The 72089-nt window shown below is 36.9% G+C and overlaps 3 protein-coding genes across 7 annotated transcripts in view; all 3 read right to left on the bottom strand.

Moving 5' to 3' along the window:
* Positions 1-15433: 15433 nt before the first annotated feature.
* On the bottom strand, positions 15434-48367 carry nsmfb (NMDA receptor synaptonuclear signaling and neuronal migration factor b). 5 transcript variants are annotated; one of them, XM_016477502.1, is made up of 16 exons: positions 48360-48367; positions 47640-47739; positions 37694-37755; positions 36741-37424; positions 36562-36634; positions 35192-35197; positions 26646-26698; positions 26087-26176; positions 24758-24885; positions 24527-24610; positions 24192-24225; positions 23955-24025; positions 23758-23837; positions 22985-23087; positions 19501-19576; positions 15434-19006 (listed from the first exon to the last, which is right to left on the bottom strand). In XM_016477502.1, exons 2-16 carry the CDS (start codon positions 47708-47710, stop codon positions 18909-18911), a joined length of 1713 nt encoding a protein of 570 aa, XP_016332988.1. In that variant the 5' UTR covers positions 47711-47739; positions 48360-48367; the 3' UTR covers positions 15434-18908. The 5 variants fall into 5 exon arrangements, with proteins under 5 accessions (XP_016332988.1, XP_016332987.1, XP_016332990.1 ...); XM_016477501.1 differs by lacking the exon at positions 48360-48367 and having other exon boundaries at positions 47640-48006; XM_016477504.1 differs by lacking the exon at positions 48360-48367 and having other exon boundaries at positions 37694-37750; positions 47640-48006.
* Positions 48368-49381: 1014 nt separating this feature from the next.
* LOC107681211 (C-X-C chemokine receptor type 2) lies at positions 49382-50279 on the bottom strand. The gene is given in 2 exon segments (XM_074186979.1): positions 49382-49792; positions 49794-50279. Coding segments are annotated over 2 exon segments (897 nt in total).
* A 20210-nt stretch (positions 50280-70489) lies between these two features.
* dnah10 (dynein axonemal heavy chain 10) overlaps positions 70490-72089 on the bottom strand; it is a 33697-nt gene continuing 32097 nt past the window's right edge. Inside the window, 4 exon segments of the mRNA XM_016477512.1 lie at positions 70490-70636; positions 70735-70880; positions 70976-71156; positions 72030-72089. The exon segment at positions 72030-72089 is cut by the window's right edge and continues 108 nt beyond it. Coding sequence (XP_016332998.1) covers positions 70490-70636; positions 70735-70880; positions 70976-71156; positions 72030-72089 — 534 coding nt within the window.

The raw sequence follows: 72089 nt of genomic DNA, 5'->3' as shown, positions 1-72089 counted from the left end.
GAGAGGGGTGGGGTGAGCAGAGCACATTCGCATTTAAAGCAACATGGACTAGAAATGGCTTGCTGAAAACATGACATAAAAGAAAAATCGATAATTTTGACCCATACAATGTATTGTTGGCTATTGCTACAAATATACCCGTGCTACTTATGACTGGTTTTGTGGTCCAGTGTCACATATTACAAGGCATATTTCACAGAAAAAAAGCAATGTTCAGGAGTCATACTTTTTTTTTTTTTTTGGTACAATTTTACCTGAAAACCAATGTTTTCAGTGTTTAAAAGTTAACAAATAACTGGATTAAAACGAAAAAAATTTACTATTTGTTGTAAATTTTTTTCTGAAGATCTGTTCACTCTGCAACATCTTATTTTTTATATTAGTTAATATAATTATTAATTACACATTTTTGACATTTTCCCCATGTATTCCATGTTGATTATGACACACCTGTTTAAAATAAACCTGTCCTTAAACACAAGTTGGTCGCTTAACATGTTAATCAGAACAGAAGTCTCTCTTAAGAGGGCGAACACTGGCCAGAATAAGCTGCATATGGATGAGGTCTCATTCTGTAGTCAGAAGCCTGGCGAGCGAGACTAGCATCAGTATAACCCAGTTTCCATTTCCATTAGGAATACATTTTGCTTTCCAATGGTCTTCGGTTCAGAAAACATCATCCCTACTTAACAAATTGTGCAATTTGTATTCTCAAGCCCCTGGGAATAGATTAATTTGTTCACTTAAAATTGACCTCTAATTTGCTGACCACATTTTAAAGTGAAGGTTTCGGTGCATCACTGGACCTAAGCGAACAGTAATTTGTTTTCCGGGAAGGGTTGGTGCTTTATGTGGGTGTAAATGGTGCTGTGCATTATTGTTGTTTTCTGCAATTGAAGTGCTGAAATGACAGACGATTTACAGATTTGCCAATAGCAGGATGAAAGCTGGCCAGTCACAGCATAATATGCTGGTCTCAATGATAAGGCCAGTTGTTATCTGATGACTACAGGTAACTGGACTGGACTTGAAATAAAACATGAACAAAGTGGTTTAGTACTTCGTAATGATTTAGGGAGAAACTGGTGTCGGATCTTGAAAAAATGAGCCTTTATTATTATTATATACTCCACACTACACAAATTTCATATAAACATACATCTTTTTAATGACATCCCAACATGCATAAACACTAATTATGCAATGCAACCTTGTCCCAGAAAAGCTTTGAACAAGCAAGCAGGCAGTTATTTGTAGCCCTGTGATCAATACTAATCTAACAGTGTGAGGAGAAAGAGAGCAGGAATCTGGGTCAATGATAAGGAAATAGACAGAGATGCAGGAACGGAGCAGAGCGCTAGCGTTTATGCAAAGAAAACCTGCCAGGTCAAGATGAAGGAGGGTTTGAGGAAGGATGCAGAAATAGATCGACACAGAATCAAGACTCTTTGACTGAATGCTCTTGTTTATAGGGTGAGGATGCATTAGGCCAAGGCTGGAGCTAAAATAAGCACTGCCCTCCAGAGAGAGTGGGACAGTAATCTGTCTTAACATTGATAGTCTAAGCCTCACAGGAGAGCACTGATAAGGCTAACATTGTTGCAGTCACGCTTCTAACACCAAAATCTTTTAAAATAATTACATTTATTTTTTAGATTAGTTACAAATTTTTCTTTCCTTCTTAATATACACTAACGTTACCGTTTAACTGTGAGGTCAATTTTTACAATGATTTTGAAAGCTGTCTTTTATACAATTTATATGATCAAAAATAGAGTAACAAAATACACAGTAATATTGTGAAATTATATATATGTGTGTGTATGTGTGTGTGTGTGTTATTACCCTAGTTATATAAATTATTGTCATCTTAAGTCATGTTCATTTACACAAATTTAAAATATTAATGATGTATTACTAAATGTAGAAATTAACATGAATGAATTAACAATGAACAATTTTAAAGCTTTTAATAATGTTGATTACTACATTAATTAATGTTAATGGATTGAACCTCTTTGTATTGCAGAGTATATTATATACCAAAAAAACAGAGAGAGAGACAGAGAGAGAGAGAAAGAATGAAAAAATTAAGATTGTCTGGCATTGGGTAAGACAGTATACGTTCATCACTAAGTAGGTCAACTCTGATGGCTGTAAAAGGAAGTGAAGGTGGGATTTTTGATTAACATCATTAATGTTTAATGTTCCGTTTTATGTAATTATGCATAATATTAATAATGTGTAATGCCCAATGATCTGTTTAATGTCAAATTCTTAATGTTCACCAAACATGAAAAGTATTTTTGATGATTCAGTTGATTCAGTATATAGTGTTATTCTTCATGTTGTGTTTTATTGTGATCGCAAAAAGCGGAAACTAATGGAATCAGATAAAGAATAACGTAGGCAATTAAACCAGCTGCATAAAGGAGAATACTTCTAATATGGCAGTGTCTGCTCTATACTGAGGACTGTATCTATATACTGTGTGCTTGTGAGTAATTGTGTTGCTTCTAGGTGAGCAGAAAGTGAGCAAGGTGGGATGGATAATGAAAATAGAAAGGAGTGGTGTAAATGACAAAAGCGATGATGAAGAAACTCAACCTCAGGGCAGAAGATCAGGAGAAGGGTGAGATGAAGTGAAGGATGGCAAAAGGAGTGAATGTGAGAAGATGAGAACAATGCAAAGATGATAAATTAAAGACAAGATTGAGGTAACATGAGCTATACGTTCAGCTCTCATGCACACAGACTGATGGGTAATGAGGTGGATAGAGAAAGGGAGGTGGAATTAATAGTGGCCGTATTTGCTGGAGTGAATGTGTGTGTTTAGAGATAAATGAGCTGTAAAGCAGAACAGATATGAGAGCCTTTCATCAGCAAGGAGACTGAAATATAAAACATAAGCAACAACACAGAAACAGAGGCCAAGAGAAAACAAAGACAGGGGGAATATTATGGATGGTAGCTCCTGATAAAATAAAATAATAAAATAAAATAAAAAATTAAAAAAATGAAAAAATAAAACACAACAAAAAAATGTAATTCAATTAAAAAACAAAATGAAATAAAATAAAATAAAATGAAAAAACGAAATAACATAAATTAAATTAAATTAAAAATAAAATAAAATAAAATGAAAAAACAAAAATAAAATAACACATTTAATTAAATTAAAAATCAAATGAAATAAAATAAAATTACAAAATTAAATAACTTAAAAAAGAAAAGAAATGAAATAAAACAATAAAATGAAATAAAACAAAACAAAATAAAGTAGTGCTGTCCCACAATTAATCGCATCTGAAATAAAAGCTTTTGTTTACATAATACATATACACAGTACACACAAATATATTATGTATATTAATTTGTTCACTTAAAATTGACCTCTAATTTGCTGACCACATTTTAAAGTGAAGGTTTCGGTGCATCACTGGACCTAAGCGAACAGTAATTTGTTTTCCGGGAAGGGTTGGTGCTTTATGTGGGTGTAAATGGTGCTGTGCATTATTGTTGTTTTCTGCAATTGAAGTGCTGAAATGACAGACGATTTACAGATTTGCCAATAGCAGGATGAAAGCTGGCCAGTCACAGCATAATATGCTGGTCTCAATGATAAGGCCAGTTGTTATCTGATGACTACAGGTAACTGGACTGGACTTGAAATAAAACATGAACAAAGTGGTTTAGTACTTCGTAATGATTTAGGGAGAAACTGGTGTCGGATCTTGAAAAAATGAGCCTTTATTATTATTATATACTCCACACTACACAAATTTCATATAAACATACATCTTTTTAATGACATCCCAACATGCATAAACACTAATTATGCAATGCAACCTTGTCCCAGAAAAGCTTTGAACAAGCAAGCAGGCAGTTATTTGTAGCCCTGTGATCAATACTAATCTAACAGTGTGAGGAGAAAGAGAGCAGGAATCTGGGTCAATGATAAGGAAATAGACAGAGATGCAGGAACGGAGCAGAGCGCTAGCGTTTATGCAAAGAAAACCTGCCAGGTCAAGATGAAGGAGGGTTTGAGGAAGGATGCAGAAATAGATCGACACAGAATCAAGACTCTTTGACTGAATGCTCTTGTTTATAGGGTGAGGATGCATTAGGCCAAGGCTGGAGCTAAAATAAGCACTGCCCTCCAGAGAGAGTGGGACAGTAATCTGTCTTAACATTGATAGTCTAAGCCTCACAGGAGAGCACTGATAAGGCTAACATTGTTGCAGTCACGCTTCTAACACCAAAATCTTTTAAAATAATTACATTTATTTTTTAGATTAGTTACAAATTTTTCTTTCCTTCTTAATATACACTAACGTTACCGTTTAACTGTGAGGTCAATTTTTACAATGATTTTGAAAGCTGTCTTTTATACAATTTATATGATCAAAAATAGAGTAACAAAATACACAGTAATATTGTGAAATTATATATATGTGTGTGTATGTGTGTGTGTGTGTTATTACCCTAGTTATATAAATTATTGTCATCTTAAGTCATGTTCATTTACACAAATTTAAAATATTAATGATGTATTACTAAATGTAGAAATTAACATGAATGAATTAACAATGAACAATTTTAAAGCTTTTAATAATGTTGATTACTACATTAATTAATGTTAATGGATTGAACCTCTTTGTATTGCAGAGTATATTATATACCAAAAAAACAGAGAGAGAGACAGAGAGAGAGAGAAAGAATGAAAAAATTAAGATTGTCTGGCATTGGGTAAGACAGTATACGTTCATCACTAAGTAGGTCAACTCTGATGGCTGTAAAAGGAAGTGAAGGTGGGATTTTTGATTAACATCATTAATGTTTAATGTTCCGTTTTATGTAATTATGCATAATATTAATAATGTGTAATGCCCAATGATCTGTTTAATGTCAAATTCTTAATGTTCACCAAACATGAAAAGTATTTTTGATGATTCAGTTGATTCAGTATATAGTGTTATTCTTCATGTTGTGTTTTATTGTGATCGCAAAAAGCGGAAACTAATGGAATCAGATAAAGAATAACGTAGGCAATTAAACCAGCTGCATAAAGGAGAATACTTCTAATATGGCAGTGTCTGCTCTATACTGAGGACTGTATCTATATACTGTGTGCTTGTGAGTAATTGTGTTGCTTCTAGGTGAGCAGAAAGTGAGCAAGGTGGGATGGATAATGAAAATAGAAAGGAGTGGTGTAAATGACAAAAGCGATGATGAAGAAACTCAACCTCAGGGCAGAAGATCAGGAGAAGGGTGAGATGAAGTGAAGGATGGCAAAAGGAGTGAATGTGAGAAGATGAGAACAATGCAAAGATGATAAATTAAAGACAAGATTGAGGTAACATGAGCTATACGTTCAGCTCTCATGCACACAGACTGATGGGTAATGAGGTGGATAGAGAAAGGGAGGTGGAATTAATAGTGGCCGTATTTGCTGGAGTGAATGTGTGTGTTTAGAGATAAATGAGCTGTAAAGCAGAACAGATATGAGAGCCTTTCATCAGCAAGGAGACTGAAATATAAAACATAAGCAACAACACAGAAACAGAGGCCAAGAGAAAACAAAGACAGGGGGAATATTATGGATGGTAGCTCCTGATAAAATAAAATAATAAAATAAAATAAAAAATTAAAAAAATGAAAAAATAAAACACAACAAAAAAATGTAATTCAATTAAAAAACAAAATGAAATAAAATAAAATAAAATGAAAAAACGAAATAACATAAATTAAATTAAATTAAAAATAAAATAAAATAAAATGAAAAAACAAAAATAAAATAACACATTTAATTAAATTAAAAATCAAATGAAATAAAATAAAATTACAAAATTAAATAACTTAAAAAAGAAAAGAAATGAAATAAAACAATAAAATGAAATAAAACAAAACAAAATAAAGTAGTGCTGTCCCACAATTAATCGCATCTGAAATAAAAGCTTTTGTTTACATAATACATATACACAGTACACACAAATATATTATGTATATATAAATACACACACATGCATGTATATATTTAAGAAAAATATGTTACGTTTATATATTAAATATATTTAGATATGATATAAATTATATGAATATAGATATATACATGTAAATATTTTCAAAATATATGCTGTATGTGTGTGCATATATACATAATAAAATATACACAATACACACACATATATTATGTATATATGCACACACATACAATAATAAAATATACACAATACACACACATATATTATGTAAACAAAAACGTTTATTTTGGATGCGATTAATCGCGATTAATCGTTTGACAGCACTAAAATAAAGTAAAATCAAATCAAATAAAAAATAAAATGAGAAATAAAATTGTGAAGGTTGGTGAAATTCCACAAAAATGGCGGATTGTTTTACAGCAGCATCAAATGTACATGTACAGCTATCCTCTGTAATGCCGACAATGATATTTTTAACTATACAGGGCTCCAAAGTAGCAGAAATACACAAATCTACATACAGTTGCTTTAAAGACAGGACAAAATACTGAGCAATATCAAAAGAGACAGGAAGGACTGAATGAGAAAGCTCAGAATGGAGTATATTAGCAGACACATAACCGTGAAGAATACATGTGCTCTAATAAACAGCTTCAGTGAACTACGTCATGAGAAAGTAACCCTGAAATCGATGAGGTTCCATTTCACTTCCAATGAAATCTCTGAAATAAAATACCAGCTGCCACCAAAAGCTCACAGTCCTCCAAGGAATGAAACAATGTGTCACAAACCGAATGACTCATGAAGCTCAGCCAGCCAATAAAGTGCAGACATCCTTTTCATAATGTCTTTACGTTGCTGTGCTATGACCTTTCAGCAGAAAAGCGGGAGAGTTTCTGTCCTGGGGTCCTATTATCTTTGAAATAACCACAGTCACTGTCATGCTTTATTAATGTCCTAATATGAAAAAACATACACTATAGATTTTATAGAACCCTACTATAAAGAATCACTATAGAACCCTATAGATTTTATGACAGCACCAAACACCTCATCTTCCTATCTGCTAATTAAAGCACCAAGTTTGACAATCCAGCTCAGGCAGTCGTTGCAGTCACCTGTGGCTAGAAAAGAAATCTGCTGCTACAGATGTGAGCACACGCTGCGTCTTCTCTCCTGATGCCGTCGCTCCTTGAGGACTCAAATTAGGTTCTTTGAGAAGCAGAGTGTACATGTAGACTGTCAAAAACAAAAATTAGGTCTTCTATTACGCCACAACCCATTTAATGTAAATGCAAATCTGAAGCACTTTGAGCCTGATATCAGTTTACCCTTCATCTATGATATTATGAGGGGGGAAAAATCTGATTGCGCTAATGAACAAGCATTCATTACTGCTGGACAGCTTTGATGGACTAAGATGGATCATCTTCTAATTGCTTAAAAGTCTTATCAACACCACAGAGGTCCACTGCGCAGATTATATTGATAAGACATGAGAAACTAGAGAGCAGGAAGGAGTGAGAGACAGAAAGAGATAGAAAGAATAGACCTACCTTTTGAGAAAGGGCACGCTGTCTGTGTGAATATTGGACTTGTATTCGTACAGACGGGTGCAGGCTTTCACCCTTTTTGACAGGGCATGTCTGGGTTGAGATCTCCAGGCCTCTCTCATCCTGACATTCAGAGAAACGCCTGCCACTTGCAATCGCAACTGTGACCAAGTCAGCTACACTTTCAGACACAAAGGCAATGTGTATACTAAAAAGTGGGTTGGCTGCACTACTTGAATCTCTCAGGAGAGATTTTTAATGAATTTAATGCATATTATTTTAAAATCTTACTAAAATCTTACATTTTAGTACTATTAGTCATTTTATAGATAATATAGCATACCAGTAGTAAAGCATTTTTTAAAAGAAACTGAGCATTTGTTTAATACTGTATCTTACCGTTCAAAAGTTTGGGGTTGTAAGATTTTTTTGAATTTTTTTAAAACAAGTCTCTTATGCTCAGGCTAAACTTATAAAAAAAAACAATTTAAATACCAGTTTTCTATGTTAATGTTTTAAAATGTAATTTATTCCTGTGATGACACATCTGACTTTCCATCAGCTATTCTATTCAAATCATTCTAATATGTCAAGAAATATTTCTTCTTAATATCATTGTAGAAAACAGTCATGCTTATTGTTTTTGTGGAAACTGACTTTTTTCAGGACTCTTTGATGAATAGAAAGTTCAAAAGAAAATATAATTAAAAAAAATATATGTTTACATTATAAATGTCTTTACTGTTTCTTTAGATTTTTGGTTAATGAAAAGTATTAATTGTTTTCATTTAAAAAAAAAAAAAAACTTCCTGAACACAGACTTTTAAAGGTCCCATATTGTACACCTTTCTGGAGTTTTATTTTAGGTTTTGATGTCCTTAAGAATATATATTTGCGGTATAAGTACCAAAAACCATCTCAATATATTTTGCAGGCTGTGTGAATTTTACTGTGGACTGACTGTTTTGAAACTTATATGGTAGTTACATAGCACCTAGACCTCAATTATCATTAAAAAAGACAGGAAATTTCAGTTTTGACAATATGGGACCTTTAAAAGGCTTTTGTCATAAAAATGTTTACACATATTATTTCTTATAAATACACTGTACTTAAAATTATGTTTATACTGTATAAACCTTCAGATTTGGATCTTTAATTGTTGTATTAGTGTAAGAAAATCAATAAGGCCAAACAATACAGTGTTTAAGTGGCTAAAGTGGCTTTGAATGACAAGGCCATTTTTTATTCCTGAATAACCAAAGCTAACTAAGCTTTAATAGTAAAGTTTTCTTGGAACATGTCCATATCTAAATAATAGATTTTCAGTCTTCTACTAAAAGCTGCCAGACACTCTTTCAAATCATTAGTTTCAGTTAACTTTCATTTTTGGACAGTCAGCTACTGACATGACATAGCCATTCTCAGCAATAAAACACTCTCAGCATTTGCCATCCCTCCGTCGGGGTAGCTCACACTCGCTCAGGGCCTGATGTGGAGAGACGTGGCTCTCCCACTGAGACAAACGCAAGAGTGTAAAGCGATGACAATAAACCTGATGTCCCTGCTGGTCAAGCCTAGTGTTTCAGTGTTCTCTCTCAGGCTGATACACGTGTTTTAGCATGAGGCCACGTCAAAAAACGTGTTACTCAACTAGCTGAACGACTGTTTTAAAAACAACTACATGCGCTGCGGGAACACAAAATAGTACAACCTGTGTTATTTAGTTCAAATGCCACTTATGTAACATACCGTGCTTATGCCACAGGTGTGCTTCTATTCAGCAGTTCTCATCCATTAATGATTCACTCCTATAGTTGCCATCAGCACATATTTTCACCTCTAGTAAGCAGCAGGCCTTGACAACACATTTATTGTGGAGTTTGTAGACCTACATTTGAAATGTTCAATGCTCAGAGGAACACAACGTGCTGAGGAGACTTTAATGTTGAGACGCCATCCACAGATAAATGAGAAGACAGCCTCTTGAAATTGAGAGCAATTACTGTAGTCCGATTAGCTAAATTAGGCCAATCAGTAGCATGACAGCATCAGTTGATGACGAAAAAGAAGTGCATCATGGATAAACCAGCAAACCTTAGGAGGGCGAGTCAAATAGAAGTCTGATTTTCTATTTTTCTGATTAACTAGGTTAATAACTGAACCACTTGCTGTGCAATCCATATTAGTAAAACAACAACAAAACAATTGTCTATGCAGACATTTCAAATAATACAAATGGTGTTTGGGATAAAACACTGAAGCTGTGATTATTTTAGAATATCATGCATAAAATGTCACTACAACCTGACAAATATCATTGACACAGATGTCCTGAGAAATAACACTCTGTCTCAGTGACAGCCCGAAGCTCCTGAGTCTGTAAACAGCATAACAGAATCTGACAGCAGCCTACGTGTGATTGTTTGTCAGTCAAAAAAAGATGGTATACGTTTGGGGTAGCCTGTCGGAAAACGTCACTGGTTTTGCAATTTCTTTTGCTGCCACTAGGAGCCAAATCATTTACACTGCTTTCAATAATGTACTTTCAAAGGAAGACTGTGGTGAAAATATTGCCCCATACAATTGCAAGTGCAATTCTTTCAGCACATTGGTACGAGTTAAACTGAGGTACGACTTTAAATTATTTTTGGTAATCAACGTGTATATAATCCATAGACTGGTCTATTTAATCTGACGCGACTGAAAACAAAATATGCTCATTTTACAACTTAGCTGTTTTAGTGTTTGCCAGTGTCAACAAAAAGTATTCTCGTATCTTCATAAATTTAAAGGTCCCATATTGTCAAAACTGAAATTTCCTGGCTTTTTTCACAATAACTGAGGTCTAGGGGCTATTTAACTACCATATAAGTTTCAAAACAGTCAGTCCACAGTAAAATGCACACAGCCTGCATAAAGTAGCTGTGATTTTTCACGAACCGTTGTGACTTCCGTAAAAAGTTGACATCAGAACTACACAGTCACTGCCTTCAGTCACCACCCCGAGCACTGCCCACCATCCCACTCTCCTTTTGCCAAACCCCCAGACAACATCGTGTCCATGCCATTGCTGAGCAACAACAACACGGAAACATATCGAAAAGGTTAACTTCAACCACAAACCAGATCAGACTTAAAATAAAACTCCAGAAAGGTGTAAAATATGTGACCTTTAAGGCTGAACCACTGATGTCACATTAACTATTTTAACAATGTATTTTACTACCTTTCTGGGCTTTGAACGTGGTAGTTGTGTTGCTGTCTATGTAGGGTCAGAAATCTTTTGGATTTCATCAAAAATATCTTAATTTGTGTTCCGAAGATGAACTAAGGTCTTACAGGTTTGGAACGACATGATAATTAATGTAATTAATGATAGAATTTTTAGGTGAACTTATCCTTTAACTCAGCTTTAAATTTCGTCCTCAAGAAACAGCAGTGTGAACAAATCAGTCGGGTAAATGATTCAATGAGTCACTCATAAAGAAAGTCACTTGTTGTGTTGCTTTTTTGAAATGAGACTGCCTTGATGACATGCAGTTGACGAATGCAACCTCCAGAGGGCACAGCCTTGGAAATAAGACACAGCTAATGACTCCTTCATAGACAGTATTGTTTTGTTCTTGAATGAATCAGTGTTTTTTATAGGATTGGATAAATTCTTGATTCAATTATTCAATGATGCCACCTACTGGTGTAACAATATAAACTGCAGAAGGAATCACTGAAAAGTAGACTAACATCCTGTCTAGGGTTGCCACCAGTCCCTTAAAATAAGGAATCGTCCCGTATTTAAAGGTAAAATGATGCGTCCCGTATCAAATCAATACGGGACGCGATTTGTCCCGTATTTTATAAAGGCCAACACATATTTGAATAAACAAATAAGTATTTTGCACTGTTTATAATACGAATAGCAATTATAATGAAATCAATTTCATAAGAAGTATTAGAGAAGCTCCATTTGCTTTTGGCGTCTTTGTTTCCATAGCGACGGAGTCTCCAGAACGCGCGCCGTTAAAGCCCTTTCACACGAGCGCAGCATGCAATAAACCTGCGCGGTTTAAAACAAATCTAGAGCTCACATCTGCCCTTTGAACACAAGGCTCTCCAGATGTAGGGCTGAATGGGAAAGTTATCAATGGATCTGTCCAGTAACTAATAATGAACGTGCAGTTTGCAGAGAAGCTTGCTCACGGTAGACTGTCTGACTTAAAGGGACAATTCACCCAAAAATGAAAATTCTGTCATCGTTTACACACCCACAAGTTGTCCCAAACCTTCATAATTTCTTTCTTCTGTTGACCATAAAAGAAGATACTTTGAAGAATGTGGGTAACCAAACAGTTTCTGGTCCCCAATAACTCTGATAGTATTTTTTTTTTTACCTTACTATGGAAGTTACAACCAGCAGCTGTTTAGTTGAGACACATTCTTCAAAGTATCTTCTTTTGTGTTCAACAGAAGAAAGTACTTTATGCAGGTTTAGAAAAACCTGGGTAAATTATGACCTTTAAAGTGACAGACACATCCGTGCTTCTAAAGGTATAGGCCTATTGTTTTATTAAAATTTGGATAGTCTGTTAATATAATATTCCATACATTATCAGAGCTTGGTAGACATAATTATTATATTTTTCAGAAATGATTAGACAGATAAAATAATATATTATAATTAATGTTAGGCCCTATTTATTAATGTATCATTGATATTAGTCATAAATATATACATAATAAATAATCATATATGTCATATACAATTTGGCATTTTAAAAAGTTTAAAAAATGCTAAATTGTTTAGATAAAAATGGGGCAAATAATTACATAATAATGTAGTCCTAATTCAAGCAAATTAATTGTAAAAAATAAATAAATAAATAATACAAATTCATCCCATCCAGGTAACAGCTGCAGAACTGTCAAAAAAGACTAATAATAATAATAATAATTAATAATCATAAATAATCACATTTAAAATAACAATATTAATGTGTTCTGCTGCAAGTTTACATACTTGAGCATGTTTTCTCATGGTTTATTGTTGAGCTATGGGGTCCTGATTATTTGTGTCCTTGGGTGTGTCCTTTTTTTTTTTTTGTGGTCGTGAATGGGTGTCCCTTATTTTGCCTCGCTGAAGGTGGCAACCCTAATCCTGTCTAGATCACACAAACGAAGTGAAAAGATCATAAAATCAGTAGTCTTGGAATGCCTCTTATCCAAATTCAACAAAATTCACTAGGTCTTATTCTTTGTAGCAATTGTTAATCTTATCTCTCTCTAAAAGTAAGACTACAATCAGAGAGCTGACACAGCAAGTAACCAAGATTTTTCCTGACAACTGCAAATATTCATTGTCATCAGTTTGGTTCATTATCAATGTGCACAGACATCACAATGGTCCCCATGGTCATATAATGTGACAGCAATAACAGCAATACATAGAAAATCTCAGTGGAGCTCTTCTATCTACACACCAGCCTCCACAATCACCTGTGGCATCACGCCATTATTATTATCACTCAGTGAAGCAGAGCGGGGTCTAGCGTTCTCTAGTTCCACATAATCATGATGGATGCACTGGGGCAATGCACCCGATAGCTCCCTTCTCCCATCAGCACACATTCTCCTAATCACTTCAGACACCAAGATGCTCAAGCCAGTCACGCCTAATAACCCAACTAGAAATAGATGATGCAATGTTGCCTCTCTCTTCTGTGAGTGAGTGTCAAGCAGTGATTGCTCTATGCAGTAGGAAAAGTCATGAAGCTTTGCTTTCCTCAGCTTGGATTCGGTCACTTTATTATTGCAGCCGTTGGCGCATTAGGTTACAGTCCATTGCACTGCAGCATGTCAATGCCATAACCCAACAAAACTCATAGCTGCTCTCCTTGTACACCCAACTGCTCTACTTGCATCTGCTGCTGCCTAAGCCTGGATGATCTTTACGGTTTATATCAGAGTTCAATCCAATTAACCTTCAAGCTGCAAACATCTGAGACTTTCGGTTAACCCTTATTTTAGCGTGCAGGCATGGGGCGTGGGAAAATTCAGACAAGGAAAGGTTAATCTAAGCCTCACGATTCTGAGCAGAGGACTGCACCTGCAGAGCCAGAGCTGGGAATGGATAGTTGATAGCATGTGGGAGTTGATAGTAAGAGAGCCGTAAGAGCAGAGTGCTTCATTAATCTAATGTTGCTGACTCATTTTCTTTACATATTATCTTTGCTCTAGACCTTGAGTGTGCACAGGACAGTATTTTTAAACATTTACTCTGACCATTATAGAGATATATACATGGAAATTTAATTAGGGATTTTGCTTGGAAAAACACAGCATTGCTTTGAATCAGGTATGATGCCACTTTTAGACTTTTTTCTACTAATATGAGTCACTATTATGAATGTATAATTTTTTTCCCGTGTCAAACTAAGACAATGTTTCTAGAAAAGTCACATTTTCTTGTCTACTTTTTGGAAAAACACAAGAATGCAGCTTCAATAATTTCTGCCTACTGCATTTTGATTAAGCCTAGAGGAAATTAATATAATGGAAACCGAAAAAGGAAAATGATTGAAAAATAACAAAATTATTATAAATTAATATTTTAAATAAAAATATAAAAAAAATTATATAAGTTGTAAAATGAAGGTTGATTAGTATTGACTTTACCTTGATTTCACTTGTTTTACATAACATCTGAGGCACTTAAAAGATGCACTGCCACAAAGCATCAGACATTTTTACATTCCAAACACTTTTCAGACTCCTTTTCCATCATGATCAATAAATGCATGAAAGCAGTGGGTGGTCAAATATGATTTAGCAGATGTGATGCATTACAGATTCCTGGAAGGTATTTGGGTTTTACGCTGTTTTGCGTAATGACAAGAGTCAAGACAGAGACTAAGTGGCGTTGTGTCCTTGGTATATGTGGGGCAAATAGCAGTAAGTCCCAGAGAACGCATTCTGCTTCTCTCTGGCAGTCTGTACGTGCTTGTGCTGGTCGGAGATTGATCGCTCCTCTCTCTCTCCCTCATCCATGCCCTCACAAAGAATCAAACTGCTTGACTGGCCAAAAAAAAAAAAAAAAGCAGAGCATTCTCTCTCTCCCTTTCTTTTTGTAAGGCTTCATACATATTCATGATAATGTTTTTAACTACACTTCCATGTTTATATTTTCCAATTGAATCACAGAATGTTTTTGTGGTGCTGATGAGCTTGTCTGACTCATCATTTTTCATGAAAAAAAGTCTGCTGAGACCATCAGTTTCTCAACTCTAGTGTAGCAGCACCAATTAAACAGTGCAAGCTGTGATTATGTCAAGAGATTTGGCAGAGTGGCCTTCGCTGCTCTTCGGGTCACTATTGGAAACAGGAAAATGAAAAAGAAAAGGAGTAAAAGAGAGGGAGAACTAAAAGGAAGGAGACGGAGGGAGGTTGTTCTAGAGTAGTTCATGCTGTACAGTGGTTTGTCCAGCATCTAATGAAAGCACATGGCAACCTTTCCCGACAGCTTTGTGTCAGGCTTTCAGTTCTGTACCAGAGGGAATCTCACCGCAGTCGTTTTTCTATTACTCAACCCTTTTTGCTCATGAGAGAAGGACTACGATCCCCTTGGACTATTCGCTTCCAGCCCAGGCTATACTTCCATTCTGCATGTGTGTACCAGTCTATCCATCCACTCTCCGAACCGCTTATCCTACTGTATGTAGAGTCACGGGATGTGTTGTATAAATAGCGTTTAGAGATCATCACTGATAGATTTAGAAAAAGGCAAATCTTAGTAAATGTTACCCTTTTTTATTTCTCTGGACACGGCTGGTCACATGTTCACTGAGGGAGATAAATCGCATTCAGGTAGAAGAAAGAAGACTCGAGACAAAATTCCACTTAAAACTGGGTACATTTTACTGTAAAACATGTTAGGAAACATTTCCAGTGTTCATTGCTGGGAAACAAAACAGTTGTACAGCAAACTACCTTCCTGAACGTCTCATAGTAAATACTGTGAACACTGAGCTAAAGAGATAGAAACTAGGAGCTTATGCTCGGTCCTTTAAAGTAGTAAATTGATAAGATGAGCTAATTTGCTTAAGAAATATTACCCATTTAACTGAACTAATCACTATAATGTCATATACTGTATTTGGCAATGTAGCCAGACTAAGAAAACCATACATGTTTACTATCATCACTCTTCAAGACTTTCTAGATATTGTAATATAGGCTATTTAAAGTATTATCATTGCTACTGACAATGCTTAAAAGTGATTCGTTTCACCCGTTAGGCTTTGCAGAAATTAAAAGACACACTGCAAGTGTGCAAAAACATATTTCTCTTAAAAACACCATGAGCCAAGGAGTCTAATGGCGCAATCATGAAGCTATCAATCATTCAGCATTTAATCTAATCAACCACTCCATATCAAACAGCAGGACGCCAGCTTAGAGACACAGGACAAGAATAATATAACATCAACTAAAATATTGTTTTTAAAAGCTGGAAAAAAATGTTACATATGAAGCAGTGTAACAGTCCAGACATGAAAAAAATGATATCTTGGTGTAATAATCAGGCTCCTGGAGGCATTTTCTATTCCCAAGCAGGTAACACCTCAAAACCATACCAGAACCATTTGAACATTCTGTCGATGTTTCTCAAATTCTCTTTAATATCAACATATCAGGATTTCAGGTTTGCTTTACAAACTCCAAAAGGAACTAACTGTCATGCATATCAGTGCCTTATTGATTTTAAAGTTGACCAATTATTAATGTTTGAATTAGCATCACAATAATCATTTAGTTTAGCTGCTTCATATCGAGATCATGAATAATTTGTACAGTCAACAGAGAAACTGCCTGAAGCCTTCAAATATTATTGCCCAAAGCTCAATGACATCCCATGTCTCTCTCCATTGTGCTGCAAAGCCAGTGGCCATGGTAAAAATGAAACCGATGCTGCTGGAAACATAAACAGCATACAAAGGTATTCAAACAGCAGCATTCTAGAAGCAGTAGTGTGTCCTAGAAACAAAGCAGCTCATGTTACAATGTCTATTGCTACAGGAGAGATACACAAGGATGGATTAGTTAGGAATAAGACACTCATGCATGTTTCCACCAACTCTCCTTTCATTTCCTAAAACATGACGCAGAACAATGAATATATCAAATGACTTTCTAATGCATGACACAATCAACACGAGGCCATACGGCATACACTAAACATCTTCTTGCAAGAGCTGGGGGGACTTCACACCTGACATGCCAAAGACCTTTCCGCCAATCCAGATGGCTCCATGAGCCTCAGAGCTCTTGCTGAGTCCTTATGGTTCTCATGTGCCATTGGATCAATCAGTGACAACACACAAGAAATCAAATGTTATGTTCTATTACACCCATAGATCATATTCATACTACCTAGCAATTTGACAATAATTTTAGCATTATAGCATAAAACGACTTTGGTAGAAACAGTGCAGAAATGATTACATGAGTTTAAATAAGTTTGGATAGCAAAATACAAAGCCATATCGAGACATGCAATCGTCTGAAGCGGTCGGGCTGTTTTGATTTGATCCAATCAGAACACACTCGTTCCCTGATGGCCCTACAGATACAGAGATTTTATGCTTTATTTGATTTTCAGGGCGTCTGCATGAGTGGTCAGAGATGAAAAGAGATGTACGAGGCAAACACAGATGCATCCGTCACATCTCAGTGCCCCTGTCCGCATCTCTAAAGCTAAAACACACTCACAAACAGATATGCGTGATTCTTCACATGCTCTCATAACGGCAAATTTCAACTAGAGTTTTATGCTCTAAATATAGCAACATTAGGGATCTTTTTCCTGTTTGCTTCCATTGAATATTGCAATGCATTCTCATTTTTGTATTATTACCCCAGAAAGACTAACCACATTGCACTTTTTCTATCTGGCAGCTTTTTATGAAATGCTATGGACGCTGCTGTTTTGCACTTATACATCCACTCGTGATGATTACAGATTACAACTATCTACTGTTTTATCTGTTTGGTGCATCCAAAACACACCCACACACCAACTAGAGCGATTCGTGAACATTTTCCTCCACAGAGAACCACTTTAAAGACTAAATGTACTATCCTGTACACTATGAAAAAAACTAATCTTGATATTCAAAACAGGATCACAGTAACACTTCAAGAGAAATATTGCAGATACAATTGCACTTTGACTTATCAGAAATGGAAAATGATCAGTTATCCTCCACCTACAAAGAAAACGCCACAAAACAGAGCTCGACATCACGTCAAATACTTATAGGACAAACAAACAGTAGGAGAAAATTCACAAATATGACACGATCTGAGCGCAAATTCACTAACTGAATAACATTGTCTATATTACTGTCAAAATTAATCAATTTTAAAATCTTATTCAATGTTTTTTCTTTAAGATGCTAGAACATTTTTGAAGCTAAAGGATAGCATCTGCCGATCTAAAATGAGCTCCGTCTACACATGCCTTAATGTTACACATACAGTACATGAGTCTATAGAAATCTAAAACATCTAAACACACAAAGTTCCTGATACAGATATAAAGTGTGAGTGTTATTTCAACACCACTCAGGTAGCTCAATCATTCAAACTGAACAGCTTTCTATTGAAAAAAAGTTTCGCTTTCCTCTTCTCTCTCTATCTAAAGATGGTACAGTACAGAGGGAGGCCAGTTAAACGAATGAAACCTGAGTTATATTCCCTCTAATGAATCCTAAAAAACCACCATACTTTAACAACTAAAACAGTGCAATATTATGCTGAAAGATAAATTACAGTAGTTATTTTATAGAGTTTGAGTGAATATGTACATACAACAGATATGTAGTTCCACAGTTTATCCTGCATTTGTAAATAACCTCAAGGCGTTTTTCACTGTTAAATGGCCTTGGTTCACTGCCCCTGCTAGTTAACCACAAAAAACAGCTACTCAAAAGTACTAAAAACAAATCTGTTATTTTTCCTCCTTCTTAACAGCTTTTTCAATTTTCAAAGAAACGGAACGTTATTTTTTTTAAACCTCTCACAGGTTAAAAGTTAAGACCTGCGGAGATCTCCCCGAATGTTTCTCTTTCAAGCTGAAAGCTCAAATGGATGGGGTGAAGACACAGCACCTAACAGTAATGCTGCTTCCCCTCGTTACATCTGAGGGCGGAGAATTGGAACATCTTCTCAATGTCAGCCATCCTCATCCTCAACCACATCTTCCTCCTTTCACCTCAGGGCTTTTACACCCAGGCTCTCTCCGGAGGGAACGTTGCCGCGTGGGCCCTAAAGAAAGCTACCTGCCTCTTGGGCTGCTTAAACCAATGACACAATGTCACAGAAGGTCATCGTAGTCGAGAAGTTTGGAGTGCTGGCGGCTCTTCCACAAGCGGTAGAGGCGGAAATCGAAGTACATCTCGATCATCTCCTTACCTGAGTGTGGAGAGAGCACAACATTTTTAGCTCTCCTTAAAATATCTGACCATAAAATAACAGGCAGCATGCCACACATCTACCGTACCATCCGCTGAGTAAAATAGATCTACATTAGGAGGCCTTTATAGGCATTTGTGGGTGTTTTAAATACAGTTCTCTATTTAAAACAGTGGTAATTATCCTCAACAGTGCGAATCAAGCTGTGTAGAGTCCATAGGGGACAAAAGGAGATGGAAGAGGAGGGAGGGGGGCAAGAGTGCCTCCTCCTGGGTCCAATGATGAGACAGAAACAGTGGGGGAAGATAATGAGGTTTTAATTGGAGAACAATTACTGTCAAATCAATAGCTGTGGCATGGATGAGAGTTGGGGTCAGAGTTCACGTGGCACATGCACGTTTGTTGAAATGCATATTTACTGTATGTGTGTCAGAATATGTGATTGGTCATGTCTGTAGTGTGTGTGGGAGTGAGTGTGTGCGCAGTACACTCACCCTGAGCTGACAGTTCCAGAGGAGACTTAAACTCAATGGCATGAGGTTTCATCAGTCTCTTGAGGTTTTGAAAAAGCTGAGGACGAGAGAAAGTTTTGCTGTTTCACTACTTTTCACAGTTCAAACTGGCAAAAGACCATCAGCATTACTTACAATATTCCCAATCAAAAACAGATATCGCAGATATATTTACAGCTTTTTCAATAATTAATACCAATATTCAGTACTGATACCAATATTCAGATAGCAGAGGGGTTGATAAATATATAAACCATATATTTGATGCATAACATCAGGTAATAAATGCAAATGGGATATACACAAAATTATTTGATTATTTTATTTGATTATATACACACACAACATTTAATATTATAAATAAAAATAATAGTAATTATTATGATCATTACTGGAAAAACATAAATATTGTGTGTTTATATATAACAACAACAATGATAAGTATTCAATAATAATAATAACTTACTGTTTTAACAAAAATATATTTTAATACTTTACATCTTTGTTTTTATTACAATTATTACAGTTATTATTATTGTGTATATAAAGCAATAATAACAATACCAAGTATTTAATAATAGCAATAATTGTTTCAACTAATTTATTTGTCTGTACATTTCAAAATATCCAAAAATCAGTCTATAACTGCTATAAAAATCTATAACTATTTACAGCTAAAGCAAACTCTTTTTCAATTTTGATCGACTTGATAATCTGATTGACTGCTAATAGGAGTCATACAGTGATGAATGTGCATCATAAACCAGAGGAAGCGGAACAGGGCGACCTGTGGTGCATTAAAGTGAGTGTTCTGTGGTTCTGTGATTGACCTCCGCTAGAGGGGGTCTGGTAGTGTCAATGAGAATCCTTCATATCAGGACAAAGCCTGTCAGAGTGCATTAATTGCCTCCTGCTATTCCCCTCCCAATCCTTCGACTTCTGTTTCTCTGGTCGCTGTCAGTATAATCTCTCATCTGGGCATCTTTTCTAGAAGCTATTCTCCACCTCTCTAATCGATCATGAAAGCCACAGAAAGCCTCATGAATCCACACTCAGCTAATCAATCTCTTTCCATTGTAGTGAAGTAAAGGGTCTCTGGCTCTTCAGGCCATTTCATCTTTCCTCTTTCATCGTGATACACACATGACACAACTGTGAAAATCATAATAATTAACAGCATATTAGCAGCTGAAATCAAATTAACAACAGCAAAACAGGAATCATGAGGAACTGGCTCAAACTCACGGTATTGATGATGCTCAGCAAATTAGTCTCTTCCCTTTATTCAGTATAATATTACATGTGCTCAGGCAGTCGTTACAACCTTATTAGCTTTCTGGTATAGAACACACAAGACATATGGCCAGCTGCTGCTGCCTTGGCATAGCTAATAGAAAACAAATCACAGAGACAGTGTATTACAGTTATCTGATGCTAACACAACCACCAAAGCGCACACGCAGAGAAAGAAAAAAAATCACTCTTTTGAAATGGATCTTTTAAATGAATTTGATCCAGGTCATAAAACCAGTCTGAATGATTTGTTTACAGACTCGCATGGCCTACTTATGACACTTTTGTGGTGCTTTTGTATCCTTTATGAATTGTTGTTTATTGCATGGAAATGCATACAATATTTAAATTTCAGACGGGCTTGGAATGACATGAGGGTGAGTAAATGATGACAGCATTTCAGTTTATGCAGGAATATTCCCTTAAATGCAAAAAGAAGGCATAGAGCTGTTGGGCTTCTCGGTGCACCTGGTCAGGCTCTATATATAGCAAGTTCACTCAAGCTCTTTCTCTCCCCCTTCAGAAGTAGCAGGACAGTGCTGAGAGGACCATAGGGGAAAATTGCTAAATGCAGCGAAAAAGCCTCTGTTTCTTTTTTTCCCTTTACTTCAGTTATTTTCTCTCTGTAGATCTGTCTTCATAAACCGCCTGGATGAAATGTTCATGTGGCAGAAATTCTAAGAGACTCTAGTTTCGTGCATGGTCATGCATACTTCAATCAGGGACTGTGTGCACTTCAATCAAGAGACTGCATCCAAATTTGTTTACAAAGTGTCTGTCATACAGGTGCACCACAGTACTGTCAATGTTCAGCATAATGCTGCTGCAGAATATTAACTCTGCTTAAAAATATCTTGTGTGACTTACATCTAGGAGTACTTTGCATATAGATGTGGAAAGAGAGGACAGAAAACTGGACATTTTCAGTGATCAGCGAATCAGGCAATACGTGTGTTGGAGACATTACTGCACTATTTACACTCAATAAATATGCATATATGCACTCCTTTATCATTCAAAAGAGTGAATGTCACATGCGAGTGCGACATCTGTTTATGTGCCTATGATTCATACATGATCTCACAGTCATGAAGCTTCCCGAATTATGAAAACAGCAAGTTGAAATTTTATCTGACCATTCAGACGGCAACATATTTACAAAAATCAGATTTTAATCTGATCTCAAACCAAGTGGAGATGTGGCTTGGGTCAGATTTGTCTGTATTTTGGACGTCACAATAAAGTATCACTGTATTCTTTGAAAAACCTTGAAGTAAATACCATGGTAATCATCCAATACCAAGGTAATGCCATAGTATTTTTCTGTGTGAATGGTTATACTGTATATACAGTTAGACTTGCAGGATATAAACTCAGAATTCTGACTTTTTTTGTACAATTCCAAGTTTACATCTCACAATTCTGAGTTTATTTCTTGTAATCCAAACTTTTTCCTCAGTATACTGAGTTTACATCTCACAGTTGCTGTTTATTTTTTACCTCCACAGAATAACAAAAATAAAAATATAAGCGACATTTTCCATCTCAAAATTATTTACTTTTCTTCTCAGTATTGTGAGTTTGTCGCAACTGCAAATTAACATCTCACAATTCTCGCAATACTCAGAACTGCGAGAAAAAAAAAGTCTGAATTGTGATATAAAAAGTCACAATTACCTATTAGTTACAAGCCCATATCCAGATTGGCACAGCTGAATACATGTCCAGAGCTGTAGTGGCCAGAGGCTACTGTCAATATGTGCCGCTGAGTGTGTGTACGTGTTAGAGTGTGTGCGTGTGTGAGAGTATATGCGGCAGAGAGGTGCGGGGGCAGCGGGGTGATAGACTGTCAATCTGGCACCCTCATCTCCTGCCATCATATCCCTGCCTTACCCTGACCACACTCCCACCTGTCTTCCTCTGTTTCTCACGCACACACCTGCCACAGCATTAAGTATGAGGCTGTACAGTAATGTCTCCTCTGCAAGTGTGCTAAAATCCATAAATGACTATTAACATAAAGGGTATGGCTGTAAATACAAACTATGTACATAGTCTCTCTATATATACGCTGAAAGCCTGTCTTGATAATTTCCTGTCTTGTCTTTATGACAAAAAGCCCATGGCATGAAGGTTGAAACATGCAGGGTGGTGAGCAGATGTGATTATCTACCTTTTCTCCGTTCGCATTGCCGAGCACATAGCAGCCCATAATGTGGATGAGGTTAGGCTCGGGATTTAATAAGCTCATGAATCTGCCAAGTCTCTTCCAGAACCTGCACACAAAAGCTCACAAAGTAAGGCTATACAGTTTTTTATATTGTACTCACAATTAAAAATGTCACTTTTAATGAACTGACATATAAAATATTTATTCTGTGCAGGGAAACCGAATGCCATCTTTAGGTAGTCTATATATCCAAAATGATCTGAGCTGTGATCTTGAATTATTTATTCAGCAGTAAATAAAGTGTCTTAACAGCGTCCTCTTTGCAACATGAAAAACAAAACCATCATTCAAATTTTGAATAAATTATATATAGCACAGACCACGATAATCCTGGAACATTCTCATAATAATCACTGAAGCTGTCACTGCACGTTTATATAGCTTCACACAACTATTTGAGCCATGCAGTTCAACTCAAGCTCACTGACTGTCACTCACCATTATAATCAATGAATCTGTCTACACTGTACAGTAAATCCCGTATTTACACTGTGTATTGCAGATTGATCATTATTATGTAAACATTCATGTTGTTTGAAGCAAAATTGAAGCAAAAGGAGTAAATCTAAAAGGCAATTTTTCACATTTAATTATTAATTGCAGGAGCCACCATCATAATCTCACATTTTTTATGAATTGTGCAGCACAATTACAAATAGAACAAAAAGAAACAGATATGATAGCCTGCACTTTGTTTTGTGAAGGTGAACACTCACTGTATCATGTCCTCCTCCTTCTCTACTTTAGCAAATGTGGCCACTTTGTTCTTCAATAGGTAGAGATGACCTGGACCTCCCTGGAGAACACAGAGAGCCAATTTACGCAGTGCAAAATAACATGTACATAAATACACCACATGCAGACTTGTGAAAAAGCGAGATATGCAAATAATCACACACATATTTTTTCAAACCTGACAGAAGACGAGCATGTTCCAGATTTTGCAGCCTTTTCTGTAGGCGGTGAGCTTCTTTTCAATCTCCTCTGAAGAGCAGAGAGATGAGAGAAGACAGATAGCAGAGAGGTGGAGAGAGAGGCAGCAAGGGAATCATATGAAATTACAGCCCAGCTTTTTCATAATAAACAAACAGCAGGAGCAAACATCAGGCATACGCAAAAAAAAAAAAAAATTTGGCCAATTAACACGTACCTAGTATATCATCAAAGGTGGCATGTTCATGATCCTGTGGGCAGAAAACAGGGCATGAATTAATGACTGTTCTGCGACAGGAATTATCAGTTGGTAAATATTACGTTGCATTTTTATTTGAACATAATTCAAGCATAATATAAGCACTACATCGCTAGCTCAGCATTACAAAGCCGCAATTTCAAACAACGATGATTTACACTACTAAAACTTGCATGCGAGAGCTGACTGGTAGACATCATTAGCTGTGATTAACACGAGGGGCTTTATACTGGATAATCAAACTTTGATTCTCTTTGATCCCATGTATGACTGCATCATTAAATTATACTCACATAGAGAATGGGGATTATGGAGGGGTCGTCCCGACGGATGATGTTGGGAACGTATTCGGCCTTTGGTACTTTTGATGAAATTAGCTGCTCAAAAACAAGGATGAATAATACACACTCTTATTAATGAGCCCATCGATGATCAAACAGCTGCGCTACATGTAATGAGGATCTGGCGATGAGTTCATAAAAAGGCAGTTGGCTCGTGTCAAAATGGTTGAAAGATGCATGTACCATGATTTTGGGTGGGATGAAGTCATCGCCCTCACAAGCTGCTCTTTCCAACTCTCTCTCTTCCTCCCAGTCGACATCATCGCAGTCTTCTTCATCCAGATTGCCAGACGATGCCTGGAGGTCTCCACCTGGGGAAGAGGGTATATGCAGATACACAGAAACACAACACAAGCACATAAACAACCAATGAGACGACAGGTCCTATCAACAAGCATTCTTTGGCTCACGTCTGAGAGGTTAGTCGTCCTAACATAACCTTTCCCGCTTGTTTATGAGAAGATCTTACACAACAACACGTTTAGTGATATAGGAAAGCACACATATAGACAGCAGAGTACATCCATGGTAAACAAACATTTTACACATACGCACAGGTGCTGATGTGTGATGAATTTGCAAGATGTGCACATATTATGAAGCCTTTAAAGAAAATATCATATTCAGATTTTGTTTTACTTTTTTTATTTTTTATTTAAGGACATTAGATTCCACCATTACAAATTGCATTGCCATAATACAAAAAATATTTAATCTATATTAATATAATATTAATATTCAATTATTATAAAATAAATAAATAACATTTGGGGTTTTATTCAGTAAGGATGAATTAAATTGATTAAAATTGACAGTAAAGACACAATGTTACAGAAGATTTCTATTTTAAATCAATGTCATTCTTTTGAACTTTCTAATCATCAAAGAATCCAGAAAAATCACATTTTCCACAGAATATTAAACAGCACAACTATAATAATAATAAATGTTTCTTGAGCACCAAATCAGCATATTAGAATGATTTCTGAAGGTTCATGTGACACTGACACTCGAGTAATGGCATCATTATAGGAATAAATTACATTTTAAAATGTATTTAAATAGTAAACAGTTACTTTAAATTGCAATAATATTTCACAATACTAGCATTTTACTGTATTTTGGATCAAATAAATGCAGCATTGGTGAGCATAAGCAAAAGAGACAGACAAAAATATTTAAAAAATGTACCAAACATTTGAATGGTAGCATATTTAAAAATACAATCGTGATAATACCTCTTTTACTTCTTTTAAAGTTACTTTTAAGGCAAGTCAGTGTAACCTCTTTTCACTTCAATGGATAAAGACAGAAATCTCTGAATGGAGATTCAGATTAGATTTAATTCAGACAGAAGTCTGTCAATGTTATGTTTAAACAAGGCAGAGATATGATCTTAACAGGCATCGTAAGATTAACCCATGTATGAGTGTTTTGCGTGAGTGACCAATCATGATCATGTACTGAAATCAGAAAACGAGACAACATGTCTGTGTATATGTGTGGACTCACTGTCTCTGGAGTCATGGAGAGAGTCAGGCTTGACGGGTGTGGGGTCACTCCAGGACCGGCTGAAACTCTTCGTATTGCGATCAGCAAATGCTAATAACGAAGCGGAGGAGGAAAGCATCACACGCACTGCTCTTCATCAGACACACACACACACTCTAGGCTCTTGTCTGAGGTTGACATGTTTGAGGATTTCTCCGTTTTAGGCTGACTAGCTCTAAAAAATACTGTAACTGTATACTGTTATTGATAAGAGGGGAGGCGAATTATTCAGAAACTAAATCACATCGCTAGTTGTACATCAGACAAGAGCACCAAATGGTTTTGTTTTCATCCTTTTTACCAGATGCCTGAAGCATCTGTAACCCCTGAAAATAATTCATCTGACACCATGAATTATTGTCAAGCAATGGCATGTTTGCGTATTTACATTTAAAAAATTGCACAAATATACAGATGAAATCAGACAAACGTATTGACAACATACACACAACCATACATAAGCATTAACATACTCATTCACTCACTCACACAAACACACAGACATCTGCAAATAACTCACTCTGGGCCTTCACTCTCCTGCTGCCCACGATCCTCAGGTGTTTCCGGAAGTTCCTGGGATAGAAAGGATTTGCAGAAGCACAGTGGATTGGAAAAAAGGTATAAGACAAGAAGGGAAAAGCCCAAGAAAAATGGGAGATGGAGGAAGAGGAGACAAAAATGGAAATGTTAAATACACTTTCAAGCAATCCGTTTATACATGGTAGTATTAGCATGGCTGATTATGGATGGGGATGAGTGTTTGAAGTTATACAACAAGCTCAGTGCGCTCCAAACAAATCTCCAGTCCCCACAGTTCCTCTGTAATAAACAGGCATAAATAAACAGTTTGTCCCAGTCTGACACTGCTTCAGGCTTCAGAAACATAACATTTACTCATCTGCGGGTCTGTATTTCCAGATATTTTCATTACTGTATTCTCAAGCACACTTTCTGAGCTATTAGCTTGAAGTCACCATGAAATCCAAATTGACAATCCTTATTTACTATGGAATATTGCAGTTTATTATAAATGATTTATCAGTGCACATCATTATTTTTAAAAAAACCATATGCCCTCGTAATCTTTAATCAAAATAACTTCCTCTCCTCCTTGCAATTACATCGCTACTCTTCTCTGATGAAATTTTCACTGACGTGAAATAGGTGCTGTAATTTCTTTCTTCCACCAACTTGTCACTCACATGAGAATGCAACAATTAGCAAACAACAATGATCCAACAAACCAATCAATTACTGGTGGACAAAATCAAGTCCCGCCCTACATTACGTCTTGTTCTAGAAGCCAGATATGCATCACATCTATTTTATGCAGATTTCAAATGAACATAATAGAAAACTGAATTTTTATCTGAATTTAGTATTTTTTCCACTAAAAGTTTTACAACTATAGAAGTAAACAGTATTTTTGAATATGTTTATACTTACTTTTGAATGATGAACAAACATGAGAAATGACTCCTGTTTATTCTACATAAGACAGGTCACCACCAGCAAGGCCATCCTTTTGAGAGCACAGGTTCTCAAATACTACTCTATACTTAAAAAAAAAAAAAAAAAAAAGGATAAGGTATTTTTTTTTACTTGCACTGGTAACCAAAACCATTTGATTTTGTGTGATGTTATATCTATGTAGATGATTATCAGTATAAACACTCTATTAGCCAGAGAAACATAGAAAATGACTTTGAACCTTAAAGGGATAGTTCACCCAAAAATGAAAATTACCCCATGATTTACTCACCCTCAAGCCATCCTAGGTGTATATAACTTTCTTCAAACAGAGTTATATTAAAAAATGTCTTGGCTCTTCCAATGGCAGTGAATGGGGTTCAAGATTTTGAAGCCCAAAAAACTGCATCCATACATCATAAAAAGTGCTCCACGTAGCTTGGGGGGATTAAAAAAGGCTTTCTGAAGTGAATCGATGCTTTTGTGTAACAAAAATATCCTTATTTAAAACTTTACAAATAAACTTTATATTTTAGCTTCCGCTAACTGCCGTATTCACATTCACGAGAGAGTGGCATATCTCTGTGGCACAGATTAATATGCTAATCTCGCAAGAACCAAGTTTTGTTTACAGCAAAGAAAAACCAGTCTCCTCTTAATTTATATCAAAATCCTCTTACATTTTTCTTTACAAGTCCTCGTTTTGTACTTTTAATTTGTGACCGGAGTTTTGTTTTGTTTTCTCCTCTGCGTTTCTCCGTTTGTCTACGTCCTACATCTTCCGCTGGAACGCCACTCTCTCATGAATGCGAGTACAACGCGAGTTATTGGAAGCTAGAGAACACGGTTTGTAAAGTTTTAAAGATGGATATTTTTCCTAACACATCAATTCACTTTAGAAGGCAATTATTAACCCCCCGGAGCCGCGTGGAGTACTTTTTATAATGTATCTTCAAAATCGGCCTTCAAAACCTTAAACCCCTTTCACTGTCATTATAAAGCTTGGAAGAGCCAGGACATTTTTTTATGTAATTTTGATTGTATTTGTCTGAAAGAATAAGGTCATATACACCTAGGATGGCTTGAGGGTGAGTAAATCATGGGGTAATTTAAATTTTTGGGTGAACTATCCCTTTAAATTTCACTTATAGGTAGGTGTTTCACTGCTGCTAAAGCATAGTTATCACAGTAAAACTGGCAAACAATTTGTATAATCTTGTAGAAAGAACAAAGAATGCTATCACTGTGCTTCACCAAATCATTAACAATTTGAATAATCTTCTAGAAAGTGCAAAAATGCTTTCATTTTATGTACTAATTCATTACTGCAGTTTCAAACCAGAAATACCAGAAAATCAGTCACAGAAAATTGACCACTACAAACATCCTCATCAGAGAATGAAAGCAAGTTCAGTTGACGCACTCTTTCAACTGACAGCCTCTCTCCTCTCGTTAGCACTCAACACTTGTTCTCCACGCATCATGTCACCATGGTTACACTGTAGTGTAGTATAGTAGGAGAGTGTGCTGTGGAGAGGTAGGTGGTCTTTCCTCATTTGCCAACAAATAATAGAGCAGCTCACACAGTCAATGCAGAGCCTTTAAAATAAATGGGAGCTGGGCTAGGGATGAAATTATGAGGCAATGGCTTTTACAAAATGTAGAATCCAAAACTGATGGCCACAGTGTCATATTTCCCCACAGTCAATATCTTACCGTTAGCATTTTTTCTGCAGGCATAATGCAGTTGCACAACACCACAATATTAGAAAGCAGCACTGCTGCCTAAGTTAGTTAAATATACTGCGAGAAAACTAATCTTCCTGCAGTACAGTGATGCATAGCAGAGGACATTTTTTACAGTATGTAGCCGCTATGAGCCTCTAATCAAATCCACCAACGTGAACCTTTTACAAAAGAGAAGTGGGCTTTTTTTAATATCGCTTTTATATTTGAGATGCTTACAAAGAGCACGTTGACAATCCATCTGTATAGTTGTCAGAACTGCTTTTCTCCTTATGTCCGTCTTGCTGACATGCTTCTAAACTGCTGTCAAAGTCAATGTGCCGGCTGACAAGGAAGGAGTGCAGATCTTCATCCAGTTTCAAAAATAGAAGTGCATATCAAGAGAACTATGTCTTTTCAGCAGGCCATTTTTAATTAAACGCTCTAATGATCTTAATCCTCATTTGTGAGTGTGCTGAAAATAGAGCGATAAGTCAGATCACCAGAGTGTGACATGCTGATCCTCACATATATATATATATATATACATATAATTTCAGTTTTTCTTTTTTAATAAATCTGCAAAAATGTCAACAATTCTGTGTTTTTCTGTCAATATGGGGTGCTGTGTGTACATTAATGAGGAAAAAAAATTAACTTAAATGATTTTAGCAAATGGCTGCAATATAACAAAGAGTGAAAAATTGAAGGGGGTCTGAATACTTTCCGTACCCACTGTATATATATATATATATATAGCCTATATATTTGTTCCTTTTTATGCAAAGAATAAAATATCACATATTTCTTAAGAAGCACAGCCATTTAATGGGTACATCAGAAACAGCTTCTATGAAACAACTCATCAGAAGATCTAGTGCATGTTCCACTGTTTCCATCAGATAAAGAAACTCAGCATAATCCAAAATACTATGAGCTTCAAGAGATAGTTCACTCAAAAATTCAAAGTCTTTTATTATTAGTTCCATGCTCAGGGAACAGACCTGTAGATACTGCTTTTTAGAAACATCTTGGCCTGATGCTATTCACAAAACTAAAATGATTTGTTCACTAATCAGACAGGTCCAATCCAACTGTGCAGTTAACTTACTGACTCAGTTATTCATAGTTGAAGCAAGTTAACAGCTCACTGGAGAGGAAGATTATTAGTAAATAAATCAACTTAAATGTTGGTATGTTTGTAACACAAAGCTGTTTATAATGCTTCAAAAACAGCACACAAGTCATATGGAAATAAATGGATTGTGATTCAACGTAATTGCATTGCACATTTATCCTCTTTAGCAATTCAGAATCATGTTGGAAGAAGTTTTTGATGATCTGCCAGCAGACCAATTAGGATTTACCGGTGAACATGTGTTTTTAAATATGTAAGTAAATTCGGCCTGGCGTAATGAGATTTGCTGTTGAGTTATTCATGGCGTTAGTGTGCTGCGTGACTCTAGACCGATAAGTGAAACTCTGAAAGTGTTCAGTTGTCAGCTGTATCGACTAACACACTCCAGGCACCGCACCTTTGGTTATTCGATTGGTCTATTGAACCAAGCAGCCAAACACAGACAGACACACACACATGTTTTTATGTAAATGCTTTGTGTACGGGTCAAGGTTTTACCTTCATTCAAAGGCAGTAAAACCTGAAATCGCTGAGACCACAAAATGGCTTAATCAACATACATTTGTGTAAGGGTTAGGTGTAGAGGTCAGAAATATCAATGGCTCTGTTAAAATAAATAAATAAATAAACTCCCACTATGATAGAAAAAATAAACGTGTCACCTCTGACCCAGACAATAAGCCTACCCAATAGAGTCTAAAAAACGTTAGTTTCTTGGTAACACATTTATTTAATAAATACAATTTTTTGCTATAGTGTTACAACATTAAATGAATAGCATATTGTTAGTCAGAAAGTTAGAAAATAGCAGTTAGAAATGTTAAGAAAATATATATTTTTTCTCCACTGGCCCCTTAGTTTAAATCTAAAGAAGCTGGTTTCTGCTTCAGAGTAAAAATAAATAAATACATAAATATTGTGACTTCATTTTTATAATTGCAACTTTATTTCCTGTGATTGTGACTACACACTACCATTCACAATTTTGGTGTCAGAATGTTTAATGTTATTATTATTATGTTAAATAATTCTCTTATACAGACCAAAGCTGCATTTATTTGATAAACAATACAGTAAAACAGTAATATTGCGAAATATTATGATTAGCGCCATTTTAATATATTTTAATGTGCAATTTATTCCTGTGATCGGCAATCCTTCCTCTAGTCTTCAGTGTCACATGATCCTGCAAAAATCATTCTAGTATGCTGACTTGGGCTTTAAGAATCTTTTTTACTGTTGAAAAATCATTGCTTAATATTTTATGGAAGTTGCAACACATTTTTTTCCAGGATCCACTGATGAAAGTAAAGTTTAAAAGAATGCATTATTTTAAGGTTTTGTAAAGATATTAATTTCTTAAAAATTATAAAATAAAATCTTACTGGCACCAACATTCTGAATGGAAGTCTGTATCTAACAATTGTGACTATTTCTTATCTTAAACTTTATCTCACAATAACCACCTCTATTGTTTACTCTGAAGTGGAAACCGGCTTCTGTAGAAATCTGTGGGTTTCGATCAATAAACTGCTGCTGGCTTTCTGCTTGGTAAGCCTAGCATCACGACTCCACAGGGAAGTGTGCCATGAACGAAAAGCAGATCCTCATGTGTAGTGTGCAGGATTGGAGTGAGGACTTTAAAGATTCTGAGGGGATACACACACCATAATTCTACACTAACCCAGGACAACACAAAACACAAACACCATCTCTCCACTGTCTCATTCTACATGTGTGTGTTGAGGGAAGGGCTGTGACACAGGGCACAGGTCATTAGACAGTACCTCTCCATCAGTGTGGTGGCCTCTTGCTCTCTTTTCCTCCTCTTTCTCTCTGCGATTCCACGAAACGCCCTGCTGGGACCGGTCACAGTGTTACAGGTTGTGGGTGTAGGTGTGTGTGCACAGAGAGCAGTGCGAGGGGAAAAAATCTAGAGTGGCTAGGACGGTTCAAACCACAACAGGTGATCACCACCCACAGGTCAACAGGACACTACAGGCACGTACACACACTAAACACTACGACCACAGTGAAGTCAAGTGTAACAGACACTCAGTCACCAACCAGCAGAGGATAAATTCACAGAAATCTATAACATCTTTGTGGGAGTGGTTATCATATCTGCTGTGCATCTATTGTTTTTCACAGGGTGACAGAAGGTACAGCCATCATTACTGACAGCTGATGTTAAATCAAACCCCTGTCCTCAGCAGATGAGGTTAATGACAGCCCAGAAGCTACGTTCAGACAGTTTGTGTGTGTGCATGTAATTGCATGTCGATGCATCCTGAAATCCTTCAGAGCCTTGACAGACTGGCGACGGTCTTAGAACACTGCGTGATGAGTGACTTTTCTGGGGTATATTCGGGCTATATTTATATATTTCATGTGCAATATTCAACACAGTGATGGCAGCAATTACCATATTCCAGGGCCAGTCTACCATTTTGTCATATTTTTTAAAATATACCTTGCATTATAGTCAAAACACAAGCTCTGTTCCAAAATCTAGTTAACTGTCTACCTAGATCTTATTTTAGGAAATCGTAGGCAGACTCCTGACATGAAGGCTATTCCTAAAGGTAGATAGATACATTTTTCTGCTCTCTTGCACCTTGTTTTTAAGATACAGTTTAAGACAGCATTGCAAATGGAGATTTTGACGATAGTTTATTCAATATCAGAACTTCATAATTGTATTATTTTATGTAATTAAAAATGTATGTTATTTTTATTTGTGTGCTCTAGGTGATTTAGACACTACAGTATCATTTTTGTAACTTAGCATGCATGAAAAGGTTTTATGTAATGGTGTTATTTTGCATTTCTTTCAAACATACAGTATTTACAATAACTGAGAAAAATGTAGTATGCTAGTATGGTATTTACTATTAAAAATGCTTTTCAACAGGAGTTGAGTCTCCTGTGAGCTTTAAGTGCCATTTATGTGGCATTCAGAGTTGCCTATGAAGAACGTTCCAGATCAGTCACTTACAAGCAAGCCAGTAAATCTCAGTCGGTTTTGGAATAGAGCTTTTGTAACTAAAACAAAGGTCAAGTCATCATAGTAGTACAACAAACAGGCAGTTGAAACGTGATAGTGACACCGGTCCAAACAGGACAACACAAAACACAAACACCATCTCTCCACTGTCTCATTCTACATGTGTGTGTTGAGGGAAGGGCTGTGACACAGGGCACAGGTCATTAGACAGTACCTCTCCATCAGTGTGGTGGCCTCTTGCTCTCTTTTCCTCCTCTTTCTCTCTGCGATTCCACGAAACGCCCTGCTGGGACCGGTCACAGTGTTACAGGTTGTGGGTGTAGGTGTGTGTGCACAGAGAGCAGTGCGAGGGGAAAAAATCTAGAGTGGCTAGGACGGTTCAAACCACAACAGGTGATCACCACCCACAGGTCAACAGGACACTACAGGCACGTACACACACTAAACACTACGACCACAGTGAAGTCAAGTGTAACAGACACTCAGTCACCAACCAGCAGAGGATAAATTCACAGAAATCTATAACATCTTTGTGGGAGTGGTTATCATATCTGCTGTGCATCTATTGTTTTTCACAGGGTGACAGAAGGTACAGCCATCATTACTGACAGCTGATGTTAAATCAAACCCCTGTCCTCAGCAGATGAGGTTAATGACAGCCCAGAAGCTACGTTCAGACAGTTTGTGTGTGTGCATGTAATTGCATGTCGATGCATCCTGAAATCCTTCAGAGCCTTGACAGACTGGCGACGGTCTTAGAACACTGCGTGATGAGTGACTTTTCTGGGGTATATTCGGGCTATATTTATATATTTCATGTGCAATATTCAACACAGTGATGGCAGCAATTACCATATTCCAGGGCCAGTCTACCATTTTGTCATATTTTTTAAAATATACCTTGCATTATAGTCAAAACACAAGCTCTGTTCCAAAATCTAGTTAACTGTCTACCTAGATCTTATTTTAGGAAATCGTAGGCAGACTCCTGACATGAAGGCTATTCCTAAAGGTAGATAGATACATTTTTCTGCTCTCTTGCACCTTGTTTTTAAGATACAGTTTAAGACAGCATTGCAAATGGAGATTTTGACGATAGTTTATTCAATATCAGAACTTCATAATTGTATTATTTTATGTAATTAAAAATGTATGTTATTTTTATTTGTGTGCTCTAGGTGATTTAGACACTACAGTATCATTTTTGTAACTTAGCATGCATGAAAAGGTTTTATGTAATGGTGTTATTTTGCATTTCTTTCAAACATACAGTATTTACAATAACTGAGAAAAATGTAGTATGCTAGTATGGTATTTACTATTAAAAATGCTTTTCAACAGGAGTTGAGTCTCCTGTGAGCTTTAAGTGCCATTTATGTGGCATTCAGAGTTGCCTATGAAGAACGTTCCAGATCAGTCACTTACAAGCAAGCCAGTAAATCTCAGTCGGTTTTGGAATAGAGCTTTTGTAACTAAAACAAAGGTCAAGTCATCATAGTAGTACAACAAACAGGCAGTTGAAACGTGATAGTGACACCGGTCCAAATGAATCACACTTGGTGTATCGTGACAGAGTTCCTTCATAACTTCAAACACTCTGTCTAATGCTGGTGGAGTGAGAGTTAACACAGGACAGGAGAGGCAGCAGCACAGAGAAGCAGAGGGTGGGGATGGAGTGATATGTTGAGCTTTTAAAACAGCGGGCTAATGAGCAAGGTATACTCACGATATTCTTTGGAGCCAAGGAAAAATGCATAATAAAGAAGATATAAAGAGGAAAGAGAGAGCAAGTGCTTTAACCATCACAAGAAAACACATGAAAAGCAAGTAAAAAGGTAAGGTATGCAGGAAATACAGAGTGTTTTTCAAATATAAACACATGGATCGGGTCTTATGAAAGGATCACCAAATGCTTTATCATTACCTATTACAGTCAATTATCACAAAAAGTGGCAGCTCTATAGCCGACCACAGGAGAAAACACTGACATTTCACACAAATTAAAAGGATTCTGAAGTGAAAGTGTCAATTAGACCCAGCAAAAAGGGGAATTAATAAGTCAGAAGAGAAAGTGAATTAAGTAGCTGCAGAGATAGCAAAGTATTCATAGACAGAAAGAGGGATACAGTGGGGGGGGCAAAGCCAAGGAGAACTGACACCAGATGATGAGGTGGGAGGGCACAGTGAGGTTGAGGGGGAGACAACAACCATGTCGGCTGGAGGGAGGTGGACTGCACCCCAGTGGGGGGGGGTCTCAGCCAGTGGGCTCTGTGATTAAGACTTCTGCCCGACAGGTGATAATTAAGCAGTCAGGCTGAGCGAGAGCATCTGTGCATGGAGAATAATGAAGCCTGAAATCACTCAAAAAAGAAAAAGAAAAAAAAAGGAAGATAGGAAATAGGAAGGAACAGAGGAACATAAGAGAACAAAGAAGGTAAAGAGAAAGAGGAGGGGACACAGGAATGGAAAGAACAGGAAAAGAGTAAATACAAAGTGAAACAGGAAGGGGATGAAAAAGAAGAAAGGGAAGAGAAAAAAGGGAAAGTAGAAGGGGAAAAGAAAATGAAGACAAAGAGATAGAGAAAGGGAAAAAAGAAACTAAAAGAAAACGAGGAAGAGAAAGAGGAAATGGGAAATAAAGGAGAAAAGAAAGAGGAAAAGGAAGAAAAAGAAAGCTAAGAGAAAGTGGAAGGGAACAGAAATGTTGAAAGAAAGATGAAGAGACAAAGGAAAAGAAAGAGGAAGTGAAAAAAGAAAGGGAAGAAAGAGAAAATGGCAAAGAAAGAGGCAATGAGAATGAGGCGATGATAAAGAGGAAAGGAAACATAAATGGAAAGAGAAGAATGAAGAGACAAAGGAACAAAAACTGAAATAAAAAGAAAGGGAGAAAAGAGGAAGAAACAAAAGCCAGAGCAAGTGAGGCAGAAGGTAAAAAGAGGATCAGGAAAAGAAAGAAAGAAAGAAAGAAAGGTGAAATAGAATACCTCCTGTCCTCCCACATGCATGAGTCAGGATAGTTACAAGTCTGCTTCATAGACCAACCCCACTCAAGAGGAAGCAGCAGGTTTGATGCAATGAATTCCCATGTTTACTCACGCTTGCATGGTGGTTGTCGCAGTCTGGAAGCTAAACATATTCTCTTTAGGGAACCAGCTGTTCGTGTGATCCTCTGCAAACAAAAAGAGATAGCCTAAGCAAAGGTAACAGGTACGGTGTAAATCTCACAATGATTTAACAAATAATCCACCATTCAGTGATGGTGATCTTCTCCTTACCTCGATCATCAGAGGACACACGGTCCTCACTGTACATCCTCTCTAGCTTCTTGTGCTGTTTGCCACCACCGTGAGGTGACGTCTCAAGGTCTAGAGAGCGCTGGCTCTGGCAGTGTGGCCGAATGCAGTCCACACAATCCGGCGTGCAATCCTCCCTCGACCTGCTACGCCTCGACCCCCAGTCCCGGATGTTATGGGCGCTCCCTGAGCTCTGCAAAGGTTGTGTCAGAGGTGCATGGCTGTAGTGATGCTGGTGGGTAGGGCCGTTGTTTCCACGATGGTGGCTTCCTCGATGATGGCTGCCACGTAAACTGGAGGGAGCATTGGTTCTTGGCGGTTCTGTGGTCCTCTTCAGCACCTCTAGCTCCAGGCACTCCTTGCTTCCCTGGCCTCCAAGCATATCTTGCTCCCTAGTAATGGTGTAGACACGTGCTGGCTTCAAAGAGCTCTCTACACACCTTTGATGATGCTGGTCCTCAGAAGAAAGGCTGCGTTCTATGGAGAGACGACGCTTGGAACTGGTAGGAAGGGGTGCAGACTGGCTGCCTGGCTGAACCTCTTCTTGACTGGGCTTGACTATGAGAGTGTGTTGGGAGTATGGCTGGAGGCTGTTATTGTTGTTCAGTCGGCTGATGTCTGGGGAGTCTGTGTCTTGACCAATGAAGGTGTCAGATAGCAAGTGATCTGGAGTGAGAGACAGAAAGAGACCAAGATAAACAGATTTTTCATCGCCTTGTCTCGGCAAAGCAACAGGTGCCAATCAAGCTCTCCTGTAATAATCAATTAAAGGATGACTGGATGAGTGGACAGAAGTGTAATTAATGTTGAAACTGAAGGATGATGCTTTCTTATGGCAAGTACTAATACATTCAAGCACTTCACAAGGCAAACAGGAGGAGAAAAAAAGACTTCAGGACAAATGAAGGTAGGGCGTGAGGTGGAATGGACCTAACCTGATCCGTTGCGGTTCTCAGGGTGCGTGTGAGAAAGGTACTCTCCAAATGCTCGAGCTGCTCTGCAGAGAGACAAACAGGAGACCAAATCAAAGAATGGAGATAGAACTCTCTGTCTTGATGTACTTTCACATGCTACTGCTTTTAGTTCTCAGTAGTCATTCTGAATCTAGTTGTTAAGTCTGACGTCATGCATCACAGTTTCCAGGTCCAAATGCTTTTCGATCTCAAAGCAAATGACAAATGGTGTTACTATAAAGTTACAGACAGTGTGATGTGGTGCTACCGAAAAATCCACTTAACCTATACTAAAATCTCAGCTGGTCAGATTCATATTTTCGGAATCATTAAAATACTGGTGCCAGGAGAATGCAGTGTACACGGTTCAGTGCTCATAAATGGCTGCTGAGATAGTAATCTCAATTGAAATGGCACAGAAGCTTGGACCTGGAAACAGTATTCAGTACATCACGTCTTAACAAGCAGATCGTTTTTCATGATAATATTGCAAACAGCTTCCATATTTCATATCCATATCGGTGGAACTCTCTGTCCTAAAGTGTTACATAGAGACATTTACAGACCACTAACTTGATAATGCAATTTTAGATATTGCCCTTGGCCACCGACGTGATTGAGTGATTTATGGTTTTGCATTTAAATATAATGTCCGCTTTATAATTCGAACACTGTGTGAGATGTGCAGTCAAGACTAAATACTGTTTTTTCCTCTTCATAAAACATAAAACTACAGGTCTAACTCAGTCTATTTCCCATAACCAAGCACCTCACAAGTGAAAATGAGAAACATTAGCAGATAATGTCACAAGATGTCCAGGCAATTTAAACTGGGATACCACACCTGCAGATGCTTTCAGAAAAATGCAGAATTTCTCCACATCCCATAACTTGTCTGAGCAATGAAGTGTAAAGCACTGAATGAAATCTAGATACAACCGGCTTCCAGTATGAGGTCACTCAGCTGCTCTGGCACAAGAACATGGCCCCCTTATGACTTGCTATATAAAGAGAGGGAGAGATAGCTCAGGAAGCATAGCAAGGAAGATTGGTTGGTTATAAAGAAGGAAAAAAGAAACAGCTTTATTAGTAGAACCGTGTGTTCTCAACAATAAAATACAGGTATCAAAGAACTCTTTGTGCTACATTGCCATACCTTTCCTCTGATTTAACCAACAGGATGACCTTCATGCAATGTTTGAAAAAAAAAAAAAATAGAAAAGGATGCATTTGCACTCCCGATGGCTCTTATAATTAGCATACCCACATGATTTATATAAATCATTAATGCATTCGAAGAGCTGCTACATTCCATTATCAAATGCATCAATCCACCTCTTAACCATGGGAAAGACTTACACAGCATTCCCCTCCTGTGTGGCACAGCAAGAACACAACTAATGTAGCCTAATTACTCGCATATGCTGGGGGAGTAAATCAACTACCATGTACAAATGAAAAATAGCACCAAACCTGTTTCACTCTCCTTGCCTTTAATTTAGTTCCCAGCTAATGATGCCTTCCCACACAAGCTCACTAAATATGTAGATTCTAACATGCATAAATACACTGAAGCTCACCTCCATCCCTGCACCCTTGAGAAACATGGAAGCTACACAAATGCACCTAGATGCACGCGGTGAACTGACAAACACCTCCAACAAGCACACAAACCCATAATCAGCACGCTATTGGCAAATTGTGCAGTCTCGGCACTTCTCTAGAGATGCTGGGAAATGGGATGGTTCTGTTGTTGGAGTAGCCATGCTTTCCTGCAACGACACTTTGAATAATTAAATAGTAGCCAGCATGTGCATCCCTCTCTCTCCTCACTCAACAAACTCTTCTAACAGATGGGAAGAGTGGTGCAGAGTGGAATCATTCAATCACTTTCTCATCATTCTTCTCACTGTCTCACTCCACAGTGCCTGGAGTAAAAACAAGCTAAGTGTTTTAACATGTGATGGGGCGAGAGGTCAGGGGTGAACTAGAAATAAAAGAGAGCACAGAGTTTGTGTTATGATTTTACTGACTTGGTTAACTTGAAATGGACTCTGTGGTGCTCTTAAAGAGCAGGTCATATGGGATTTTGAAGAATATCTCTTTTGCAGTTTATAACGTAGCTATCCTTAAATGAAAACAATCTGCAAAGTTGTTAATCAAAAAAGTGCATGATAAATAAAGATATTGTCTCTCAAAAGAGAGAGCCGATTCTGAATCGCCTTAACGAGTCGTCACATTTTCGAATCTTTTGCCTGTTTGCCTGTATACGTCACTGGGTAACACATTTGCATAATCCCCCCCTTTGGACTAACAAGCTCTCCGAACCACAACCTGTAAGTACGATTGACACGTTATGTGTACATTTTCAATTGAGTGTTTAAAATATCAAGTGTTTTCACGTTAGCACTAACGTATCCACCATTATTGTTTTAAGTGTTCACAGTTTAGCAGCTAAATTTAGCTGTGGGAACGATTCGCTTGCATAAGTGTTTTTGTATTTTATGTCATTATTATAAGAACGGACTGGAGCACTGTGTTATTGTTAGGTGCTGTGTCAATGGTAGCACTCGCTAACTTGCTCATGGACTCCTCTCTGTGCCAATGACAACAGGCTTGGCCAGCTGACCAATCAGAGCAGAGTAGGCTTATGGAAGGGAGGGGTTTGCTCCGAACTTGCTTGGAACGAATCGTTTCTAAATCATTGGCAAATGACTCTAATATTAAATGTATATTCTGAGAAAATTACAATGTTTTCTGACCTTAGATGCATTTAAACCTGTTGTAGGGGACTCCAACACAATATTAGGACACTTTAAAATACCATATACCTGCTCTTTAAAATAACACATTCGGTGTCTAGTCAGTGAGGAGATGTGTGGTCAGGCAGATAGCAGGAGAAATGGGATGGGGCCTTGGGCAGCAGAGAAGGAAGTACAACGCAGAAGGCTGCTGGGAAAAAGTTCCCTGCTAGGACACAAGTCATTTTCAATGAGATTGCTGGGCGGAACTCAGAGAGGGAGCAATCCTGTAAAACTGTTGTGAACGTGAAACAGATAAGTGAAGTGGGTGTCTGAAGGCAATGTGACAAAATATGAAGCTTAAATGGGCTGGCCTAGTAGAAACTTTGTATATTTACATCAAAATTTAGTTTTGAAAGCTGGTGTTGTTAAAAATCGGGTCCTACCTTAAAACCGGGCCCTCATCAACTATTAATTAAAGGGATAGTTCATCCAAAAATAAAAAAAATATCCCATAATTTACTCACCCCCATCCATGACTTTCTTCTTTCAGAGGAATACAATTGGAGTTATATTAAAAAATGTCTCGACTCTTCCCAGCTTTATAATGGCAGTGAATAGCTGTAATTTCTAGCTTCCGCTAACTGCTGTACATGTGTACACAAGAGAGTGGCGTGAAAGACACCACTCTTTCGTGAACGTACGTACGAGTTAGCAGAAGCTAGAAATTATGGTTTATAAAGTTTTAAATATGGATATTTTTCTTGCACAAATGCATCGATTTGCTTCAGGAGGCCTTTATTAACCCCCCGGAGCCGTGTCGAGCACTTTTTATGATGTAGGCCTATTTATGCACTTTATTAGACTTCTTTCTACTGGACTATTGAATATCAACAACCATTCACTGCCATTATAAAGCTTGGAAGAGCCAGGACATTTTTTAATGTAACTCAGACGGTATTCATCTAAAAGAATAAAGTCTTATACACCTAGGATGTCTTGAGGGTGAGTAAATCATGGGTTAATTTTCATTTTTGAGTGAACTATCCCTTTAGTTTTACAAACTATACACAAACAACATTCATTTAAAATATGTAGGCTATATGGCTGCTTATACTATACAGTTCATAAAATTGGACAAAGTAATATATTTCTATATATAATATATTACTTTTAATAAATAATGATAACATATTTATAATAAAAATATTAATAATAAAAAGTTATTACATCATCATCATTAATAACTGGAATATTTGGATATTTAACATGTAATTACACTAAAATTGGTTGCGAATACATGTAGGTAAGCGCAAAAGCATAGTGTATAAGCTAAGCTATCAGGCTAATCAGGTATCTTCATTCTATGCTAGCATGTAAGCTTACTAAAACACACATTAAACGGTCATTATAATGTAACATAGTTCAAACTACATAATCATAATGTGATTTGGGGATTGTAATCAGGCACTAAAGAGAGCACTCTGTTCTCTGTGCCAACAGGATCACTTGGGGTCCTAATGGAGACCGGATTTCTCATTATACTGACCTGCTGTTCAAGTAAACCGGTCATCCGGAAAACATGGTTAGTTCATTCTGTGGCCGGGCCACGTTGGTCACTAGTTAAAGGAGACATATTATGCCCCTTTTTACAATATGTAATATTAGTCTCTGGTGTCCCCAGAATGGGTCTGTGAAGTTTCAGCTCAAAATACCCCACAGATCATTTATTATATCATTTTGAAAATGCCTATTTTGAGTGGAAGCAGAAACATGCTGTTTTTCGTGCCGGTCTCTTTAAATGCAAATGAGCTGCTGCTCCCCGCCCCCTTTTCCAGAATAGAGCTGCGCCATTACAGCTCGTACCTGCTAAAAAACATCTGTTTTGATTCTGATTATCATGTTTATTGCGCTGAAATCATGCGTTTTAAACCATATTAGTTTAAACTTCTGAAATATGGTTTTCTGAGTGCACACGTACAGGAAGCAGCTGTCACAGCATGTGAGTAACGTTGGGTTCATCTTTTTCACGTTTCCTTGGTTGGTAGATGCACCGGAGACCTGATTATAGCACTTAAAACCAGGAAAAGTCAGATTTTCATGATATGTCACCTATAATGTAATGCTCAAATAACAAGAAATTGCAATGAATCTGCACAAAAGAGATGCCCCACAACTAACATTCAACATCAAATCTGCAACAAGTTTAACAGGCACTGATGGTGCTAAAGATGAGCCAGGAAAAGACAGCATCCCTCATTTCCTCATTTATTTTGTTATAGCAATAGTTACTGGCACACATTCAAGCACTGTTCAATTATTTACTGTATATGGCTTGTTTCCAAGTATCAGGCCACCATGGGCCTCTCAGCTGGAGGTCCCTGACAGTCAGAGGCCCCCCATCACTGACCCCGTTGGCTTGTTTTATAATCTATCCTTTGTTAAAGATGGTAACAAGGAGTAAAGCAGGGAAAGCGATACCGCATCCCACAGCTTCACAGCTGAACCGCTGAACCTCAAAAATGCCTGCGCTTGTCCACTCTGTAATTCATTTGCGCTTCTTTGAAATCCAATTGTTCTGCATTAATACCTTCTGCCTAACTGCCTTCTGCACAACCAATTACCTAGGATAGTTTACTGTTCTTTTTTTAAACTGAACCGATTAAAAACAACAAAGCTACTCAGTTGGAGAGAATTAAGATATGATATGAATAATAAATATTGGGAAGCACTAGGGTATGAGATGCCCAAATCTCTCACAATCTTATCGCCCCTCTCTCTCACACACACAGACTAGCCTTCGCCTCATGCCAGTTTGTCTGATGGTGTAGTAGCATGTACATCTGGGAGCATCTCTCATGTTTTCAGCCATGTGACAAAAATGGGGGAAGGGAGAACCCAAGGGAACTCAGAGAGAAGTGTTTTAACCGTATTAACTAAAGCAGATGCTTTAAACAAGACTGCTGGACGAAAGCCCCGTGGTGGTCCAGAAGAAGAGGCGGATGACTAGTGACTCAGATGAACAACATGAAGATACGAGCAGATGTAAAAACAATAACTGCCCCAACGTGGACTCAAATACACACTGGCATATAGATAGAAAGCGCGAGGCTTTACAAAGGCAGCATGGATAATGGAGAGTGGATATAACAAACCTTGGAGCTGTTCTTGCACTGCTGTTTTTTTAGGCGTCTGTTCACGCACAAACAGATCCAGGAATGACTGCTTTTGCCCTGGGTGACACTGACTTCAGCAGATCACTTTGGTGTGCTACACTAATTTAGTAAAAAGCAAGTACAATTTGTTCTTGAGCGCGCATTATCCAGAACATCCGTGTGTGACATGACCCCTTTCTCTCGCTTTTTTGCGTCCTCCTCCTCGTTCACTCGCTTACAAACTGTGTTCTTTTTGCTGATTTGATTTCTTAGTGTACCGTTCAGACCATCATCTCACACTGTCCTCACTGCTATCTAAGAGTTTTTGTCATTGACAGCTAGAATTTATGTAAGCTTGTAGTGTGAACTAAACAGTGAGTCATATTCATTTTGAAAATGCTCAACATCTGCCATTGGCATTCAGCTTTTAAAATCTCCACATTAGAAATTCATTAACACTTAATGAGCAGGTCTCTAAATTAGTCGCACTAGCAAACATTTTAGCTCCAAATGGCAATCGACCAAAATGTCCCAGCTGATCCATTCCAAATGTTTGAGACCTTTTAGAACTCAAAACTCCCCCTGCAGTACAAAAAGGCCATTTATTGGAACTAAGCTGCAAAAGGGCTTGTTCAGAATGCTTCGGTGGGCAACTTGGCTTGCTCATTAATAAAACAAGAGGAGAAGGGAGGATATTATTATTCAGAAGAGGAAGATAAAGCACTAAGGATGCTCCGATCAGGATTTTTGCAGCCGATACTGAGTACCGATTTCTTGTCATGGTGATCGGCCGATACCTATGCCGATTCTGATGCTTAAAGCTTTATATAGACGCTTTATATAGACGCACGCGCCTGGCACGAAGTTAACTTCCGGTCTGTGTTTGTTTATCAGTCTGGCTATGGCACCGGCTACAAACGCAGTTAAAGTTAAGGTGATGAGTATACTGAAGTTGGGCTCAGGTTGTTGCGCTGTGGGATGTGTTTCCCATACATTTATTTATTTGTGGCACTCGACACAATATCAAAACTGACGGATTTTCCAAAAGGCTTCGTTGAATAAACATGAGCACGTACTGCACGTTTAAAAATCAAAACGAGGTGCGGGTGTTTTTATATCACTGTATTTCTGAAGGAAGACTAGCTTTAGACAATTTTCGATGTAATTTTCATTTCATCTTGCATGTTATACGCCTGATAAAGCAGCGTTTGTGAGCTCAGCGCTGCTTTGTGTACAGCTGTTACCGGGGAAACCTCTGTTTCTCCCGCTTTAAAGAACCTCCTGCTGGCAGAGAATTAATTTGCATTTTCAGTAAGTCCATCTGATTTACGCAGCAAACTTATTTTGCTTTTCCTATATCCACAGGTGCTGTGGATAATCTGCGGGTTGGGTAATAAAAAATGCATTCTGATTATTTGGGTCACGGATGGATAAAATAAATCATAAATGATGCAAATATTAACTACATGTTTTTTCATGAGGCAGACGATTTCGTGTGTGTGTGTGTGTGTATTGTTCCGTCCTCCACACTGTGACAACTCACAAAAGACTATTTTTATCCAAGCAGCGCGGAGAGCCGCGTCAGAAACGTGCCGCGGCTGGCTGATAAACACAACGTCATAGCATTTCCACACTGGCGATGACATGACTGCGGCACCAAATAATTTATGCCCCCACGTATCATGTACGTCGTCACGCGTTTACGTCATCAAAATGCGATCGGTTCGTGAGATCGGCCAAGTTAGTGAGTACCGATCGAGTCATAAAATGTGATTATCGGCCGATACCGATCTCTGGCCGATCGTTCGGAGCATCCCTATAAAGCACATTATTCCAGATGGTATAACTAACCAGCAAGATGTGGGGGAAGTTTGCCAAACTTGGTGCTGTTTCGGCCGTGGGGTAACCTCAACATCTGTGTAGAGCCTTCCAAAAAATCTCAATGTTAGAGTGACTAAGGTTTCTTTTAATAAGATCCCTAATCATATCAGTCCTACCATCACAGTTTGTGCTGTACGTTTCATTGGTTAGTCAACCTGTCAATGTCATGCAGGCTTTCTACAGAGGTGGACCAACTATATTAGACCCGACAGAAAGTCTTAAGTCAGGAATTAAACATCTCACAAATGCACACGTCATTCAAAAATAAATGTAAAAATGAGATTCGGTAACAAAAAATTGTAATCACAAAACACTAAATTATAAGATGATGCTATAAAACCTTGACTAAAATTATCGAAGAAAAGAAAAATATATGATAAACTTTGTAATAGTTATTTTATTTATTGGCTTTCTAATGCAATAACTCCGTAAAACATTAGCAAAAAGACAGAAAAACAGCATGTGTCCCAGTCTGACCCTAAGCATCGTCACACACATATAAACATACAAGTTTTTGTATAATCTGGGTCTCCCTCCAGTACAACTGCTGGTGGTCTAAAGATTTAATTAGACATTTACATGTCAGCCTGTGAGACAACTGGGAAGCTTGTAGATATATAGCCTCTCACTGCGTAGCTCTAATTGGCATCGGGCTGTCATTTTAGCGTGGTTCCCACTTTCTGTCAGTGTCTTTGGACACAGGAGAAATTTTAACCTTTACACTCTAAAACTGGAAATAAAGAACACCTCACAAGTAATGCTGTTGTCAAATAGCCATATCGGGCTCCCACAAGGCCTATGTAGTGCAGTTCAGTCCATATCCAAATAGTCTATAGGCATCTTACACAACAGTAGCCCATCTGAGAAAGTCAACTAGGTTGAAGCAGCAGTAGAGACAGGGAGGAAACGCACTGGAAATGATCACGCTTCCCTCTTGTCCAGAGTATATTTCTCTGTTCAAAGCATAAAGCACATACTGAAGTGCTGCTCGGCTAAGTCTGAAGCTGTCAAGCAGCACCCAGCTAAACAGATGAATTATAGAGAGAGGATGAATACAGCATGTGATCACACTGTCACTGTAATGCAGAGGGAGTCTCAAGGGCTGGTCAGAAGTTTGGTGACAGCTGATTCAGGAAAAACGCAGTGATGTCATGATGTGAATTTAGAAGGTTGTTAATGGTCATTTACAGCGTGTGGACAAATGAACGAGTGACTAACTGATTGACTGCCTTTCAAAGGCTCACAATCCTGTTGGTTGGGTCCAATCACTTCACAAAACTCCAGATGACGTATATAAACAAATATACTAGACAAGTAAAAAGAACAAACAGTGTCAGTAAAGTAGGCCTAATCTAGTGACTTCATGCCGACTGAGAAATTTGCCAGCTGTGACTGAGAGTGACATAGTGTCATGGAAAATCAGCCTTATGAATATTTGCATTGTTTGATGAGCTAACAAAAACCAAAATGACAATGAAAATAAAACTGTACTGAATTTTAAGTATATTAATTTGGAAGTATACTTAATAAAAACATACAAAATAATAATAATCCAAAAATATTTTTTTGTTTAAGCCTAATCACCAGGATACTGTAAACTGATGAATTCGGAAAATAGCATATGATGATAATAATAATAATAATAACAACAATAATAATTTTTATCGTCATCATCAACACCACCAGTATATCATCGTTATAACAAGGACAACAATAAAACAAAAGCAAAAACAACAACAAACGTATAATAAATATGTTCACTGCTGTTAGCTCAACAGTAACCAAACTAAATGTTTGATTCTTTCTGAGCAAACTAGTCAAAATAGTGTTGTCACGACAAAACACCATAACTAGCCTAATTTAATGTTCCTTAAAAAGCCCTTAGGAGTAGGATAATTTAAGTAAAATTGTATTTTTTTGATACAAAGTTACTAGCAAGCTAGTTATGTAGCCTATACAAAGTGTCGTCAACAGCCCCATTACAGCCTAGCCCTCAGGAACTGTCACTGATATTACTGACAGATATTTATCTTAGTTTTACAGTCGTCAACAGCAAGGAAACTATGATATGAAGTGTGATGAGATGTGATAGTTCCGTGCATCAGCACATGAGCCTCCATGAGACGTGCTGCAGCGGCTGCAGAGACTCACCTAACTTTTGCGGCAACAGAAGAAATCGCATCATTCCTTAAATTCTTCTTCTTGGACACGGCAGTTCCCATGCTGCAGTGAAACCAGTGTGTAAAAGCAGCTCATTCCACTCTTCACATCTGCAATGGGGGAAAGACATGCACAATGCAAACAAATCATCCGCAGAGTAGAGATACGATCTCCTCCTCTTTCTTCTCACTGATTCAAACTGCTGCTCAGGGTCTGTGTCAGATGTTCCGTTTGCTCCTCGTGTTTAGGAACGCGACGTCCAGCTGAATTTCACTACGTGAAGTTTAAGGTCTTTAGTGATCGGAGTTTGAGTTAGTACGGCAATGTGAAGAAAGGTGCGCTGCTAATACGCCAGAATGTGCTCACGCGCAGCGCACTTGCTCTCTCTCTCTCTCCTCAGTTTCTCATAGTGATCTAGATAAAACGACAGTGGACATTAAGGAAACTAGTACCATATAAGGGAGAAGTGGCTCAGCTTGTCATTTGGCGTCAGCTTAAAAGTGGACAAAAGAAACGAACTACGGGTACAGTGTGTTTATTTATGAAAGTCAGTTTCTGTATAGGCACATGGTATATCTTACAATTTTGTACACTCACACACACACACAAAACATACACTGGACATTTGCACCAGCGGCCTATATTGCCCAAGAAAAAGATGCAGTTCATTAAACACAATTGACCCCAATAGCCATTGTGGGATTTTTTAACAGAATTTAAGCAATTTGTAAAACAGCAAAAAGTAAAAAAAAGAAAAAAAGTACGAATCCATTTTTCCGACCAGCAGATAGGCTATTGTAAATAATAAAACGTGTAAAATTAGCAAAACATTTAAATCACACAACTTTCCTCACTAAATGACTATTTACCCCAACCTAGCAATTGTAAAAAACAGTCATGACAGACAGTTAAAATTTACACTGAAAAAGGTGCTGGTGTTGGGTTTACTTTGAAACTAAAAATTGCTAGCAAATTTCACAAAAGAAACTGACAAAGAAACAGCAAATAACACATTAAACTTAATGTGAATATTTAAACACAAAGTCTGAAACAGTACTTTCTTGTAAAAACTACTCGGATAATCCTTTTTTTACAACTTTGACAAATATGTTTACAGACACAAACCAAACTGTTGTGTAACCACTTTCATTTAGACTTCAATTCAAACAACAAAATTACAACAAAAGAATAAGTCTTTGTTGGCATCCTTTTTCTTTGTGTAGAGGTTGAAGTTCCTTTACTGTGTGTTCAGAAAGGTCATCTCTCTTTAAAAGCTGCAGTCAGAAGACCAAGTGTGGTTTACCTGCCTCAGCATGACCACATTCCTTACCATTTTTGAAAAAGAAGATGAAGGCCTACTGAAAATGTTCATGCTACAACCTTTACATAAGACAAAGAAAGCATGATGAAAAGTTTTATATGCACTTCCCTTTACACTCAAATAAAGGTGCTTGATATTGAAAATTGGTGTCAATCGTCATTTCCCTATAGTGGCAAATGAACCGGAAGTCTTGCCCATAGGCTTACTTCCGCGTTGAAGAAAAAGGTGGATAAAAAGGTGGAGATGGTTCTTTAAAGAACCTTTGACTGAATGGTTCTTTGTGGAACCAAAAATGGTTCTTCTATGGCACCGCTGTGAAGAAACCTTTTAAGCATCTTTATTTTTAAGAGTGTAGGCACATTTCAAAAGCAAATAATTAATATCAGACTCAGAAAAGCTTTTGCTTTACAGTTTACTCAGTTTCATTCTGATGTTGTTGTGGCTCGTCTGAATGCTGTTTTCGTCTGCATTGCAGCGTTCGAGCTGAAAAAGCATAAAGAAAGGGGTTCACACAACTGTTGATGAAGAAAAGAGCCCCGGTTACATTGTTGCTGACATCTGATTCCCATGACACTGCCATTAAGACCAAGTTGTTGATCATACAGGGGGTGCTGAATATGAAGAAGGCCACTACGATTCTGACAGCCAGTTTTGTCAGCCTGTGGCTTTTGAAGAAAGCTGACTGACTTATCCGTTGATGAAGTCTAAGGTAGAAGAACAACAGGCTGAAGAGAGGCACAACAAACATCACTAGAGTCTCTACAAGTAAGACAGCTAATTGTTCTTGTTTATTTGTATAATCCTGATAACAGTGTAAAAAGCCTGTCCTTCTTCTTCTTCACATTTCGTAAATAAAGAGCATAAGAACCCAGAGCTCCACTTGATGTCCATATCCCAAAAATCAGCCCCTTTTGGCCCCTCTGTCCAAGCTTTGCCCATCGCTGTGGATACAGCACCTGCAGGTACCTTTGCACACTCAACAAGGCGACAGAAAGCACACTACTGTAGAGGCTCCAGTAGACTACATAGGAAAATAACTTACACAGACCATGGCCAAAAACCCAGCCGTTCAGGAGGGCATAGATCCACACAGGCAGAGAAATCAGACTCAATAGATCCGAGACAGCCAGACTCAGCATCAGTTTTGGGGTGAAACTGCCCTCCTTTAAATGTTGGGTGAGCATGACCAGCACCGCTATATTACCTGGTACACCCAGAGCACAGCACAATCCCAGAACAGTGCTGGATACAAGCTCCTCCACTGAGGTATGGGCAAACAGAGAGCTGTTAGAAATGTTCTGGTACTCCATGGTCATCTGCCAGTTGCTGATGTGAATATGAAGATTGAAATTTGCTCAGTAATAGTGAGGAAGTAGTTTCAGGAAGTGAACTTTAATCACAATTGTCGTCATGTGGAAAGATTTGCAAAAGTTAAAAATAAAAAAAAACAGTGCAGTTAAAAGTAAATGATTTGCATACTTTTTTTTTTTTTTAATTCAATCTGGCAATATAAGGCTGTGTTTGTTTTCATTTAAATAGCATTTCCTTCTAAAAATGTTAATGTATTAAAGTAATGTGTGTTTATAAGCTGTTAGCATGCTTGTTGTGGTTGAAGCTGTAACCTGACTGACCTTACACACAGAGCACATTTCCCATGGTAAGCAGCCACAGTAGCATATATATGCACCCCCACATTCTGGAAATATAATTTCAACCAGAAAAGCCAAGAAACTAAAGATGCACAATATATCAGGTCAATATCGACCATCATTAGTTACGAGTTATCAGATTAATTTTGCCATCACATAACAGTTCATTTTAACAGATGTGATTCTGTGATTGTGTAAAAGTATATAAACAAAATAACATGCTTGTATATTTTGTTTCATTAGCATTATGTCTACAGTATTATAATTATGCAGTAGTTCCCCTTATGTAGTGCTTGTGCATTTCCCCCTTTTATGCTATGTATTACTGTTTGTGTGTTTTGTATTTAGATTTTCAGACGAGTCGGCTTATCAGAGTGATAATATCCATAAATGAATCTGAATAAACTGTCTACAAAAGCAAAGGTAATGTCAATAACTCCTAATTTTAACGTCCTGTGTCTTCATGTTTTTACAAAACAATGACCTTCAACCTAATGTCAGCCTTATTCTTAAACGGCACACATCAATCCAAGGCCGTGGAAAAAAATGGTAAGAAATTAAATTTTGAACCTGTGGATGGGTTCTGTTCTGAGGTCAGGACAATGCTAAGATACAGTATATTCATGCAGAATTGCTTCCCCTGTTTCCTGCATTGTGCACAAGTGTAGTCTATACATTATGCTAATACATCCATCCAGAAGGCTGATGCAGTGATCTGATAGCTCCCTCTAGCACACACACAGAGAGCTGGAATCACTGGGAATGCAAAACAGGAACGTTCATCACCTTCTCTATAGGAGTACTGACTTATTTATTGCCTCAGATGATTTCATACATAAATGTGCCAGAGGAAATTTCTAAGGCAGCGACTAACCACTTCACCTTCACTGATGCATGACTGGCATGACTGCTGTAGAAATAATTGTAGGGTATGGAGGAATATCATGTATGATATAGGCCTAAGTATGTTTTTAACTAGATTGCACAATATGCATAAGGAATACAGTTTATAAAAACGTTCCATAAAAAAAGAAAAGTAAATAATAGCTTGAAATAACTGATAGTGAACCATTTTTCCCCTTTTTTTGTTTACTATTCTTCTTTAAAGAAAGAAACTATTTGAAATGAAACAGCAGAATATGTGGTACTTTGTGAGTCTCTTCATTTTATTGCTTTTTTTTTGGTGATCAAGTGTTTAATAATATTAATGATAATGCTATGATAATAATATAAATGATAATTTAGCAGTATAATTTGAGTTAAAAGGAACACATTTGAGGGTTTTGGTACATAAAATGTTGTGTGTGTGTGTGTGTGTGTGTGTGTGTGTGTGTGTGTGATTTACCACCCACATTATTTATTATTTATCATTTTATTTAATTTTTTTCTATTCATGTCTTCATGTGCTTCCTGTTTGGATGCTACCCAATTATTTGTCATTAAAATATGAATTTCAAAAACCTTCTATTTTTTGCCATTTTTAGACTTAATAAAAATACAGTACATACAGTATTTAAATTTAGATCGGTGACGCTGATGCAAACACTCCACTTTGATGTGACTTGCAGCCCATACTGGTCTTGCTAAACAGCCTCCAGCGAGGCAAGCAGGCATGTTATGATTACTCCTGCGGTTTGTTGGGACGAAGTAATGAGATTCTGTTTTGGAATTGAGACTATTTCAAATTCAGGCCATTGTTTCAGCAAATATTACATATTCCATGCAGCACACACACACAGAATGACAGAGAAAACGCTGTAAACAAGCTCAAATAAATTGGTGCCTGAAAGAGATGAGGTGTGGTGCGTTTTTCTGCAATAATGCAAAATTAATTTTCAGCATGTCAGAGATGTCTTTGGTTTACTGTTTGCTGAACTGATAGAATCCAAAGATAACTTAGTTAAAATGAGAGACCTAAATCAGATTACGCCGCATACGTGTCTAATTCCATCAACAGAATGGAGTGTGACTTTTACCATGACCTTTAAGAGCAGAGCATATACACTGCAGGAGACCTTCAGATGCAATATATCTTGGCATGTCAACTTAAAGGCTTTCTTATTGAGCAAACACGATTGATATGCATGTCAATAACCATTTGAAGGGTGATCTGTTTGTTTGTATTAACCTAATGAATACGTCCATGTGAATGGCTGGTGAGAAGCGCAAGGGGGGGGCAAGCGGAGGAGCAATGGAACACATATAAAGACACGTGAGGAAAAGAGGACAGACAAGAAGTAGACAGATGGACATGGAAAGAGGTGAAGGGAGGAAAAGAGAGACTGATGAGACAATCTGTATTGTTAAAAGCGCTATATAAATAAAGGTGACTTGACTTGACTTGACAGCTGGAGGATAAATGAAGAGAGAATGAGGGAAATAACGAGTAGCCCATTAATTGGATTTGTGATACGCACAATTAAATCAGCCTTCTGTCCTGTTGTGGAGATACTGACCGATCAATGTCAGCATACATGTACAGTATTTGGACACCCCTTACTGAATGTTGCTCATGACCTTTAGGTCCTTTTTTTTTACTAAAGGCTTATGCTTTAATGCTTAAAATTAGTTTTACTTTATTTTTTATCAAAGAGTGAAAGAAGAAAATCCATGCAGGAAACTCATTTAATACATTTTTGGACATTTATGCTAAATTGTCACTGTTATTTTACTGTTGGTGTGGAAAAGCAAACAAACATGGTTCAACTCAGTTTATTACCATAAACCGTTACAATAGCCAATTGAGGAAATATTAGACTCATTCTTTTTCTGTTCTTCAGTCAAACAGCCATATCAAGTAGAGTGCTTGAGGAATCGGCATCATCAAAGTCTTAGTATCCAACCGAATTTTGCAAATCAAATCATCTAGAATATTTTTTTCAATCATAAGTAAACAAGAAGCTCATTTTATCTCCCCCAAGATCTTGGTAAAAATATCCTCACTCTAATTTTCACACTCTTTCAGTCGTGACATGACACACTTGATCCCATCAGTTTCCTCTGAGTCATCAAACTGAAATCCCATGGTAGCTGAGTGAGCTAAATATCTCCAGGAGACTGGCAGCATAACAGGTGATGGAGGAAAAAAGCCATATGAATGAGATTACAGCTAGCTGGCAGGGTCTCAGACCTTGTGGCCTTCTTGGCTGGTTCAACTGGCCTGTGGATCAGGTGGCTATAACAAGGAGGCAGAAATAAAACTGAGATATCCTGTGCTCTCAACACGTTTTTGTTTAGAATTTTGCTGAAGGAGATCTACAATACCCAAGCTATCCGTTTGCCTTCCCATTTAATGTGACAGCAATACAATTTTAATTATAAATATTATTATATTATAAATCACTTTTATGCTTTTTTAAAGCACTTCAAAAATAATCTTGTTAAAACATCTAATGTCATATAATTAAATATTTGCAGAGAATGTCACTTGGAATAGAGTTGCTGACATATTTGGTCACACTTTATTTTAAGGTCCAATTCTCGCTATTAACAAACCATCAACTACAAATTGTGCCTCAAAAAACTTCTGATTTGCTGCTTATTAATAGTAAGGCAGTTGTTAAGCTTATGGATGTAGAATATGGTCATGCAGAATATGTGCTTTATAAGTACTAATAAACAGCCAATATGTTAATAACTGGCATGCTAATAAGCAACTACTTAATAGTGAGAATTGGTCCCTATACTAAAGTGTTACCACATATTTTTGTAGGCAAACCCAGAAGTTAGCATCACCCTGATGGTTCCCGCCACAAAAACCCAATAGGTTTACTTATGAAGAGTTCAGTTGCAAAAGCCGTGTCATTTTAAATTTCTTCTCAAATGAGCATTTTTATAAGGCTCCTATGTGTAGGTTCAGTAATGTCACTTTAATGGCAATGAATAGGTTCTTTTCATTGCAATTAAAGTAAACTAACTGAACATAAACATAGGAGCCTGAGAAAAAAATTTCAAACGTCACTTAGAGGCTTTTGCATCTGAACTCTTCATATTATTGTAAAAAATAACCTCCGTGACCAACAAATGTTTATGATTCTTACACATTTTGTTCAGCATGATAATCTTCACGAATGAACACAACTAAATGACTTTTTAAAAGCCTAAATACAAGCACAAAGCTATATGCTATAAACAAACTACAATATGGTTGCATTGCTTCCATGTCACCATGCACCATTAAGCTTCCAACAACTCTTTGATCTACTGACAGTCTCCATTCATTCATTTAGCTTTTGAATTCCTTGAAAAAAAGTCAAACCAGTTTACATTAGGGTGAGTAAATGATGACAGGATTCTCAGTTTTGGGTTCCTATTGCTTTAGAGGACAAGCAGGCCATCTGCATGTGGTGAAAACTGAGAGAAGACCACGTAGATTCTCGAACTTCGTGAACTTCGCACCCCACACATATTCATCACAGTTCACACACAGACCTGTTGTTATAAGATCACGCTTCTCAGAGATGCTGATGAGAAACAACCAGGACACTGAGAGGTGTTTTAACACCTCCCACATATCTCAGGGTCGTCACCCTCGCAGAAGTGGGCTGTGTCTTAACTTGTGAGGTGGTCCTAGTCACATCTCAGTCATGTGATTTTTTTTTTTTGAATTCCCAACTTGAGAAACGCATGTTTGTGACGCAGCAGCTGTAGGCAGTTTTAAATACATCCTCATTGTCTGTGGTTTTTATTCGTTGGAGGATCCTGAATAGAGTCTTTAAAGCGTATCTGTCGTCATGTTCAAAATAGTAATAGCAAGCTGAGCTCTTTGAAAGGTATCGCTGGCGAATCCAATTTTGTGTTCTAGTTCTTTTCAAATGGTCGCCCTCAGGTCATACCTCCAGCTTTGACTCAGCCACTGAGAGGAAGCTGCTGTTTTATCATTTTTAACAGCACTATTAGCTCAGGTCTAGGCATCACAGGAAGACTTTAAAACGTGTGGATTTTCTGGGCTGCTTTTAGCGGTTTAGGTAATTGGTGACGCACATCAGGAGATTCATCCCCGTCTGCCCACCTTCGCACCAAAACATCAGTGCGTATAAATAGCAAGCGTGTCTAGGCGCTATTATTACCTGCGACCTCTTCCCAGAGCTGGAAATGTGGATTGATCCAGCTGTCTCCCCCTGAGAAGCAATGGGAGAGCTGCAAGAGGTTCAGGCCACTCTTTTTAACTGCATACTTCTCAGGTTAGATAGGACATAAAATATCAGTTTCAACTGAATAGATATAATTTGTCAAAGAAATCATAGATTAGATTTCTGCATTATTTTTCATATATTTGCATGAAAAAGAAATGTTTAGCATTTAGAATGGAAAAATGCACAACTTAATATCATTATATGGACTCAAATTACACACTTTAAAAAAAAAATGTTTTTAAAAGAAGTCTCATGCTTAGCAGGACATTTATTTGTTAAACCAGTTTCTATAAAACAGTAAAAACAGAAATATTGTAAAACAATTTAAAATAACATTCTATTTTAATGTATTTTAAAATGTGATTTAGTCCTGTGATAACAAAGCTGAATTTTCAGCAGCGATTACTACAGTCTTTAGTGTCACATGATTCTTCTAATATCATTCTAATATGCTGATTTGGTGCTTAAGAAACATTTATTATCAATATTGAAATCGGTTGTGCTATATTTTTTTCAGGGTTCTTTGATGAATAGACAGTTTAAAAGAACAGCATTTATTTGAAATAGAAATCTTTTGTGACTTTACAGCCACTTTTGATCAGTTTAAGATTTTAGAGGACACAGACATAGAAATGACCAAAATTAAGAAAACTTTCAAACAGCATTCATTCAAAAATGTAAATGGCAGAACAACTATTATAAAGGATTATTTATCTTTACAGTATATATAATCCAATACATTTTGATGTTCTGAATCTTTCTTAACAACCAAAGTCATGATGCCCTACAGTATCATATCTGAAAAATATTACTCAGTATTTAAATTATTGAGCCATGATACACTATGATTCACTCTCTGCTTCCTTCCAGGCCTCACCCACAATAACCTTGGTTGGTTTATGTACACAACTCCACATTCGTTTTTTACACAAAACCACATTTCATACCAAAATCAAATATAGCTGCTGTGTTACTGTGTCTCCTGCAATTTCAAAGTCATATATTCTCTAGAAGTTCTGTGATGAATTCACCAAATGTAATGTTTAGAGTTAAATGTCTAATTATTCAATTGATCTTTTTCGTTTTCATTCCAGGCATTTATTTGCAAAACAGAATCTTATCTTTGTCAAATGGCAATTGTTTTGAATCACAGTTTCCACAAAAATATTAAGCAGCATAACTTTTATTTAACATTGATAATAATAAGAAATGTTTCTTGAGCACCAAATCAACGTATTATATGGTTTCTGAAGGATCATGTGAAGAGACTAAAACAAACTATTAAAAACCCTGAATGGTATGAGCTAAATATGCGTGACAACAAATAAAACAGTCAAAGTATTAAGTATAAATAACTCAAGCATAAGTCATAGCATAACGCAAAAACACTAAGTGCAAATTAGCCTTGAAGGTCTAATTTAGCCTTTAAAAATATTAACTTTCGGTTTCGATGGCCTATAAGGATTAATCAAAGCTTCTTAGTAAAAATAACTTTATAATCCTGCCTTCAATTACTTCCTGCAAATGTAATGTAGCAACATGTCATTGCTCTGTTTAGCTAGATTCTGATATGATGATTTATGTAACTCAGTCACAACCAATAAGGTCAGGACTGTTTGGCTTGGTTTCACAGCTCAGTTGGAGGACCAGCTCCAGTTCCTTGGAGGAAAAGGGGGAGGATAGGGAAAGATCCATAAGGAAAACTCAATTTAGCTGCTCATTTTCACTTTTATCCGCCCTCTGTGCCACCTGTACATCAGAAGGGGGCCCAGTGGTGGGTAAACGCGTCAGGCCCAGCTGTCATTTACCCAAGCCTGTCTGCTGTGATCAGTCCATGGGCCACTTTAATTACTTGTCACCTCCTCCTCTGTCCCTGTGCTGCCTTTTCCTCCAACCAGTCTGGTGAGATGGGTCACACAGCAGGTGCTGGTAATTACTCATCCAGAATCCTTCAGTGTGTACAACAGCATGAAAAAACCCCACAACTTTGGCCCTTTTTCCATCTAGTGCACGGCCTGTCAGGACCCAGATGACCTGCTTGTTCAACATGGCTGAAATATCATTGACATTATAAAGCTAGAAGCTTTTATTAGCTTTATGTAAATTCTGACACACAAGCAGCCGTAATTATGAGGCATTTACATTCATATTTGAATAAATAGCGCTTCCATAGATGGCCTGAGATTCTCTACTAGAAGCTTTAAAACCGGGAAGGCCAATAAGTGATACATCATTTTGGGGGGACTAACTGAATTTACAGTAGAATTCATTTTGGCAAAAAAAAAGAAAGTAAGTAAGTTTGGGGTCTGTATTTATATGACGATGCAGAACGTTTGATCAGATTGGATAATGAAACTAATTAACCTAAAACAGTTTGCCACCCACAATGTAAATGAAGTTGCTCCTGATGTAAATTAAAAATAACAAAACATCTCTATGTGGTCTCTATTATTAAAAAAGGTCACGTACCTTAGTGATGGTTATCGATGTCCTGCAGTCATTCCTACAGTATAACTTATTAGCTCTGAATATGATCCAAACATTCCTCAGTGCTGCGATAAAGATGTTAGGAAAGTGGACCCTCAGGAAGCCGCAATGTGTTCTAGGTGTTTGGAAAACATTTTTTTATTTAATGTAATAACTGTTCATTATATTGTTCCTTATTATGATGACAACGATGATGATTATTAATAGGCCTAGCCTATTATTATACAGAGTAATATCATTATTCCAATAACTGGTCAAAGATCATGAGATTCAATTATTTACTATTTTATTCAATTATTAACTATAAAGACAACAATAAAGATATAATTCTAAAAGACTTTCTCAATATTAAAGAATAGCAGTCCACACCACAGCTCTAAAGATAAAAGCACAGAGAAACGATATCACTGTAATGAGATGTAATGTTAGAATGATTTTTTTCAAGCTGATGAACGATAAAAATATTAACACCCAATCAGAATCAATTCTGCTTTAACGAGCACGAGAATTTAAAGTGGCAGACGCGCATGCACTTAGAATTGACAGACGATGCGCAGACATTTGTAAATTTTATGGGTCTAGCCAAAGACTAGGCTATAGAACTACAAAGACGGTTCACTTAAAGGGTTAGTTCACCCAAAAATGAAAATTCTGTCATTAATTACTCACCCTCATGGCGATTCAAACCCGTAAGACCTTCGTTCATCTTCGGAACACAAATTAATATATTTTTGATGGAATCTGAGAGCTGTCTGACCCTGCATAGACAACAACGCAACTGAAATGTTCCCAAGTCCAGAAACATAGCAAGGAGATCGGTAAAATAATCCACGTGGCATCAGTGGTTCACCCGCAATTATACGAAGCTACGAGAATACTTTTTGTGCGCAAAAGAAAAAAAAAACAGGACTTTATTCAACAATTCGTCTCCTCCGCATCACCTGTAAACAGCGTATGCTGTTCTGTGTCAGCTGTGTCACGCCAGATCTGTTTCCTACGTTGTTGTGATTTGATCTGAATGGAAACAGCGTATGCGGCGTGACGCAGCTGACACAGTAAATGTAAAATAAGTTTCATCTTACCATATCCAAAAATTCGCTCACTCTGCTGTTATTTAATAGATTAAATGCACTAGAATTTTATTGAATAGTACGTGGAGAAACGTTTTTAATCAAAATATTCATATTAATCAAAGATTTATTTGCTTTTAATGCACCTTATTTTGAAATGTACAGAATTACGTACTTTCATATGTCCTTTAGTTATGATTATTTCATTTATTCACTATACTATTTATTACTAATGTCTCATTTCAGTTTTAGTTTGACTCTAGTTTTTTATTTATTCCAGTTTATATGAAAAGGTTCATGTAGCGTGGATTAAAATTCATATACAGAGTAAATCATTTTCACGGAAGGTGTTAAAAATAAGCTTGAAAAGTTGTGGGAAGCATGGTGGTGGTGACGTTGAAGGCGAGTGACCGTGGAGGTGTAGTTTGTTTATAGCCTAAGTTTAGCTTTTAAGTTCTGGCGCTTTTATTTTGGCTTCAAAATTCATAAAAGTTATATTATTTTGTGAAGATTATCTTGATGGACAAAACGTGTAAGTTTCATGAACTATGGTTGAACACAGAGCTTATTTTTTGCGATAATCCAAAAGTCTATGGAAAAATCCCATTGGCTTTTTGTGGAGGGAACCTGTGCGATGCTAACAGCCGATCCACCGACAAAGTGACGTCATAGTTCCCCCATTCTATATGGCAGAATAGCCCCACCTTCTAAATGAAAGAGCCATAAGCTGATTGGTAAAGTCATTGTGTAGCCGCCGTTTGAAGCTCCGGTTCCCATGCGCATCGGCTGGTTTAGCCTGAAAAATAAGCTTTTTAAACGCTATTTGAGCACAAGAAACAACATTCATGAGGCAGTTCATTTCAGATTTTATTGCTGATTTGAAATATGTAATTTAATGGCAAGTTCAGGGAGCAGTTTTTGAGATTTCAGGATTCCCCCATTCATTTAGATAGGACTTGGTCTTGGATGAGCTGCCTAGAGGCATTGCAAATATGGCCACCGATTGACAACAGACTTTACTTGAAAGGGACTTTGGTCTAGCTTCCCATCTCATCCGCGTCCAGCTATTTTTTACCTGTGCAAAAGAACTCGTTTTGCTGATTGATATTGAAAATTGGCGTGTCTTACCATATTAATTTAATGTATTATCTTAATTATAAACACACTGGTATGTAGTGCTTCTCACCCATAGGCTTACTTCCGCGTTGAAGGTGGATAATCGTTCTTGATGTGAACGGGCCTTAACAGTACACTAATGGTGGCTGGAAAAAAAGTAGAGTGTAAACTTTAATAATTTAGGAAGACTAGAAATAGAATATATATATATATATATATATATATTCAGGATGATATTTTATTCATATTTACAATTCCTATTTTTTTCACAGTATAAGTGATTATTTGTACATGAAAAATATAGCTGCCTTTATAGAAAGAGGCTCTTTGCAAGGGGATCATCATATTTGGGGGTCCAAAGCATCAAGTCTCTTTTCTGAACAAATCTGGTTGAATAAAATTTACAGAGAGGCAGCCTACTAACACACTAACTGTTCACAGCCCCCCCAAATGCATATTCAAGGCAACTGAGGAACCTTGAAATTGTAATCTTATAAATTATTACACCATGCTACTAAATTACATTTACTACTCATGGTAGTAAAATAGAAAAATGTTGCAAGATAAAGCTAATTTATGGATTTGCTGAAAACAAGAACACCCTTAGGATAAAGACATAACGTAACAAAATGAAAACGAAAAGCATAATTGCATAAAATAAAATAGACACCATGATATTTATTAAAAAACATTTCATGTTTTATTTAAATGACTTTCATTATAACTTACAATCCCAGTATGTAAGTCATATTAAAGAATTTACCCTTTTCTATATAGACATGATAAAAATCAATTCTCCTTTTTCTGAATCATTTTTTCCCTTGGTCTTCAAGTGAGCGACTCAGGAGCCCAATTGACCCTCGTGAAAGCATATGCCATTGAGCGGAGGCTGAAGATGATCCAACTTTATCTGGGCACTGACCCAATTACCTGCTCATGCTTTTATTACTTTAAAAAAAAGTACAGGATGGGGAAGGAATATGTGACCTATCAGATACTGAAGACGCAGCATGAAATGCCCTTGGCTGTGTGCACATAACCCCACTGGAGTCCCAACTCAGTTTATCTTTGACTTTGTGTGTCCCATTAATTCTTTTTATGCAAGTGCATGGTCTGATAGCCAATATGTCATGCCCCCTTTTTCCACATTCCCCAGTGCTTAAGCATTTCCTCCTCATTTGGTTCAATCTATTGTTGATCTGGTCTGTCACGCTTGTGTAATGTATTGATCTGTATCACTCGTGACCTGCTTTTCTCTAAATGCCTACATAATCAAGAATGAACTGCACTTCCCCAAAGGATTTCAGTCATGTCACACTCGATTCACAGCGAGAGACAGCGACTAGACCCTGTTTTGCCGGAACTCTGCCAAATTGACTAGAAACGAGCAACAAAATCTGTGCAACAGATTTCCAGTTTCTTTCTCTGGTGTTCTTTCTCTAATCATTTTTATGTCAGTCTCTCATTTTTGGATTGGTTGACATCAAGTAGCTCCATGCCAAAATGCATCTCAGCAGTGAAAGCAGTCCCTCCAGACTACAGAACTGAAAGTTGTCTTTGGATAAGAAGTAGAGAGTTGGAGAGATGTAGAGACATATGGAATTACAAGTCTTACATCCCAATGGTGATTAGAAATGAAATCTCAAGAGAGAAAATTTGTCCTAAAATTTATTCTAAATTCATGATAACATTTATAACCAACTGAAACCACATGTGCACAAAAATCACTTACTCCCAGTGGACTTTTTAATTAATTGATATACGTATATTGCCTATGCAATAAATAATTGACTCTAGTCTAAATTCTTAATTGTTTAACAATAAATAAAACAAAAATGGCATGACAAAATGCATCCAAATTCACCCAAAAAGTTTTAAAAATGGCACACTCACGTTAGGCTGGAATACACGGCATGATTTTTAAAATCTGAAGAGGCAAATGCGTGACAAAAGCTGTCCCAATTTGAAGGCTCCTTCAAATGCGACCTTGAAATGCATGAAAGATGCAACTATTGGCTCCTTGGCAGCCTTGAATGTCCCAAGATTTCATTTGTGCCAGCGACGACAGGATTTTTAATTTTTTTAGAAAAAAAGGACCAAGATAAAACAACCTTTGTGGTCAAGCCCTTTTTTTTTTTTAAGTTAATTTTTTTTTAGCTTAACACGTTGTGTTAAAATAGCTGTGATCGGTGTGAGAGGCTGAGAAGAGAACAGTGGGTTCCACTGTATTTTTATATATGGGATTTCGTGTTCTCTGCAGCTCTTCAAAAATAGTACTTGGTTTGAGGATGTGAGCCACAAATCTCTACCAACCAATCTAATGTGTGCAACAGATTTATTTGCCTTTCAAATCTCTACACTTTCGTTGCCAGACAGCTCGCAGTAAAGATTCTCCAGCCTCTCGTCTCATTGTCTGCAGTTCGGCTGTTCTTGTGCCAACTCCAACTACTCTTTCTAAACCTTCAACCTTCCAATCCAAACACAGTTTTCTGAGACCTTATCCAGCTTTAGTTTAATCATCCTGCAAGGTTTAAAAGCCATCTTAAAAGGGCTATAAACCATCGCCCTGAACTACACCAAATTATGTCTTTAGAGGTATTATTTAAACTGTCCCATTATACCAACTAGGCCCATAACTTCTCTCCTCACGTCAGCATAACTGCTGAACTGTTATTCTCTCTGCTAAAAGGCTTTTGTGAGCTAGCCAGGGTCTCGTATCTGATTAGATTATGCCTTTAAGTGGAGCTCTGGGCTGTGACTTTGAATATGTTGCCAGAAGGTAGTTAATCTTGAAGATAGCTGGAGGTGAAAGGGACAAAGGACAAAGGGACAAAGGAAGCCTCAATACTAATCAGCTCAAAAGTCAATCAAAACCGAAGACTTAGCCATGGGGCAAATTTCAAAGTGATGTGAGGCATGATTTTTGAGGATGTGACATCAGGCCAATAAAGAACCAGTCACTCATGCCAAATAGAAACATTAAACAACTCAGAAACATTTAATAATCACTGTATCTACATCAGTGGGGATTCAAATACAACTGTTTCTCTACTTTGTGGTTATATATGCTTATATCACTTTGCATGTCTTCCAGACAAGCTTCCAAAAAGACCGTCTTTAGTGAGTCAAAAGTAATTCAAACATTGATTCATTGCAAAATTCAAGATTATGTTAGTGATAAGAAAGAAATAAAGAAAGAAAGAAAGAGACAGTCATTATAAAATGTCTCAAGAAGTGTTGTGGTCATAAAGAGAGGCTTCCTGTTTTATTTAAGTGCAGATGGTCTCACATTCTGAGGATTTTCTGTCTTTGTGATCTTGATATCCATTTTCTCCACATAATTCTCCAGCTGCTGCTCTGTCTGGAACACACACACACACACACACACACCAAAAGAGTAAAATTATAACTGAAATGATTGAAGTCCTCATGAAAATAATAATTATCATATATTATACAAAATCATATTATTAGTTACATTTTTCTTATATCAACATTATCACAAATCATCACCCAACAAATTTTTTTTTAAAAAGAACACTGCAAAATACATTGAAAGCACACATTTTCCACGTTGGGGTCTTGTCCAAGGTCCTGAAAATCAACTCAGTCTGACTGGACTTTCTGTGGTGCTGAATTTGAATTAAAGAAAACTAAAGCCTCACAATTTTGTTTATAGTTTCTTTATCTGTTCATATCGCTCTTCATAACTGTCAAGCAGACATTTCAGATCCCTTTGTTTAATTCCCTTTAATAAGCCATATTGAGGTCTTTTATATTCACATGCTATCTCTGATGCTCTGGCATATTTAATTTACATGAAACTTCTAATGTTTCCATTATGCTTTACTGCATTGTATAAACACAGTTTTAGGTGCATTTCATTCCACATATTCCTCACATTTGAAAGAAGAGAGGCTGATTGAGCTAGAGCACATTTTCTTAATGGTATTATGCAATGACTTCTTGTATAAGCACTTAGATTCTTGTACTGTAATTCTATACCTGATTTTACAAGAGGAACAAGAACAAAGATTTCAAAAAGCAGTGCATCTATAATTTTCATAAAGTTTTGAAAGAAATCATAAAGATTATACACAGCCAAGATGTCACAAAGGTTTATCTACTATTTTGACCTTTCAGAGTTTGATTACAAAATTTGTTTTAATAGGTACAAAACTGGTCATTAGTTTGTGTGACCATACTGTTTGATGCTAAGGTACCAAATAAAAGTTAAAAATCAGCAGTTTCCTAGATATCTAAACTCCTGAATAACTCAAGGTTTTCCTTTTTTTAGAACAAGTACTTCAGGTCTCAAAATGTGTCCTTGTAGTAAAAAAAAAAAGAAAGAAAAAAACCCACACTTTTTTCTTGGCATTAAGTTTGAAATATTCAATTTTTGCTGATGTACCTGTATATGTAGTCAGCTGCATATTTTTGCATGTTTGTGAATAGCATCATCAGCATACATTTGACAGACATCAGAGATTTTGTTAACATATATGCTGAACAGCAATGTAGAGACCTGTAATTGACCCTGTGTGAGGCATCATATACTTCTCACACTGTTCATTGCTGCTTAATTGCAATTTCATGGTGACACCTGATGAAAAGTTACTGTGACAACTTGAGTATAACACTGTCATTGTTTTATATTTATATATCACTTCTGAAAATGAAGAGGCAAAACTTTTTTTTTTTTAAACCACACAATGAAACTTAGGCTTATTTTAAAATGCAACGAAGGACTTCCATCCAGAAATCCAGTTTTCGAAATGTGCTTTTTGTGATACCAAAATAAAACACTAGTGCCACGTGTTTTTTTACTTTAATATTGTGCCTAAATTCAAAGACAGAATGCAGTGACAAGGGGAAAAACTACATGAACCATGTTAAATAAATAGACATTTTCAGACAACAAGCTCAGACTCGTTCTCCAGATGAAAAGGTGAATGAAGAGCAGGAATAAATGCAGTATGTGAATGTGGGTGTATGCTAAATACAGTGCTCATTCCTCACCTTCTATGACAGCCTGCTTCACTGGCTCTAATTCTGGACACTATTTTGGTCAGGTCACTGAAAGACAGGTCACCACCTGTGAGAAAGATAATAAGAGAATTAGGTCTTTGCCGTGGGCTCTGAAAAAGGATAAGAAGTTGTATGTTACTAAAACCGATTGTACCTCACATACAAAGTTTAGGGGGATTGGTACAAAACTTCATTTTAGAAATCTGCTCACCTTAAAGCCAGTTCTTTTTTAATGGATGGAAAACATAGAACCGAGTCACTCTTATGAGTTGGTTCTTTCCATTAAGTTCACAAAGATGAGTTACTGATTGAAATTAGTTTGAAAAGTAGAAATAATTCCATTCACTGAAAACAATGAACACGGTACCTGAAATATATAAAAAGATGAATTGAGGACTCAAATCAGAATTGATTTTGGGGTCCCAATAAAGAGGAAAATCGTAACTCTTTTTTGAGACATGAACTCTCCTGGTTCTGTTGATTTTGCAGGATCCATCATGATGTTGGTTGTAGTAGCACACATCAAACAAAGTCTTTCCATAGAGGTAGCCAGTTTCCTAGTCAGCACAGAAAGGCCATTTATACGGCTGAAAGCTAAGAAAACCAGAAGCAATGATGAGAAGATGAAAGGACACTCAAAGCAATCTAATCAAATTTGCCAAACTCCAGTGGGCCAATTGTGACCTTTTATACTCACAGTAGTGACTGCCTTTTAAGATGCATAAATCATACCAATCTCAATCTTCAGACCTGGAGGACCGTAAGTCAAAAAAGAGCACATATCCACCTGTCTCATTTATAATTCCGTGCAAAACCTTAATCATCGTATGCCCTCAGGGGAGCGTGTCTGAGTGGTGATTATGCAGAAACAAAAATGACATGCTTACAGCCAGGATTTATTTATATCACTTGATTTATAAAGCTTGTTTTGAAGCCAAGCAATCTTGAATTTTAATGATCATTAATCAATGTACATTTTGTTTTTGTATCTACACCTATAACCAACATAGATATGTATAAATATCACAGATCAGCATGAACCGAACAACTCACAGCCTGAAAGTAAGACTTGGCCTTGTATAACCCTCCATTATTAATTCCATATTCAGCAATCAGTATTTCTCTAACCTTCACTCTCTCTGCCAGCGTTTCCATAGCAGCCACCACCCAGACAAAGAGTCTCCATAGTAGGTGAGATCTACAGTGGGTACGGAAAGTATTCAGACCCCCTTAAAGAACTGGAGAGGATCTGCAAGGAGGAATGGCAGAGGATCCCCAAATCCAGGTGTGAAAAACTTGTTGCATCTTTCCCAAAAAGACTCATGGCTGTATTAGATCAAAAGGGTGCTTCTACTAAATACTGAGCAAAGGGTCTGAATACTTAGGACCATGTGATATTTCAGTTTTTCTTTTTTAATAAATCTGCAAAAATGTCAACGATTCTGTGTTTTTCTGTCAATATGGGGTGCTGTGTGTACATTAATGAGGAAAAAAAATTAACTTAAATGATTTTAGCAAATGGCTGCAATATAACAAAGAGTGAAAAATTTAAGGGGGTCTGAATACTTTCCGTACCCACTGTATGTCATTCTGGCTTCTCGGAGTCAAAAATGACATTAAAGACATTTAAATGCTACAAAATATTGCCATTTCATAAATATTATTTGCACAAAAATATTCAGGACAACTGTTTTCAACATTGATAAAAGCAAGACATGGTTCTTGCACACCAAATAATCATATTAGAATGATTTTTGATGGATCATGTGACACTCAAGACTGGAGTAATTTGACTGTTTTACAGTATTTTTGATCAATTACATTTTTAGAAAGCATAAGAGACTTCCTTCAAAAATATTTAAAAATTTTACCAACCCTAAACTTCTGAGGTATTGACAGTAGTTTAGATAGATAGATAGATAGATAAGCACATTCCACTAGCATGGTATATCACAACATGGCAGCAGGCAACTTCCAGTATTAGTGATGACAGGGAAAGCAGGGCAGTAACTGGCCCCAACCTCTAAGCAATTACATCAGCCATTAGATCCCAGACTAGCCATGAGAACTGAGCGTGCTGGAACAAGGATTTTCAACTGGAAGGGGACTTTGCAGAACAGCTTACAAGTCTGGTATCTGCTCCTGCTGTTTGAAGATTTAGAAACTAGATCATCTTTTCTCAGATGCACATCCAAAGAGCCATAAAAGCAGGCTTTGAGCACAAATTCTCACTTAGTATTGTTATTAGCAATATTACTGATCTTAAAATGTTAGTATAGCACTTTCCCACATGTAACCACATCCGATTAGATATGTTCACAGTATCATACTAACATTCCAGTTAACAAAAACATGTTTCAAGAATGTTTTGGTAATGTTCACCTTAATAGTTGAAAACGTTATTTCTGAATGTTCTCTGCATGTTTTAAACGTGTTTTTTCCTTGGTTTTGCGAATATTAAGGAAACATTCCATATTATCATTTTGCAAACATTATAGAAACATTTGATTTGAATGTTCTCTAAACATCCTGAAACTAAGACCAACTAAAATATGTTAGATAAAATTGCCTATTCCTGCATCACACAAGATCTGTTCAAGCTACTCCTTTTTTGTTTGTAATATAAACTATCCCGTTACTATATCGATGTGAGTAACCGCTGCAAACAAATCAGTTCGGAAGTCAACTGAATCATCATGAATTGTGAAAAATTTGAACCATTTTGCAAGCCTGTTTGGCTGATTAGATCGAAAGTGTGAGTCATTCACAAATCTGACATTCTTAACAGCTGACAGAAAACAAAATGACTACTAAAATATTGTCTGTGAAAATGATCCTCAGGCCATTATTATATTATAATCTCTATTGACACAAGGATTTATCAGTAATAATTTATTTTACACAGTGGCATATGACTGACTCATGCCCCAGTAAAAACGGTCCAGAATGTTAGCCAAAATACTGAGAACGTTCCCTGTTAGCTGGGATATTACAGTACTTTTGCTGCAGTATATAGTATGTATACTACTGTGCACACACGCCAAAATGAGCAGTATACAGCAGAGATTTGGTGTGAAGTACTGTATCCCATAATGCAATGCACTTGACCTTTGATGAATCATAGTAAAATCAGCCAAGAGGTTTCACATCTCTATCTTGACTCATCATTTGATCGGATTGCCAAACTTTAAGACTTTCAAATAACCCTTTTATTTCATTTTTATTTTATGTTACTCAGTTGATCTTCAGAGATTTCATCACGTGTACCAACTAATAACACAAACAGAAGAGGGGAAGAATTCATCTGCCCCCAAAAGACTCCTGTGAATTGTTTCCATTAAAGTTCAATGCTTGTGGCGCAAGCTATCGCAGTTTGATGGAATACACAGCAAGCCGCATTGCTGAAGGTCTCATGCTGTCTGATATGGTCACTAGAGAGAGCAGTGTGGCTAGATAAGGCAGCTTAGAGAGTTTACGACCTCAGTATCATACATATATGATATTAAGAGGGGATTGAGACCATGAAGATAAGGTTTGGATGGTCAGCATGACCCAATTAGCCCCTGCTGTTTGATGCTGGAACTACACCATCTTGCTCCAATAAACATGTGGTTTTGATTTTTTTTTTTAAATGCAAGGTCACTTTTGTTAATGATAAGTATAAAATTTAAGAAAGAGTGTCCCTAATCTAGTATTGATTTGGTCATGTGATTTTGAGAGGTGCATATGAGACATGGGGTCTGTAGATCATTTTTTTTAACTGTAAAACTGAAATAGTTTTACTTAATTAAAACATCCGATGCATCTTAAATTGAACTATTTCATTTATATAGTTTGACCTGGAGCTACGTAATCTTAAGGGAGTGTTTGTTGGCACTCACTTTGATGAGGTATATGTGGCCAGAGCGCCCCCCAGAGGAAGCTGAGGAGGCATTCTGCACGTTCAAGAAACTTGAAGAAAAAATTATTTTTAAAGCATTAAAATGATTTAACGTATTTAAATACTTATCCATAAGCTAGAGGAGGATGGGACAATCTCTACTGAACTACCAGCACAAAACGTTCTGCATTAGTGAGCATTTCCAGTAAGTTCAGAGCAGTGTTATTTTAGCAATATTTATTCATTAATATTTTGAATTGTTTTTTATTTTTGGAATATTTTTAGTTTCTATTATAATATTTTTTAAGGTTTAGTAATTTACTAATTGCTTTGTCATTTTTTATTAGTTTATTTTTTATTATTATTATTTTTTTATATTTCTATTTAGCTTCATATTTATTTTAATTTGAGTATTTTTAGAGCTTCAACTTGAAAGAAAATTAGAAATGAGCTGAAATAAGTTTAGATTTTTGAAGAATATGTTTTTTTCATCAAATATTTATATTTTATTTCATTCATCTTGTTTCAATTAAAAAATATTTGTATTAATTTTAGTTTTAGTTAAATTTGAGTATTTTTAGAGCTTCAACTTGAAAGAAAATTAGAAATGAGCTGAAATAAGTTTAGATTTTTGAAGAATATGTTTTTCATCAAATATTTATATTTTATTTCATTCATCTTGTTTCAATTAAAAAATATTTGTATTCATTTTAGTTTTAGTTAAAAATTACAACACTGGTTCAAAGTACCTACATGAAGAGAGTCTGGAAAACAGATTGGGATGTCAATAATTAATTTTTTTTTATAAACAAGTTGTGATTTTCCTTTTTGGCTTTGACCAAATTAATCTAACATTTTGAGATTTTGAGAACAAAGCATAGGAAGTGTCGTTAGATAAAAAAGTGATTCATATTTAACATTTAAGTGAAATCAAGTAGACAAAACTGAACGCAACAGGTCCTGGCAGCAATAATTAGTGTGCTGCCACCTAGTGATGAAACAAAACACCCCAACAGCACAGGTCTTTTGAAATTGTAATAAAATCATTGGTCACAAACAATATATTCTATTGTTTTATTACTTTATTAATCATTTTAAAGTTATTAAAGTTTAAAAACCTCTCATAAATAATTTCATATTATCACAGTTAGACTATCAGTCAGCATTGAGGCACAGACATACTCCCTGCAGTACCCAGTGAGAAATGTGCTTGGTGGTGAAAAGATCAGCCTCAAACACCAGTCCAACACCCATAGCATTCCTCCTCATAGAGGTGGTGTAGACTGGAGTCCTCAGGGTGTTCTATAAAGTAAACCAAAAATACACATTGATTACAGATTACAAATATTTCCAGGCAGATATTTCAAGACATCATGATAAAAAAATATGAAGCATCTTGCCTGGAGTTTGAGGCGGCGTGCTTCAATGGGAATGATTTTGAGAATGGGTAGTTGAGACACTAAAACTCTGGGTTTGCTGTGCACCAGACAGCCTTTTTCAATGTCCCAGTCTGACCCCTCCAGATACAGGCCTGATACAAAACATCCTAACAGAGAAAAGAAAGAACGTGTTTTTAACCTGTGCTTGAATCTCCGTGTCCTCATGTTCAGTTTTTATGTGCAGGGTGTTGTGCGCTCTCACCCTGTCCTGGTCTCTCTTTGACCTCGTCCTCACTCCTGTAGTGTGTAACCTGTGTGTAAAGAGTGGAGTGATCCAGAGGCCAGCCGTTCTTCCTGCAGGTGGCCTGGACCAGTGCTGTCAGGTATGATTCTGGGATATGCAAGCCTGACAGCCACATCACACAGGGCTCTCCCTCATCCACCTACATAGATAAAAAACAATATGAGAAAAACATTTATGTATGTATGTATTTAGTTAGTTAGTTAGTAGCCCATTTGATAAATTAAATTAGAAGTTCATTTACAGGACCCGACCTAAATTTTTTTAACAGACAATAGGGGGCAGTAACACCTCTGTTGTTCATCCAAGTGAATAGATCGACTACTGTTCAAAAGTTTGGGGTCAGTAAGATTTTGAAAGTCAAAATCAGAAATGGATTTTTAAATTGTTACCAAAAAGTCTATTTCAAATCAATTCTGTTCTTTTGATTTTTATCAAATAATCTGAAAAAATAAAATAAAATGTATCACAGTTTCCACAAAATATTAATATCAGCATAATACTGATAATATTAAGAAATGTTTCATGACCACCAAATCAGCATATTAGAATGATTTCTGAAGGATCATGTGACACTGAAGACTAGAGTAATGCTAAAAAATCAGCTTTGCCAACAGAGAAATAAATGACATTTTAACATATTAACAGACAAGTTATTTTAAATTGCAATACTATTTCACTGTTTTACTGTATTTTTCATCAAATAACAGCATTGGTGAGAATAAGACACTTATTCTCCATATTCAAAAAAGAATACAGAAAAAAAAAATCATTAAAAAGCCTTACCAACCCAAACAAAATAGTAGTGTCTCAGCCATTTCAAATAATCAGGCAATTAATTGGTCTTTCTATCCTATTCTTGCTTATACATTTTAACAAAATGATTTTGTTAAAATGTAGCTTTTTGTTACTTACTGTCCTATTATTTTAAATAAAAGGACAGTAAGTAACAAAAAACTAAGAGGGTGCCTTTCAGAAAAATACTGTCTTATATGGTGTGATATTTGATTCTCACCCATGAGCTGTACTGTTCGTGTCGCCTCTTGAAGTGGATCATCCAGTTTCCCAGAGACTT

This window comes from Sinocyclocheilus anshuiensis, unplaced genomic scaffold (genome assembly GCF_001515605.1).
Source record: "Sinocyclocheilus anshuiensis isolate Anshui unplaced genomic scaffold, SAMN03320099.WGS_v1.1 scaffold1495, whole genome shotgun sequence".
Lineage (NCBI taxonomy): Eukaryota > Metazoa > Chordata > Actinopteri > Cypriniformes > Cyprinidae > Sinocyclocheilus > Sinocyclocheilus anshuiensis.
The sequence above is the reverse complement of the archived record's forward strand: the minus strand, read 5'-3'. Positions and strand labels throughout refer to the sequence as shown.

Coding starts and splice junctions, on each gene's coding strand:
- nsmfb (XM_016477502.1), bottom strand. CDS start 47,710: ATGGGAACTGCCGTGTCCAAGAAGAAGAATTTAAGGAATGATGCGATT. Junction 37,425..37,693: donor TGAGAACCGCAACGGATCAG/GTTAGGTCCATT, acceptor CTCTCACTCCAG/ATCACTTGCTATCTGACACC. Junction 24,886..26,086: donor TCTCCATGACTCCAGAGACA/GTGAGTCCACAC, acceptor CCTCTTCCCCAG/GTGGAGACCTCCAGGCATCG.